Raw genomic sequence first — 72,089 nt, 5'->3', positions numbered from 1 at the left:
GGGGGGAATATTCAACAGGTAGCACTAGGGCCGTTTCTAGCTTTTTGGGGGCCTATTTTGTGAAATTATAGTGGGGGGATTCCAAACCGTTTAAGGTGGGCATGCATTTAACATTTGAATGCATCAATCTGGTGCACTTTAAGATGAAGAGGCTAGATCCGTGAAAAAATCGTAATCTTTTTTTCTCACAAATTAAAATCAAACATCTCAAGTTGACCCCAGCAATGACAGAAAATGATAATACATGGGAAACACTGGGGCTCCCCTACATCAAGAAACTCCTGAAAACGTACAGGATTGACCGAATCTGCATTATAACATCTCTCAAATGCATCTTACATTTTTTTTTATAGCATATAGGTACTTTCACTCAACGCACAAGACTGCTTGGCTACCTACCTAGAGAGACTGGTCATTTTAATAAAAAATAAATGGCAGTTTAGGGGGCAACTGCATAGTCCGCATATGGCAAGAAACGGCCCTGCACTCACTACTACTACTGTTCACTATTACTACTTGCACTTTGTTCTATGTTCTTTTATTATTACTACCTATCCTACCTGTACCTTCCCCCTCCCCATGCTGCTATGACTGAACTTCCACAATGGGCTTAATAAAAGAACACGTGACTTGATTGTTTTTAAATATAAAGTTATTATCTACTGTAATTGCACCTCCAGAGTGGTCTCTTTAATGCGTAGGTGGGCCTGCTGGTCCTTCTCCAGCCTGTCTGTGTATTACTGGAACATACAGCAAGGCATTGGGAAACATTTACTGTACTCTCAATAAACAATAGCCTGTGAAATAAAGTGACTGTTTCCCGTGGAATACAGTGTGGACAATCAACTCCCTGCTAGCGAGGTCGCTACATTATTATTATAATTATTAAATCCTGAGGATGTCTATAGAATTGAAGTGAACGCAATCACCAATGATTTCTCCCAAATGAAGAAAGGGCACATACCAGTCTGTCCGATTTACGACTGCCTGTTCGTAGCTATGAACAAATCTCAGAAAAGAAACTGTTCGATCATGCCAAAATCGTCCCGAGAAGTTCGAAAATCGAATTATGACTTCAGACATTTGATTGTAACTTTCCCTTAATCGATCATGAAGTCCACTGTTTCTACGGTAGATTAGTAACATTTCCCTAGTCAAAAAAATCCTACAGGAATAAGATGAGATGTTCCTTTATCGATCCCCTTGGGGAAATCTGGCCATCATAACAGCATGGGGAGGGGAGGTACAGGTATGGGCAGGGTAGTAGAAAGATTAAAATATAGGCAATACAATTAGATCTGAATATAAAAATGTGAGAAAAATAAACAGTGAGGTATACAGAATATATATATATATATATATATATATATATATATATATATATATATATATATATATATATATATATATATATATATATATATATATATATATATATATATATATATATATATTATAATATATAATCTTTCTACATATATATATGTAATGGATGGTATTGTGAAGCGCAGTCAAGAAGGGCTGGGGTGAGTAGCGGTCCTATGGGTTAAACTCACTCTCACATCCTCAAAAGACGCATAGACCCAGCACTTAGAAGTGAATTCACCTCTTGGTATAGCGGTCTGTGTTGTTGCCTGCGACGTGGGAGACCGGGCTTCGACCCCCACTCGGGGCATCGACGTTTTAGGTGACGTTGTCACAACCGTTACATATATGTATGTGTGTGTGCGTGTGCGTGTGCGTGTGTGTGTGTGTGTGTGAGCATGTTTTTCTATTTGATTGAGTTTGATGTTTGTGTACATTATTAAATCAGCTACTGTCTTGATGTGGGATAGTTTGACTAGTATAGTGTTGTAGATAGTGTTGTTTACTCTAGTGTCTTCATGGACCTCCTCTGAACCTAATCATCCCAGCTGCTTGTAACTCTTGTTAGCTAACAATCCAGTACAGGGTGTCTGTATGGTGCTCTTCATTGAGCCCTGAAGAAATCATGTAGCCTCCTGACTCACATTAATACATTAAAATAAATTGAAATTCCTGTCAATGATGTAAATGGTGAGTTAAAAAACAATCGATATCAATCCAACACCAGAGTCAATTAACACAGACACCTTTACCATGACATCCACCTGTTTCCAATCAACTAATTAGACAAAGAGAAAGATGATTGGTGAAGTGGATTTCCAAGCTATTTCGGTTCTGCTCTGTTCAGAACCGGGTTGCTTAGTACTCTGCGTTGTGATTCAATAACTTTAAAGCTTTGGGAATTACTTCTATCTTCCAGCGGTGCAGGCAGAAGGAATTAGGAGGAAAAAGGTTATATAACAGCTGTTTAATCAAAGTTTAAGAGTGTATACAAATTACAATAAAGAATGCTATAGTTGTGATCAAAAACACTATGCCGTAATTGAACACAACCAGAATAATATTACAGTAAAGAGAATGCTAGTTGATAAGTTGTTGAAAGTCTTTGTTTTTGTTCTCTGCTGATAACAAAGAGGATTCTGTTTTTCCCTCCAAAAAGTTCCTTTGTCCTTTGCCCGCCTTGCTTGTGGATGAGATGGTCAGAGGTCTTGTCCTGGTGAGTTGGGTTTTCTCAGAGTCCTCTTCCCCCCATCACACCCAGATCTTATAGCCAAGACCTGCAGGATCTTGTGATGTCATCAGAATGACATCACCAAATTATTTCCTCCAATCCCAGGCCTGCTAAGCTTGCATTTGAAAATAGGGGTTTGGCTTAATAGGCCAACCCCCTTCACATAAACCCAGATAATAATTTCCCTATATTTCTAATACTTTGATTGATGAACCTCAAGATATATTGATTACATAAACACAGATACATCATACTAAAACACATTACTTGTACACATTTATACAGTTTTAGTATGACTTCAGAATTATTATCCCAATGTAAACACTTCTCATTATATTTTACATCCAAAACTAAGTTGTGTGTGTATATGTGTGTGTATGTGTGGTCAGATTGTATGAATGTGTGTGTGTGTGTCTGTGTGTGTCTGTGTGTGTGTGTGTGTCTATGTGTGTGTGTGTGTGTGTATGTGTGTGTCTGTGTGTGTGTGTCTGTGTGTGTCTGTGTGTGTGTGTGTGTGTGTGTGTCTGTGTGTGTGTGTGTGAATGGGTAACTAAGGCTTCCTGCCCCCCACCCCTGACAAACCCAGGTGGCTGATTGCGTAAACAGTTGTTGTAAACAGTTCCTCTATTGTCTTGGTTTGAAACTTGTCTACTCAGCTGTTCTCACAGGACCGGTTCCACAGATCACACAGGATACATGACTCTGTATCTTTAGACTCGGCTGTTGCCCACACTGTGTATGCAAATTCACCTTTGTTTGTGAACTCAAGATCCCTGTCTATTTTAGTGAGACCGGCAAAAGGGCAGAGTAATCTAATCACCAGAAGCATATATTCGGTTGACTTTACTATTGCAGCTGTTATCTCTAAATATAACACATTATTTTGATCCTGAGATCTATGTTGTTCCACTTTGACTGTTTCTATAAGACTTTTACACAACAGTTTAATTACTTTGATGATCTATGTTTCCAGAATCTACCACATTTCCACACTCGGATAGTTTACCTATCCTTAATATGTCAAACATAGATATCAATCTCTACACACTACTATCTAGATAATACTTAAAACATTTTAAATCATATTAGGATAAAATACATATGGTTTGCCACACTCAGATCCTAAAATTCAAATGAGCAATTTCAGTTTTTGTGATCCCGTGTACAGTCTTTAACAACCTGTTCTCGTACCAAGATCAATTTCCATTGGTTTCAACTGTGAGTTGTCAAATTCTGACTTGGAGCATTGAGGAGGGGGGTCTATGTTTTCTAGATTTGACCCGGCCTCCTCTTTATTGCTCAGAGCTGGTGCAGTTCACGACTGCTGGGTGCAACTCCCCATTCTGGGAGGTGGAATTTAGAAAGCAAATTGCCTTTCTATCACACCCCATCTTCTGTCAAGAACATCTTGACTCGTGTTGACCTCTATTAGGGGGTAGAGCCCCCTGCTGTATTTTCTATTGCTGTCACAGCGGTGGGGAGGTTGTCGCTGGCTGCTCGACCCCCGTTTACCCTTGGATGTGGAAGAGGTTCGCTTCTCTCCCCCTCCGCCTGGTCGTTTATAGGGGCGATAGCAGCTCCACCCTTTCGCTGGTTGACTCCCTGGTCAATGGTTGAGGCCTTGCTTCTGTTGACAGCCGGAGTTGTTGCTGAGGCCTGTCTCCTCGTTGGTTGCCTGTCGTTTCCCTCTGAAGCCTCAAGACTCTGTCACTGCGTTGGCCGAAACTCTCCCGGTCCGAGAGGTAGGCGTCCCCTGGTTCTCCGCAGTGTTGTGGCTCCCCATGGAACCGCTGGGTAGACACTAGCCAGTGTCCTGGATCAACAGTACCGATGGAGTCCTTGGTATTCCTTGTACCACACTCGGATGACTGCTGACTCCCCAACCTCCCATCCGTATCCTGCAGTGAATATATATCGCTTCGGGGGACAGTGCAGGTCACTTCTTACCACAACAATTGATTGAGAATCCATACTTTTCCTCCCTCAGACTCTCTTTACTGGTCTGAGCTTTGACAACTTTCTTTTCCAAATCATTTATCTATATATTTCCTGGCTTCTAGATCATTAATTTTCAAAATTCTGAAAAATTCACATGGCTCTCATTATATTATGCTGTCAAAACAGTATACTCCTCCACCTCTCGATGTGGAATACACATTCAAACATCGTTACCTTCGTCCTTTGGACAGCTGCACCCCGGACCGGACGGTCAGCACTGACACATCCCCTCTCCCAGTAATCCTGTGTGTATGGCAACAAATCACAGTCCGCCTTAAACACACATCTTCCACACTCTCCGCCAGCCTTCATCAAGCCCACGGAGTCCCCCACAAGCCAATCATCAATTGCACATGTTCACACCCTACACAAAGACTAATTTGGCCAATAGCGACCAAACCTATTGAGCTTCATTAATGTACAGAGAATCATGCTTCCCAACACTTTCACCAATCACGACACACCCCCAGCCCCTAAAACCGGGTATTCAATGGGCGGAGAACAAAAATCCATGAACTAGCTCATGTCCCTTCACTTTGTTCCCAGTCCATTTTACAGACATATACTACCCAGTCCTGATGTGTCGAGATCACTCCCAGCTTGCCAGGTACCCTAAGAAAAAATATACAGAAAGAAAGAAAACAGAAAACAAAACATACAAAGAAAAACCCATGCCAAACCAAATAAATGAAAAAATAATCCAAACTTGTGAGCTTTTTCTTTTTTCTTTTCAACTAATTTTTAACCTATCATCTAGAGGCTTATGCACCCCTGTATTAACTAAGAAACAAAAAAGGGATATCAAATGAATAAACAAAATGAACGTTCCCGGCCTAAGGCAGGAATTGCTCGTAACACACTAGAAAAGAGAAGTAAAAATAAAAGTAAATAAACACCTATATCTATTGCTCATAACTGTTAATACCCATCTATCAATACTATAAAAAACTAGAAACAACTATGGGTCTTTTTAATTTCTTAATCATGCAGTCCACCCTTTGACCAATCTGAATGTTGACCAAGCATGGATAATTTACTGACCACTAGCTTCCGCAGTGTCCCATCATCACACTGTCTAATATTGAATACCTAATATTAACTGTTTAACATAATTTGATCCTCTTGTTAGTCTGATTAGTTCATGCATTTGTCAGTTAATCACACCCGTTTTTAGTAACTTTCATTCATAATCTAATCACCTAACCCCTCTATTTATTTATTTTTATTCTATTTTTATTCTAACCCGGAGCATATATTTTTTTACTATTCAATATATCCCATCTGTACCCTAATCAGTTGTATATATTTTTATTCCGCCGGTGGCCTCTGCAGACATGACCTTTTAAAATGACCTTCCACTCCACAGATCCAACAACACCGGCTGTCCCCCCTGGGTTGTGGGACCCGGTGGGCCGCCCGCCTGTGATCGGATGGCCCTGGGGTCATCGGGCCCAGAACATGTCCTGGCGGTATGCCATCATCGCCATGGTTCCCTGGAGCCTGTTCGGAGGAGAAAGCCACGTACCTATTTGGTTCAGTCACAGTTCCTTGAGAGGGGCCCGTTGTTGGGAGGGGCCCGCCACCTGTTTCTGTACAAACACGCCCTGTTGTCTTATAAGGCGCCGCCTCTTCCCCCATCTCAGTGCTGGCGGCTTGACTCCCCATTGCTGGGCTCCGCCTCTCATCTTGGCTTTGGTGCTGCGGGGGTCCTGGACATCGAGGGCCTCCTGTTGTGGATAGATGGTCCCACTCTGCACAGTCCCGAGAAATGTGTCCGAGAGTCCCACACGTCCAACACTGCACCCGCCGCACACGGTAGCCATTCGGATTCCTGCCTCTGCCTCCACCTCTTCCTCGTGGTTGCCACCCGATTGCCCCTCTCGACCTTTGCTGTTGTTCTGGCACAGGACCCCCTTGTGGCCCCAACTGGGCCCGTCTCTGGCCATCTGGTTCTCCATTGGAACCTGTCTCCCCTCCGGGCCGTGTGGACTGGATTAGGCCTTGGAGGTATTCCACCACCTGTCTAGCCTCGGCTAGCTGTTGTTCTAGAGGGAGGCACGTCTTCCCCTCTTCCCCCACCCTGGCCCTTGCTGACTGACTCCTAGTCATCGGGCCACATCCCTCAGTTTGGTACTGATGGTGGGGGTGGAGAAAACCTGGGCACGAGACACAGGTGGGCTGTAGAAACTGTTCATGTAGTATCCCATACCTGTTGTCGGTCTCCGTACGGCCAGCGTCAACTCCCTGGGACTGCTGCAACAACATCGCTCTCCTCTGTTGCTTTCTTTGTCTCTTGGTTAACTGGCAGTCACCTGCAACGGACACTTCAGCGTGGATCGACTTGGGTAATACAGTTGTCTCTGGGTCGCTCGCTGCAACGACTCCCTGTGGCGGAGTAAAAGACATTATTTCTAGTCCCTCCGTCACACTGGACACTAGAGGGGAGTCAATCAAATTCCAGTCAATCAAGTTAACGTCACCATCCAATTCGGTCAATGTAATGTCTGGAGAGGTTATCGGCATTACCCCACTACCGACATTATCTCTTTTTATCACCTTTCGTAATCTCTTTTTCTGTTTCTTAATTTGGGTACGTATTCTATACCGGCCTCCTTTAACCACAAGGTTCTGTAATGGCCTGAATATCTTTGGCCATTTTTTCGTCACTTTTATCGTGACATCTCCAGTCGTTGAAATAGACAGATTGTCTACCCTTTCTATGGTCAGTGCATCTAACCCTCCAGTTGCTCCTATCTGTGTATTTTCCATTCTCACCTTTCTTCAAACACTCGTAACGTCACCGTTTGGAAAGCAAGTTTCTCTGTATTCAAACTATTTTTACCAAACTTGAGTTAATTTCACTCACACTTCTATATTGGTGTAAACAGGAATTGATAACTCGCTCTTGTGATACTATACCCCCTGACTGTCAACAGTCTCTTTGATTTCCCTGTTGGGGTTCGGAATTTTCAGTGCTGGCCATCCGTCCTGGAGCAGCTGTGAAGAGAGAAGAAAAAGCATACACTTAATTATCAATGGCATTTCCCGTTAACAAACCATCATTTATCTTTAAGCATGGAATGTCGGGCATCTCCTATACTAAAATCACTTGAGAGCATTTGTGCAATTTTCGTTTTTGATTTATCAATGACCCAGCCTTAATCTTTTTTCAGTTGTCTCCATTGGAAAACCAGACTCTCAATCCTGTTGTCATGATCCTCCTTAATACAACTCCGGGGAACTTATTTTGCATCAGCCTTCTCCTTCTGTTGGTCAATCAGAAATTTGTTATTTACAGCCTATCATTTCTAAACATCTGTATTGGACATGGTAATTATAGGTGAATAATCTCACTTTTACTCTAATTGTTCTTTGCAAATTACTATGTGTATGTGTAACTATATTTATTTCTGTCCGTGAAAGCCTAACAATGTATTCCGCTCATATTACATTATACATCTCAGTAACATACATATTTTCCATTCATAATTTCTCACACAGTTACTATATTTCCCCCGTAACACCTAACCCTTTAGGTGTTAAATAACGCGCTTCTCACGAGAACAGAAATCAATTTTCAGTGTCTTATGTCACTGAAGTCCCCGTGCATTTAGAACAGTGTCACACAACCCGTTCATAACCACAGGCGCCGACTCCATCCCCACATTGAAAATCCTGCCGACCAATGACAGCTCACCGGTCAACCCGACCTGTGGCCCACGGCGTCACCCCCAGTTTGCAACCTGGAACGCGAAACCCCGGGCCCCCTACTCAAGGATATTCAAAGATCAATCCACTCACAACCACTGCCACACACATACCGCACCTCCGACACCACTCACCCACCGTAACCACAGTCACCCAAATACCCACACACAATATAATCCGATGCGCGTAGTGTGGCAGCGAGCCATTGACGAGTGCACGCATAGCGCACCCCCGTTAATGCGCGGCGGCAGACAGCGAGCCCACCCCCGCCACGACGTTTAGCAGTCCCCGTACCCCTGGTAAAATGAAAAATGTGCGCAGTGTGGCAGCGAGCATCGACGAGTCGCACACATCGCATCCCCGTCAAAGCGTGGAGGCAGACAGTGAGCCACGACGAACTGTCTACCCACACCCCCATCGCAGGCGCAGCCGAGCAGAGTAATTATGCCCCGACCTACGGCCCACCAACATGAACGCCACACAAAAAATACTGACACGGAGCCCCCGCCTTACCAGCCGGAGCTCGTCCAAATGCAAGGAAAGAAGTATGAGCGCCTTGTCGACCAAAGCGTAGCCCTAACGCCAGCCAATACCACTGCCAGCACTAGAAATTCCCTAAAAATAACAATAAAACTGAATATGGAACAACAACACCCGCTCAATAAGTCCCAAACTCAACCAACTGCCTTCGAACCCTACAGTAAACAGCAATAAACAATAACCCTAGCACTACACCGCGTCTGAAACCCATACAAAAACAACATATCTATATACAGGCCCAAACTAGGAGAGAAAGAGAGAGCGTTTCGGGGGGGCCGAGGGGGGAAAAAAATACATGGAAGAGAGGCGGTGTGGGAATGAGGGGAGTGAGGGGGAGGGAGTGAGAGGGGGGGGGGGGGTAAGAGAGAGAGAGAAAGGGAGGAGAGGTGAGAGGGAGAGGGAGAGAGGAGAGGTGAGAGGGAAAGAAAGAGAGGGGGGGGGTGAAAGAGAAAGAGAGAGAGAGGGAGGTGAGAGGGAGAGGGAGAGAGGGGGGGAAGGTGAGAGGGAGAGGGAGAGGGAGAGAGGGGGGAGGCGAAAGGGAGAGGGAGGGAGGAGAGAGAGAGAGAGGGGGGGTGAGAGAGGGAAAGAAGGAGAGTGGGGGGGGTAAAAGAGAGAAAGAAAGAGAGGGGGGGGGGGGGGTGAAAGAGAAAGAGAGAGAGAGGGAGGGGAGGTGAGAGGGAGAGGGAGAGAGGCGAAAGGGAGAGGGAGGGAAGAGGGCGAGAGGGAGAGGGAGAGAGGGGGGGAGGTGAAAGGGAGAGGGAGGGAGGAGGGTGAGAGAAGGAAAGAAAGAGGGGGGGGGGGGGTGAAAGAGAAAGAGAGAGAGAGGGAGGGGAGGTGAGAGGTAGAGGGAGAGAGGCGAAAGGGAGAGGGAGGGAGGAGGGTGAGAGAAGGAAAGAAAGAGAGGGGGGGTGAAAGAGAAAGAGAGAGAGAGGGAGGGGAGGTGAGAGGGAGAGAGGGGGGAGGTGAAAGGGAGAGGGAGGGAGGAGGGTGAGAGAAGGAAGGAAAGAGAGGGGGATGGTGAAAGAGAAAGAGAGAGAGAGAGAGAGGGAGAGAGGGGGGAGGCGAAAGGGAGAGGGAGGGAGGAGAGAGAGAAGGAAAGAGAGAGAGGGAGAGGGGGGAGGGTGAGAGAAGGAAAGAGAGAGAGGGAGAGGGGGAAGGGTGAGAGAAGGAAAGAGAGTGAGAGAGGGGGGAGAGAAGGAAAGAAGGAGAGGGGGGGGGGGGGGGAGAGAAAGAAAGAGAGAGAGGGAGAGGGGGGAGGTTGAGAGAAGGAAAGAGAGTGAGAGAGGGGGGAGAGAAGGAAAGAAGGAGAGGGGGGGGGGGAGAGAAAGAAAGAGAGAGAGGGAGAGGGGGGAGGGTGAGAGAAGGAAAGAGAGAGAGGGAGGGGGGGGGGGGGTGAGAGAGAGTGTACGAGGGGGAGGGGGGGCCAAGGCCCCACAATCCACCGCCAGATTAAAGCACAACAATCCAATCTCACTCTACCAGCACACTAACCCCCTAATGAAAACGTTCTGTGAGCAGAATCCAAAAATATTCATCCTGTCCTCTTCCGCCCCCTACCGTATTCCTAAATAAACTCCACCCTCCCCTTAACAATGGACGCTCGGTGCCCCTCCCAAAATGGACGCCGGCGCCCCTGCTAAGATGGACGCCCCCTCGCGAGACATCCCGAGAGCCCCGTCATGCCATGACGTCAGCACAGTTAGCTTAGCTTCGTTAGCCACGTCGCGGGCCGTCAGACCGCGCACCCTTATGATGTCACAACCTGCGACCATCTTAGCCGTTAGCGCGGCTAGGTAGCATTAGCTTAGCTTCACCCATGATCCCATAAAAACGTCCCCCAACGACCCATCGACCCGTTTCGCCGCGCGGGCCGACACCTCGCAATGTTAATATAACACCACATTCCCCACAACAGAATCCTAATTCCCCCAAAACGCCAGTGTAGTGATCTAAACAGAAATATAAAAACATAACAGCCTTTAGGCCGCCTCAAAACACTAGTTTGACCCCTCTGTCGTCTCCACCGGCGAGCTTAGAACGACTTCCGGGTCCCCGCAACACATAATCCCATTCACCTAAAACATTATACAACTATTCTATCCGCCACGAATATGAAAACTTTTAAGTGCCTTACACATCCCCGTAATCCCAAGACATTATCGATCGACCTTATACATTTGAACCTATGTCTATTTGTCCGCCGCATCCTCCGGTCGCCTCAGAGGCTAATACAGCAGCTAACCGCTGCTGCGTTCCACGGGCCCCGAAAAACCGGCGTTATCATTACATTTCCCCACGGCCAACCGGTGACTTAAATTACATAATAATACAACTATACTCTCACACGTACCACCAATCATTCCTAACCATAGCCATTCGCCAACCATACATTCATACACGCTTCCTAACTACAAATAAAAATACAAAATCAGCATTCACGCACATTATCGTCCCTCGAACGTCGCACAGCAGCGCGACTAGTAAACACTAGACCAAACGTAACTGCACACACTTTCATACTGCATGTTTAAGCTTACCATAGCTTCTGTTGAATCTCCACTAAGTACCTATCAGTCCGAATTGTCTCATTAAGTACTTATCTATTGTTACAGTGTAGCGTAGTTAACTAACATAGTGTTGTGCTTAAAGTCAAACAAGACCTCTGCGGTCTGCTCGGCACGGTCCTAACACGCACACGCACCTTCGTTTAATCCGGCCGGATGGTTACTGCAGGACACGTCCAGACTATCACGCGAATAGACAGTACCCCATCCCTTATTTGGCCCCTTAAGCACGAACACACCCCGCTTCTATCAAAAAGCACGTATCCATACCCCTGTAACTTCACACGCCATTTCCCCGGTCACGAAGGCCTCCTCTCACGCTTACCACACCTAATTCGCATGTTCTGAATAGTAACAGAGCTCTGCCCTCTTCCCATATTCTCTGTACTTCAGTTCTCCTGTGGAACTATTCCCCGTACCCCATTACACACAGCTCCCCTTCCATTCAGAACACCCAAATCATTCCTTATTTACCGCGCTCCATGTCCCGAGTATTACCTTCTAGGGTTTTAGTAATCACTCAGGAAGCGCACCCTATCGCACGCAAAAAAACCACCGTGGTCCCCTGGCCAGAAAGACCCGTAGTCAGTCGCATTACGACGCTTATGACCCGTCCGCAAACCGCTGGGCGCTGAATCTCAATACATCATCATATCACAACAATATGAGGTCTTGTAATTACTTCACATAATTCTACCTGAAGCAATAGCTTATTCCAACCCCTTGTAGTTCGAACAGAACCGCCCATTCTCCCAAAACACTCACCTCTGTCCCAAGGAACGAAGGTCCCGCCGCTGTTTCCCCGTCGTCCGCTGAAGAGGTCGATGAGTGAAGGAAAAAAAAATGATTCACGTCCTGGGCCGCCGCTGTTCACGGGTGACGACACCAAATGAAGTTGATTCCCAAGCTATTTCGGTTCTGCTCTGTTCAGAACCGGGTTGCTTAGTACTCTGCGTTGTGATTCAATAACTTTAAAGCTTTGGGAATTACTTCTATCTTCCAGCGGTGCAGGCAGAAGGAATTAGGAGGAAAAAGGTTATATAACAGCTGTTTAATCAAAGTTTAAGAGTGTATACAAATTACAATAAAGAATGCTATAGTTGTGATCAAAAACACTATGCCGTAATTGAACACAACCAGAATAATATTACAGTAAAGAGAATGCTAGTTGATAAGTTGTTGAAAGTCTTTGTTTTTGTTCTCTGCTGATAACAAAGAGGATTCTGTTTTTCCCTCCAAAAAGTTCCTTTGTCCTTTGCCCGCCTTGCTTGTGGATGAGATGGTCAGAGGTCTTGTCCTGGTGAGTTGGGTTTTCTCAGAGTCCTCTTCCCCCCATCACACCCAGATCTTATAGCCAAGACCTGCAGGATCTTGTGATGTCATCAGAATGACATCACCAAATTCTTTCCTCCAATCCCAGGCCTGCTAAGCTTGCATTTGAAAATAGGGGTTTGGCTTAATAGGCCAACCCCCTTCACATAAACCCAGATAATAATTTCCCTATATTTCTAATACTTTGATTGATGAACCTCAAGATATATTGATTACATAAACACAGATACATCATACTAAAACACATTACTTGTACACATTTATACAGTTTTAGTATGACTTCAGAATTATTATCCCAATGTAAACACTTCTCATTATATTTTACATCCAAAACTAAGTTGTGTATATGTGTGTGTATGTGTGGTCAGATTGTATGAATGTGTGTGTGTGTGTCTGTGTGTGTCTGTGTGTGTGTGTGTGTCTATGTGTGTGTGTGTGTGTGTATGTGTGTGTCTGTGTGTGTGTGTCTGTGTGTGTCTGTGTGTGTGTGTGTGTGTGTGTCTGTGTGTGTGTGTGTGAATGGGTAACTAAGGCTTCCTGCCCCCCACCCCTGACGAACCCAGGTGGCTGATTGCGTAAACAGTTGTTGTAAACAGTTCCTCTATTGTCTTGGTTTGAAACTTGTCTACTCAGCTGTTCTCACAGGACCGGTTCCACAGATCACACAGGATACATGACTCTGTATCTTTAGACTCGGCTGTTGCCCACACTGTGTATGCAAATTCACCTTTGTTTGTGAACTCAAGATCCCTGTCTATTTTAGTGAGACCGGCAAAAGGGCAGAGTAATCTAATCACCAGAAGCATATATTCGGTTGACTTTACTATTGCAGCTGTTATCTCTAAATATAACACATTATTTTGATCCTGAGATCTATGTTGTTCCACTTTGACTGTTTCTATAAGACTTTTACACAACAGTTTAATTACTTTGATGATCTATGTTTCCAGAATCTACCACATTTGCTATCAAACCTGCAGAGCACCTGAACCTAAGAGGCCTGTGAGATAAGACAGCTCAGTGTGGGTTTGCTGAAAGTAGACAAAGGGGCTAGGATTTCTGTAGCTTTTGGAATAGATGCAAACTATGGCTAAAGCTGTAGGACTTGTTCTAAGGTAAAGTTTTGATCCATTGTGTTGGAATATTGTGATTCTCATATAAGTAATGTTTAAGTTTAATCTAAATAAACTTGTTTTTGTTCAGAGTGGTGCTGTTGTCTTCGCTGACTGGAAGACATCATGCAAGCGGTGAGTTAACCCTTTTCAAGAACAACCTGATTACCCATTCAAGAACAACCTGATTGCCAAGTTTGTGAATGAACTTGATGTGATTGTTTCTATCAACAGCTTACAGGTCTGCATCTGTGACCAAGGCTAAAAGTCTTGGAGATGCTACAGGGCCAGAATTGAGCTACCAGCCTTCCTACAGTAGCTCTAATGTTCATGATGAAGCACTTGTTGGTATTTATGCTCTAAGCTCAGGTTCCCTCAACAGTTATGATCCCAGTAAATCGCTTAGTAGTTCTGGTCATGGTCAACCTAGTTACCAGTGGCCTCGACATGGATACCAGCAGCAGCCTAGTTACCAGCAACCTCCACAGCAGCCTAACTACAACAAGCGGCCTAGCTCCCAACAGCAGCAACCTGCACAGCCTAGCGACCAACAGCAGCAACCTGCACAGCCTAGCTACAACAAGCAGCCTAGCTACCAAGGGCAACAACCTGCACAGCAGCCTAGCTACAACAAGCAGCCTAGTGACCAGCAGCAGCTACCTGCACAACAGCTAAGCTACCAACTGCAACCTAGCTCCCAACAGCAGCAACCTGCACAGCACCTTGGCTCTAACAAGCAGCCTCGCTACCAACAGCAGCAACCTGTACAGCAGGCTAGCTACAACAAGCAGCCTAGTTCCCAACAGAAGCAACCTGCACAGCCTAACTACAACAAGCAGCCTAGTTCCCAACAGCAGCAACCTGCACAGAAGCTTAGCTACAGAAAGCAGCCTAGCGACCAACGGCAACAACCTGCACAGCAGCCTAGCTACAACAAGCAGCCTAGCTACAAACGACAACCTGCCCAGCAGCCTAGCTACAACAAGCAGTTATCTCCCAACAGCAGCAACCTGCACAGCCTAGCTCCCAACAGCAGCAACCTGCACAGCAGCTTAGCTCCCTGCAGCAGCCTAGCTCCCAACAGCAACAACCTGCACAGCAGCCTAGCTACAAGCAGCCTAGCTCCCAACCGCAACAACCTGCACAGCAGCCTAGCTACAACAAGCAGCCTAGCTACCAACAGCAGCAACCTGCACAGCCTAGCTCCCAACAGCAGGTACCTGCACAGCAGCCTAGCTCCCAACAGCAGCAACCTGCACAGCAGCTTAGCTCCCACCAGCCTAGCTCCCAACAGCAACAACCTGCACAGCAGCCTAGCTACAACAAGCAGCATAGCTCCCAACAGCAGCTACCTGCACAGCAGCCTAGCTACAACAAACAGCCTAGCTCCCAACAGCAGCAACCTGCACAGCAGGCTAGCTCCCAACAGCAGCAACCTGCACAGCAGCCTAGCTACAAACGACAACAACCTGCACAGCAGCTAAGCTACCAACAGCAGCCTAGCTACAACAAGCAGCCTAGCTCCCAACAGCAGCAACCTGCACAGCAGCCTAGCTACAAACGCCAACAACCTGCACAGCAGCTAAGCTACCAACAGCAGCTAAGCTACCAACAGAAGCCTAGCTACAACAAGCAGCCTAGCTACAACCAGCAGCCTAGCTCCCAACAGCAGCAACCTCAACAACAGCCTAGTTCCCAACAGCAGCAACCTGCACAGCAGCTTAGCTACAACAAGCAGCCTAGCTACCAACAGCGGCAACCTGCACAGCAGCCTAGCTACAAGCAGCCTAGTTACCAACCGCAGCAACCTGCACAGCAGCCTAGCTCCCAACAGCAGCAACCTGCACAGCAGCCTAGCTACAAGCAGCCTAGCTACCAACAGCATGCACAGCAGCCTAGCTACAAGCAGCCTAGCTCCCAACAGCGGCAACCTGCACAGCAGCCTAGCTACTACAAGCAGCCTAGCTCCCAACAGCAGCAACCTGCACAGCCTCTTAGCTCCCAACAGCAGCAACCTGCACAGCAGCTTAGCTCCCAACGGCAGCCTAGCTCCCAACAGCAGCAACCTGCACAGCAGCTTAGCTCCCAACGGCAGCCTAGCTCCCAACAGAATCAACCTGCACAGCAGCTTAGCTCCCACAGGCAGCCTAGCTACCAACAGCATGCACAGCAGCCTAGCTACAAGCAGCCTAGCTCCCAACAGCAGCAACCTGCACAGCAGCCTACCTACAACAAGCAACCTGCACAGCAGCCTAGCTACAACAAGCAGCCTAGCTCCCAACGGCAGCTACCTGCACAGCAGCTTAGCTCCCATAAGCAGCCTAGCTCCCAACGGCAACAACCTGCACAGCAGCCTAGCTACTACAAGCAGCCTAGCTCCCAACAGCAGCAACCTGCACAGCAGGTTAGCTCCCATAAGCAACAACCTGCACAGCAGCCTAGCTCCCAACAGCAGCAACCTGCACAGCAGCTAAGCTCCCACAAGCAACCTAGCTCCCAACAGCAGCAACCTGCACAGCAGCTTAGCTCCCAACGGCAGCCTAGCTCCCAACAGCAGCAACCTGCACAGCAGCTTAGATCCCAACGGCAGCCTAGCTCCCAACAGCAGCAACCTGCACAGCAGCTTAGCTCCCAACGGCAGCCTAGCTCCCAACAGCAGCAACCTGCACAGCAGCTTAGCTCCCAACGGCAGCCTAGCTCCCACAAGCGGCAACCTGCACAGCAGCCTAGCTACCAACAGCAACAACCTGCACAGCAGCCTAGCTACTACAAGCAGCCTAGCTCCCTACAGCAGCTACCTGCACAGCAGCCTAGCTACAACAAGCAGCCTAGCTCCCAACGGCAGCTACCTGCACAGCAGCTTAGCTCCCATATGCAGCCTAGCTCCCAACGGCAACAACCTGCACAGCAGCCTAGCTACTACAAGCAGCCTAGCTCCCAACAGCAGCAACCTGCACAGCAGCTAAGCTCCCAACGGCAGCCTAGCTCCCAACAGCAGCAACCTGCACAGCAGCTTAGCTCCCAACGGCAGCCTAGCTCCCAACAGCAGCAACCTGCACAGCAGCTTAGCTCCCAACGGCAGCCTAGCTCCCACAAGCGGCAACCTGCACAGCAGCCTAGCTCCCTACAGCAGCTACCTGCACAGCAGCCTAGCTACAACAAGCGGCCTAGCTCCCAACAGCAGCTACCTGCACAGCAGCTTAGCTCCCACAAGCAACCTAGCTCCCAACAGCAGCTTAGCTACCAACAGCAACAACCTGCGCAGCAGCCAAGCTCTCAACAGCAGCCTAGCGACCAACAGCCTAGTTACAACAAGCAGCCTAGTTACCAACGGCAGCAACCTGCACAACGGCTAACCTACCACAAGCAGCCTAGTAACCAGAAGCAGCCAAGCTACAAGCAGCCTGCAGCACTGCTACCAGACCAACCAGCAGCTCCAGGTGACTAGTTACAGCAGCAACCCTAGGAACCATAGTTGGCTGTTCCTGTAATGTTTGAATATTGGCTCTAATGTGTAGTTTGTCAAAATGTTCTGTAATGTGGGGCAGATGGGATTCCTGTCTAACACTGAATCTAATTATGACTTACTGTACTGTTTTTATAAAAGGGAAACTGGGTCTGACTATTCCTTCTGACTCCACAGGTCTGAATGAGGAGCGTTGGAACCAGGCTGGCTATTAATCCAGGAGGGAGGAAAGACTATTGAAATGTAAATGTCTGTTTTCCCTTAAACATCACTTCAAATCTGTCTGTAGTTTTACCTGCATCACTTCTACATCAGTCTGGTTCTAAAATAGCAGTATTTAAAACCCAGTTTTACTCTTTTTCAGAAACTTCAACTTTGAAAGACGTCTCCATTCTACAATATTGTGTGGACTGTATTTGAAAATAAAATATTTTTGTAATGGTACTTGTCATTGGTGTGGTACCTCATTTATGTATCTGGATCATTTAGTAGAAATTATGCTGACCATCTAGATTTGTTCCTGGGCTCTGGTGCAGCATTTTAGGCATGACACTGAGCCTCATAAAGCGGGACTAGACTTCTGGGGTCCTTGAGGGGGAGTTCTGTCCAGCAAAATACTAATGTTTATTTTATTAATTCACTAGAACTTTGCACAATGAGAGTGTCATTGGTGCATCCAGTGTTCTTCACCATTACAGCAGATGCTCTTTTGGATCAACTACAAACTCTCTACCCTGGTAGCACACAAACAACATGCCTTAACATGCAACGGCCCGGGGCCGGGCCCTTGTGGGACCATGTGCCTGCCGGTGGAACATGGCACTTTGCAAGCGTCTAGTGGCTCTGGTCTGCATACAACATATTATATAAAATATTATACAACAGCATGCACATTTCTCAATTCTGATTGGCTGAAACAGTCCATTTACACGTATGTATCCGTCACAATCCACGCTCAGGTCCCAGGACCCGCCCACAACCGAATCACATCACTCCGCCCTGCAGATTTTACAGAGAAAACAAGATGGCGGACAATAATCTTTAACAAATGGATATGTTGAGAGTCGTAACGACTAAATATAAAGTGATTCTGTCACGGCGAATGTCTTAGTCCTTTAAACAATGTTGGATGACGTAATTGATGGGTCATGAGTCATTGTGGAACAAAAGAGAAATCGTGGATTGATTTGCAATTTTTTTTTAAATAATTTCTTCCTTGCCCCTGACTGCAGAGCTCACTCACTCGCGTACACTGTCTGGCACACCCACACACACACACACACACACACACACCTGTCTGAAACGGCGGAGGACTGAGAGACATAGAAGCAGCTGAGTGCTGCGCTGTTTTAAGTGAGCATGGCCTATTGAATTGATTGATTGATAATTTTATTACTGTACGCCTGGTTTCCAACTGGTTAAGTTTAGGCCCTCTAAAGTAGGTTTATTGTAAATCTGGTATGTCATAAAGTCTTTCTCTGGTCTGCATCCCCTTAACAATTGTGTGTATTCAGCCGTACTGTATTGTACCCATTCTGCATCTGGTAATAAAATGTTCAATCAATCATTCCAATAACACACAGTTGGATGTGTTAGTTTGTTGGATCCGTTGGATGCACTTCCGAGCTGCTTCCACATGGAGGCAACTTCTCTCAATCATTCCAATAACACACAGTTGGATGTGTTAGTTGGTTGGATGCACTTCCGAGCTGCTTCCACATGGAGGCAACTTCTCTCAATCATTCCAATAACACACAGTTGGATGTGTTAGTTGGTTGGATGCACTTCCGAGCTGCTTCCACATGGAGGCAACTTATCTTTTTTGTTGTTGTGGGAACTACTTTTTCTGGCGGATGGTTTTTTCAATAAATCTTCGATTAATGTGTGTTTATTGTATAGCAATAAGGTTGGATGAATGTGGCAGTTGTATAAAAGCATTACACCACTTGCAGTCGTGATTTGTGAAAAATAAACCATGCCTAGGGGGGTCTAACGATGATGTAATTAAGCATTACATCACGCGCAGGAGTGGTTTGTGAACAATAAACCCCCCTAGGCATGGTTTATTGTTCACAAATCACGACTGCAAGTGGTGTAATGCTTTTATACAACTGCCACATTCATCCAACCTTATTGCTATACAATAAACACACATTAATCAAAGATTTATTGAAAAAACCATCCGCCAGAAAAAGTAGTTCCCACAACTACAAAAAAAACAAGTTGCCTCCATGTGGAAGCAGCTCGGAAGTGCATCCAACCAACTAACACATCCAACTGTGTGTTATTGGAAGCAGCTTGAAGTGCATCCAACCAACTAACACATCCACCTGTGTGTTATTGGAACTAACACATCCAACTGCCTTTCAACTAAGGCATCCAACCAACTAACACATCCAACTGCCTTTCAACTAAGACATCGAACCAACTAATACATCCAACTGCCTTTCAACTAAGACATCCAACCAACTAACACATCCAACTTTTCTTTAGTTTTTAATTATGAAGTTAGTGGTTATTGGAATGATTGATTGATTGAAAATTGTATTACCAGATGCAGAATGGGTACAATACAGTACGGCTCAATACACACAATTGTTAAGGGGATGCAGACCTACTTTCTATAGAACTTCATTCTTAGATGCTTCTATAGAAAGTAGGTAAAACAAATTAAAAAGTTTTCTTTGCCCTATAAGAAAAAAAAGTTTTCTTCGCCCTTTTTTTTTTTTTTCTTTTTTTAGCCTAAACTTAACCAGTTGGAAACCAGGCGTACAGTAATAAAATTAGCAATCAACCAATCAATCAATTCAATAGACCATGCTCACTTAAAACAGCGCTGCTTCTCTCTCAGTCTGACTCCCCCGCTGTTGCAGACAGGAGTGTGTGTGTGTGTGTGTGTGTGTGTGTGTGTGTGTGTGTGTGTGTGTGTGTGTGTGTGTGTGTGTGTGTGTGTGTGTGTGTGTGTGTGTGTGTGTGTGTGTGTGTGTGTGTGTGTGTGTGTGTGTGTGTGTGTGTGTGTGTGTGTGTGTGTGTGTGTGTGTGTGTGTGTTTGTGGGTACGCCAGCGTCGGACAGTGTGAGAGTGAACGCTGCAGTCAGTGGGAAGGAAGTAGAAATTTTAAATAAAATTGCAAATAATCAATCAATCAATCCGCGATTTTTCTTTTGTTCTAAAATGACTCATGACCCATCAATTACATCATCCAACATTGTTTAAAGGACTAAGACATTCGCCTTGACAGAATCGCTTTATATTTAGTCGTTATGACGCTATCAACATATCCATTTGTTAAAGATTATTGTCCGCCATCTTGTTTTTGCCGACGGAGTGATCCTGGCGGAGTGATGTGATTCGGTTGTGGGCGGGTCCTGGGACCAGGACCGTAGAATGGTCCCTATACATACGTGTAAATGGACTGTTTCAGCCAATCAGAATCGAGAAATTTGCATGCCGTTGTATAATGCTTAATTAAAGCCCTTTGTTGCCGTTTGAATGCCACCTCACTCGACAAAATCCATGCCTCGATTTTCAAGTTACATGCCTATGTCAGGTGTGCGACTTTGTACCCGTGAGCGTCTGATTACCACCCCGGACTCCAGAGGCTCTAGAATTGTGATCATTCGCCGATTGGCTACAACCCTGTATCATTTTCACAATGAGTGTAGCTATCCAATGATACCCCACGTGGGGTTGTGCGAACCTGGGATCTAGGTGAGAATTGACACACAAAAAACTCTCAGAATGCATTGCCGTCAATGAGGAAATGGAATACTGGAACTCTTTTTGGTACAGTTTACCAAAATCGCTCTTAATCACCCATTTCTGAAATTTGGACCTGTACAACGTAAGGCATATGGATCCGCTGTGTTTTCCAGCTTATACGTATTTTTTGGATATTGCAACTACAGAAAAACTAGTCCAAGTACAACTCAAGTTCAGCCCTATGTTACTCTTATTTCATTACCACTAAAAGTGACTTTTCTTTATTGTGTAAGAAACTTCAGAATGTTATCTTTCAAGAGACCAGGCTTATGCATGTGCTATATGTATAAAGTATAAATATACCCTTTTACGAAAAAGTATGCAGTCCTCAAGTTCAAGTAAAAAATAAATGGCAGCTTTTCTCTGTGCATGTTAAGAGGTTAAATGGGAGGTTTACCCCAAATGTTTCCTCTTACCAGAGTATCTATCCATCCAGATTGTTTTGGTGTGATTTGCTTAGTTTTGAAGATGTCTGTAGAGCTTGTCACTCGATACAAGGGAGCTGAAGGGCACTTGGTTTGTGGCATCAAACTGTTTAGGAAAACTCAAAAGCCATGTATCATTATGGAAATTACTCAGGATAAACCAGCAGTTTCATATAGGAACTATTTTCTACTGATCTACACCCCAATAATGAATGGGGGCTATGTTATTTGCAATGTTGATAACCAGAATCTCTACTGTTGTACAGATTTTTACAGTTTCTCCTTCATACACACAGTATGTACAGATGGATGATGAAATTATTAGAAACCATGGTATTTTCTGCTGGGTTTATTCACAAAGTCAATACATATTAAACGACATGCTGTTGACCAAGCGATGACATGTCAATGGACCTCATGATCGAAAGTATCTTTGTACATTCACGAAAATCCTCCTCCGGATGTGTGAAACTGTCTTCGTAAAAGGCCAAAATGTTCTCCACTGAATGAAGTAGTCATTCTTAAACTGGAAGTGCATTCTCAAACATCAACTCCTTATAAGGAGAGGCTAAGCATTGCACCTTGAGTTGTGCTAACCCCGATGGGGGGAATATTCAACAGGTAGCACTAGGGCCATAGCTTTTTGGGGGCCTATTTTGTGAAATTATGGTGGGTGGATTCCAAACCGGTTAAGGTGGGCATTGTAATGTCCATGGTTCACATAGTTGACTTCATGTTCATAATGTTCAGTGAGCTTGGTAATGTTTAGTTCTGACCTATAGAGGGCCCTCTATGTTTTACTCCTCAAGAGCAAGACACTCGGGTGATCTTGTCAGTGCACTACGGAGAAGCAGCGGGAGTATTGTCATTGTGATAGTTCTAGTCATAACAGCAGGAATGTGTCTGTAAGCTTGAAAACGTTCATAAAGAGTCAAACTGGAATCAATGTGTCGGAGCCTTCATTCTAAAACTTTACACTGGCGACGAGGAGTAAAAGTTATATTTTTGTATAACCATGGCTGCTGCATTACCATCGTTCCCTACTTTTGACACAAGTGACGATCACAGCTCATCTATCCGTTGGAGAAAGTGGATACAGCGTTTTGAAAATTTCATTGTTGCGTTGGATGTCAAGGATGAAACAAGACGACGTGCGATGCTTCTACATTATGCAGGGGAAGGTGTACAGGATATTTTTGATACACTGTCAGACACAGGTGACGCAAAAGACTATAAAAAAGCTAAAGATAAACTGAGTGAGTATTCTTCCCCTAAACTCAACGTCACATACGAGACTTACAAATTCAGACAAGCTATACAATTGGCTGGAGAAAGTCTCGACTCTTATCACACTAGGCTGCGACAGCTAGCAGCAACCTGTGAGTTTTCTGATATTGGAAGAAAGATCAAGACGATGATTATCCAGACGTGCACATGTAATAAGCTGCGACGTCAAGCATTACAGAAACCGGAAATGACGCTGACTGAGCTACTATCACTAGGTAGAACCATGGCACTTGCCGAGACTCAAGCATCAGGAATGGAGCAAACACGACACAGTTCGGCTCAAGGAAACATGAGGGAAGATGTTTTGGCTATGAATATGGGGAGGGGAGCTACAAATAAAAGATGCTATAATTGCTCTGGCACTTTTCCCCATCGTGAGGAAACACCGTGCCCAGCGAGGGGGAGAACGTGCAACACCTGCGGTAAACAAGGACACTTCTCAAAGTGTTGTCGTTCCAAACGACCACAAGGGGGCACCAGAGACCGACATGAAGTGCATTATATGCACATCAGTGACAGGGAAATCACACCGAACTCAACACATGCAGACAGAGAATCTTCTGAGGAGTATCTGTACACACTTTCTCAAACTAAATCAGACCTCCCACATGCAAACATAAAGGTTGGTGACTGCAAAATAAATGTGATGCTGGATACAGGGGCAACTGTAAATATCATTGATGAGGCAACTTACCAGAGACTGACATATAAGCCCCCACTCACCAAATGCACTGTTCCCATATTTCCCTATGGCTCTCGTAAGCCACTACCTGCCCTGGGAAAATTCACCTCGCTGGTGGAGTCCAAATCACAGTTCACAACTACAACATTCCATGTGTTACAAGGAAATAATGGCAGTTTACTCGGATATGACACTGCCAGTCAACTTGGGCTAATCAAGATAGCTAATGCCCTTCATACATCCCCAGAGCAGCAGGAACAGCTCACATCTCCACGACAACCGGTCGACATACAGCCCACATCAGCTTGCAAACAGACAGAAGCAAATACAGTGGATGATATCCTCACTGAGTACGATGGTCTATTCCATGGATTGGGCAAGTTGGATGGGGTTCAAGTCAAGTTGCACATAAAAAAAGACGTTTCTACTGTCACACAACCTCATAGAAGAGTGCCGTTTCATGTGAGGAAGTGGATTGAAACTGAACTACAACGCCTGGAGGATCTCGATGTGATTGAAAAGGTTGATGGCCCCACTCCATGGGTTTCTCCGATAGTTGTTGTTCCAAAGCCAAAAGACCCGGAAGGTGTGCGTATATGTGTGGACATGAGGGTACCAAATTGTGCCATCGAAAGAGAAAGACATCTCACACCCACAGTAGATGACGTGATACAGGCACTCAATGGAGCCAAGTTCTTCTCAAAGCTGGATTTAAACAGTGGATATGATCAGCTAGAACTGGATCCATCCTCACGATACATCACAACATTCTCCACTCATGTAGGGCTAAGACGTTACAAGAGACTGAGCTTTGGGGTCTCGTCGGCTGCAGAGGTGTTCCAAAATGCCATTCAACAGGCCCTGGATGGCATTCCAGGAGTCATCAACCTCAGTGATGACATTCTGGTTTTTGGGGAAACCAGGGCTGCCCATGATCAAGCTCTCAGGGCAACCTTTCAGCGACTGAAAGAAAAAAACCTGACTCTCAACAAGGCCAAGTGCTCATACGCACAGACCACTCTTGACTTCTTCGGATATACGTTCTCAGATGGAGGTTTCTCTCCAGATCCTAAGAAGGTTCAGGCGATTCATGATGCTGCTGCCCCGACCAATGCAAGTGAGATACGCAGTCTCCTTGGCATGGCAAACTACAGCGCCCGATTCATAAAGGATTTGCCACCATAACTCAACCCTTGCGAGACCTGGCAAGGAAATCTGCTCATTGGACGTGGACCGAAGAACACCAGAGGTCTCTTAATGAGATGAAACGCAGCCTTACTAGTGACGCTGTGATGACCTACTTTGACCAACACAAACGAACTGAACTGGTTGTTGATGCAAGCCCAGTAGGTCTTGGGGCTGTATTGGCACAAAGGAACAGTCCAAACGAGCCGGCCAGAGTGATAAGCTATGCAAGTAGAGCACTGTCCCCCATTGAACAAAAGTATTCACAGACAGAACGTGAGGCCCTTGCTATTGTCTGGGGCTGTGAACATTTTCACATATACCTCTATGGTGCAGCCTTCACACTTGTCAGTGATCACAAACCATTGGAATGGATTTTCAATAACCCCAGATCCAAACCACCTGCTCGTATAGAGCGCTGGAGCCTGCGTCTGCAACCATACAACTACACAGTCTGTTACAAGGCTGGCAAAGACAACCCGCCGGATTACATGTCGCGCCACCCGGCACAGGTATCACACATCTCTCACGCTATGTCAGACGACGAAAGACAAGCTGAAGAATACATAAACTTTGTCACTGAAAATGCTGTACACTGGCGGAAATTCAGGATGCAACCACAACTGATCCCACTCTACGTGAAGTAATTCGACTCATTAAAGATGACTCTTGGAGGTTGCTGTCTGACAAACGGGACTCTATTGATGGAGTTGACAGATCTGCTCTTGTGTCGTTCAAGAAAATAAAAGATGAACTGACAGTGACTGCTAATGGTGACACTGTACTGCGTGGCACAAAGATTGTCGTCCCCCACTCTTTACAAGTCAGAGCAATATCACTTGCACATGAAGGCCACCAGGGGGTGGTCAAAACTAAGAAGCTGATCAGGGAGAAAGTCTGGTTCCCTGGAATTGACAAGCAAGTGGAGGCAATGATAGCTGGCTGCATCCCATGTCAGGCTGTTGTGCCCAACCACACACAAGAACCCCTCTGCATGTCTGATCTGCCATCGTCACCATGGGAAAAGATTAGTGTTGATTTCTGTGGTCCATTCCCCTCTGGGGATTATCTTTTCGTAGTTGTTGATGAATATTCAAGGTACCCAGAGGTTGAGATTCTTCAGTCCACGTCAGCCAGGGCCACTATCCCTAAACTCGACAAGATATTCTCAACACTGGGAATTCCACTGCAGGTCAAAACGGATAATGGCCCCCCCTTTCAGAGCTTGGAATTTGCAGATTTTGCAACATATTTGGGTTTTAAACACAGAAAGATAACTCCATTGTGGCCTCAGGCGAATGGAGAGGCAGAACGGTTCATGCGCACCTTGGAGAAGAATATACGGACTACACATGTTGAAGGTCGTCCATGGAAACAGACTCTATATGCATTTCTACGCAACTACCGTGCCACGCCACACTGCTCCACTGGGATGGCTCCAGCTGATGTGCTGTTTGGTAGGCCTCTGAGGATCAAGCTACCCACGCCTGCTGTCCACTGTCAGTCCCCGACTGATGCAAAAATACGACGAGCAGATGCAATGGCGAAGGACAGGATGAAACATAATGCGGAAAGGAGGCGCCATGTGGTTCCTTTGGCTCTGAAGGCTGGTGATAGAGTTCTCTGTCGTCAAAAGAAGGAAGGGAAGCTATGCCCTGCTTACAATCCCCACCCATACAAGATCATCGCGATCAAAGGCTCCATGGTGACAGCTAAAAGTAACAATCATGTCATCACCAGAAACTCATCCCACTTTAAGAATTTACCTAAGGTGGATGATCACCACTCTCAATCAGCTGACATGCAAGGTGTCATAGACTGGACTGAAATAGATCCTCACCACACTGCAGAACGTTTATGCCCTGACAGCCCCAGGCCACAGCCACCTGGTCACAGGTACCCAGTGAGGGAAAGCAGAAGACCCCCATCATACCTCACTGACTTTGAATAATGTGCATAATGTAATAATGTTCTAAAATACATTGTTGAGTTCAACTAATGTGTAGTTATTGTTAAAGAAAAGAAATGTAAGGAAAGGAGGGTTGTAATGTCCAACATAGTTGACTTTATGTTCATAATGTTCAGTGAGCTTGGTAATGTTTAGTTCTGACCTATAGAGGGCGCTCTATGTTTTACTCCTCAAGAGCAAGACACTCGGGTGATCTTGTCAGTGCACTACGGAGAAGCAGCGGGAGTATTGTCATTGTGGTAGTTCTAGCCATTCTCGAAGTCAACTTCCTGTCTGTTATTGCTACGCAACTGCAGCGTGGGGGGGAACTGCCCCGCCTGGTACATTGTGTACACTATTTAGTGGAGAAACGGATAGTTAAAGCGGCAAATTAAAGACAATCAAGCAGACTTTTCTTCAGTCCTTCACAATGCCAAAGAGCTGCTGTGTTACGCGTTATACTAATGACAAAAACAGAAATCCAAATCGGAAGTTTTATACCATCACAGAGGAAAAAGTGGCTGGTGGCTAACGTTCGGCTAACTCGCTCTGATGTTGTGGTCGTGGTAATCAGGGGGAGTTTCTTTGACTCATATCTCGCCTTAGAATCACCAGAAAGGCTTTCGAAATAGTGAAATGCCATGTTGGCCTCAATATTTTCAAAACAAATCGTATGAAAATGTTATGAAATGAACAAGAATGTGATAAAACATGTAATAAAAACGGAGCTCAATGCATGGATTTGATGGTAGAAATCCGTATGGTCCCCCTATACCAAGATGGCGGCGGTCTCGTGACATCAGAGTGTCTTCGAGAATAACAGCAGGAATGTGTCTGTAAGCTTGAAAACGTTCATAAAGAGTCAAACTGGAATCAATGTGTCGGAGCCTTCATTCTAAAACTTTACAGGCATGCATTTAACATTTGAATGCATCAATCTGGTGCACTTTAAAAGGAAGAGGCTAGATCCGTGAAAAAATCGTAAAAAAAATTCTCACAAATTAAAATCAAACATCTCAAGTTGACCCCAGCAATGACAGAAAATGATAATACATGGGAAACTCTGGGGCTCCCCTACATCAAGAAACTCCTGAAAACGTACAGGATTTACCGAATCTGCATTATAACATCTCTCAAATGCATCTTTAAATTTGTTTTATAGCATATAGGTACTTTCACTCAATGCACAAGACTGCTTGGCTACCTACCTAGAGACAATGGCAATTCTAGGAATTTTTTAACAAGGGGGCACAGGGGGCGCATGAGCTAGTATGGGGGGGCACCAAAAAATTTATAAAAATACAAATAAAACGGAAGTAAACTTATTTTTTTTAAGCGCATTTTTTTAAAATTCTTAAATTTTTTATAGCTACGTATGACCGGTAAGTATAAATGAAGTTGGGTTTATCTAGACAGGTAGCCTAAGTGTAGCAGGTAAGGTATAAAGGTAAGTATATTAGGTTACATTATTTTACCAATAGCAGATCAGACAACTCTTTTCAGCCATTGGGATTCATAGAAAATATTTTATTGGCACCACTGCTGTACAAGTCTCTTTTTTTCACATGAAAGACACAACAACACAATAATAATAATACATAAGACATCACAGGACAGAAACGTATTGCAATAATGACAAGATAATAGAGATAAAATAGAATAAATAAAATTAAAACCAAAGTAAAAATGTTATTATATTGATAGACATTACAAAAGAAATTCCTAATTACAACAATAATTGTTCACCCAAGGGCTGTCTACTATTAACAAACCTAAAACATGTTAGCCATTGTAGGTCATTCACCAGGTCAGAGCGACATAATAAATGATAGGCACAACTCCCAATATCAGTAACGGGTCTATTGTTCTAAGAATCAAGTCAAGTCAAGTCAAGAGTTTTATTTGTCACGGCATACGAGTATACAATGAAATGCGGGTGGTCTTGCCCGCAACGATGTGCAATACAGTGGTACAACATATAATAGAATCCAATACAAAAAACATTGTGCAATAACAGGTAACAGGTAACATGGTGTGACATCTCGGTATCTGTACATAGTTATTTACAGAGCATATAGGACATGCTAGGTAGCTTTGGTAGTGCAATACACTGTTACTGTTGCTAATACTAATTTAAAGTGGCCTTTCCTTTTGGCAATAAGTGTGGGTGTGTGCGGCATGAGTGTGTGCCCGCTCATGTTAAAGTGTTAAAGTGGCTGCTCATGTGTGCTTATGTGTGGATAGTTCAGTGTTCTGTGGTACTCAATGTTCATTGTTCAAGACTCTGATGGCCTGGGGGAAGAAGCTGAGCCTAAGCCTCTCTGTCCTAGTAGCTGGGGTTCGCAGGCGTCTGCCTGACCTCAGCAGCTGAAACAGGCTGTTATTGGGGTGGTGGGGGTCTTTCATTATTCTGCAGGCTCTGGATTTGCACCTCTTGTTGTATAGAACCTGCAGGGGAGGTAGTGCAATACCCGTGGTACGCTCGGCTGAGCGCACCACTCTCTGTAGGGCCTTCTTGTCCTGTGCCGTGCTGTTTCCATACCAGGCAGTGATGTTTCCGGTCAAGATGCTCTCTACAGCTCCTGAGTAGAAGGACTGGAGTATCTTCCCCGATACTCTGAACTTCCTTAACTGTCTCAGGTGGTAGAGGCGCTGTTTCGCCTTCTTTACTACTGTGTCTATGTGTGTTGACCATGTCAGATCCTCTGAGATGTGGACCCCCAGGTACTTAAAGCTGCTCACCCTGTCCACGGTAGCCCCGTTAATCATCAGTGGTGTGTGTGTCTAAGAGCCCAATAGCCAGCAAGGCCACTGGACTGGAGACCAGAAGCAGAGCAGCCATTTTAGTGCTGTACAAGTATTTTAAAGTGTTTGATCACTCAATAAATTCAATTAATAATAAACTAAATTAATTGTATCACTCTATCAAGTTGCCCCATGGCATGAAATTATTCATTCATATTAATTCAAGTATTTGCATGTGATTGAAAGGTACATGCATCGTTTCAAATATTGTATTGCCACCAGTGCTGTGCTTATTTACATTTATACAACTGGTTACAAATCAAAAAATATTTTAAACAAGTGTTTTCTCACTCAATTATCAAGTTGCCCCATGACATGAAAGGGATTCAAGTATTTCATGAATGCAAGGTACATACATAATATTGTATTGCCTCCACTGCTGTCAGACAACTATTTACTTCTCCAAGTATTAACATAAATGACCACTCATTAGCAGATCAGACTTTTCTCTTGTAGTACTTTTACCACTGGATGTCACTAAATACCACCTCTGCTTGTAAATGCTGTATGGTGCAACAAGCTCTGGTAAATATACCACAGGTTATGGGCCAAGATAGATGCTAAGAAGCTACACAGAGTTTTGTGTGAGATGAACACTAATGTGGGATTTCACAATGGATGACAAGCTGTTTATTGACCGTCTGAGCGGACCAGAGAACTGGGCAACTGGAAGTTTCAGATGGAGCACTTGCTAAAAGCTAAAGGACTATGGGGTATGCTCAGTGCCGTCTGGGAGAAATGCGAGGCCCTGTGTGAGATTTAAATGTGCCCCCCCCCCCCCCCTTATAATATAATAATTATTATTATAATTTTTCTTTTATTAATACATTTTTTATTTTTATTTTGCATACAGTCAACGTATTCTTAAATAATAGCACTGCCCGAGGCTGGGCATACAGTCAATATATTCTTAAATAATAGCGCTGCCCGAGGCTGGGCATATAATACAGTCAACGTATTCTTAAATAATAGCGCTGCCCGAGGCTGGGCATATAATACAGTCAACGTATTCTTAAATAATAGCGCTGCCCGAGGCTGGGCATACAGTCAACATATTCTTAAATAATAGCGCTGCCCAAGGCTGGGCATACAGTCAACATATTCTTAAATAATAGCGCTGCCCGAGGCTGGGCATATGATACAGTCAACGTATTCTTAAATAATAGCGCTGCCTTCCACCGCACAGAGAAATAAAGCAGATGGTGGCATGGCATTTCCAGATTTTTTCCTATATTTTAAGGCGTACTCATTAAGTCCATTGACAACATGGTTTGACTCCCAAGCATTAGCATCTTGGAGAAAAATAGAAGAAAACATAGTAGCCCCACATAGACTGAAGGACATAGCATACACTAAACTACCAATCAAGCACTGTGAACGAAAATTTGGCCCCATAATTACTCATGCGATCCGGATATGGCGTGAATCACAAAAAAAAAATCCTAACCCACAAGAATGGCACAATCATACTCCCTTATTCAATAACAATGCTCTCTTAATTGGAAAACGACCTATAAGATTCCCTATATGGGAAGAGCAAGGCATACACTCATTAGGGGATGTTTTTAACAAACAGGGTTTTTGTAGTGATAAAGAAATACGCAAAAAATTTAATCTCACCAAGTCCACATGGCTTTTTCACAAACAGTTAGAGCTATGTTTGAAGTCTCACGGTGTTCCATTAGACAGACCAATTGAACACCACAGATACCACAAATTCTTCTACTCAAGAGAGACATCGAGAGGTTTTGTTTCAGAATTTTATCATCAATTACTAACGTCCTCGTATGAAACCCTCCAACTTGACTCTGTCTGGAGGAGGGATATACCAGACCTGGAAAATGACTTTGATTGGCAAGGAGCCTGGGCAAATGTCCGACTTACATCAAGGAACCCGGATCATCAACAAATCAATCTTAACTATATTCACAGGACATACTTGACTCCTATAAGACTGTGCCGAATGGGGCTCAAACAAGATTCCAAATGCACCCAATGTACAAATGGGGACGAAGGGACATTTATGCACATGTATTGGGACTGCTCACCAGTTAAGGCATTCTGGAAAGATGTGACCCAACAAATATCAAAACTCGTATCTTGGAATATACCTGTACACCCCTCGGTATTGCTGTTGAATGATGTTTTTGAGTTTGCAGTGAATCCACAGCTAAAGAGATTGGTTTTATCGGGTATCACAGTAGCCAAAAAGCTGATCGCATCACGCTGGTTTCAACCGGAAAAAATGTGCCGTAAAGTTTGGTTTCTTACATATCTCGATGTAATTTACCATGAAATATCTACAGCAAGAATTCTGGGTCTCAATGAATCCAAAATGTCAATGTGGTTAGAAGTGGTGGAGAGAATAAAAGCTAGCTTATAATGGTAGTGTCTGGTTAGGTGCGAGGGATAGTGGAGGTACTTCTCAAGGTGGGGTCCGGGAGGGGGGGGTTCGAGCTGAGCATATGTATGTAGGTTTTTTTTTTAGATAACAGGTATTATGGGTATATCTTATATAAAACAACGAACCAAAAGGTGATCACATTGGATGTGCCCTGACAATTAATGCTTGTATATCTTATCGTGTGTTGTCATGTTTGTTTATATGTTTGTTTAAAAAAGAATAAAAAAATAAAATACAAAAAAATAATAATAGCGCTGCCCGAGGCTTAGTGGCAATGCACCTGTACAGTCGTACACCTGGCAGTAACAGGGAAAATGCATAAAACACCCCTGGAACCTGATAAACAAGCTTAAAGCCAGGTAAATCTTTCAAGCACGACATGCAGATTTGCAGTTTTGCCTTATTTGAATCGAACTCTATAAGCTTAGTACACACATCACAAACTGCACGAGCACAGTGTGAGCAGACCCTTGCATGATGCAACACACCGAGTGAGAGAGAGAGCGCGAGAGAGAGAGAGAGAGAGAGCAAGAGAGAGAGAGAGAACGAGAGAGAGAGAGTAAGAGAGAGAGAGAGAGAGAGAGAGAGAGAGAGAGAGAGAGAGAGAGAGAGAGCAAGAGAGAGAGCATGAGAGAGACAGAGAGAGAGAGCAAGAGAGAGAGAGAGAAAGAGAGAGAGAGACAGAGTGAGAGAGAGAGAGAGAGAGAGAGAGAGAGAGAGAGAGAGAGAGAGAGAGAGAGAGAGAGAGAGAGATCCACAGCGGGAACAGAATAGATTGCATTAAAAACTCACCAAACGTCCAAGAGGAAGGAGACAACCGTGGAGATGATAAAGTTCACCAGTCCATATTGTCCCCCCCATTGGGATGAACTTGGGAGTCTGTTCCTAGTTTATCTGCCACACGTTAGCACTCGATAATGTAGCTAATGCTAGTTAGCTGTCCCTGCCTTTAGCTAAGCCGACATGGCTAGCCTGACTGAACTTTCTAACACGCAACAACTTTCATCTTCAGTCCATCTGCCGAACGTCCTCTTCGTCTTGGCATAACCTAATCACTATAGGCCTACTTGGTATTGATAAGCAATTTTTTTGGTGATAAGGTCTTTCATTTTGAATCTGGTGGAGAGCATACTTTTCACCTGCTCCAGGTTTCTAGTGTTGTCCGCTGCGATGATCAAATCATCCACCCAAATTACAATTATCACTTTTCCTGACTCTTTTGACTCCCTTGAGTAAACACAGGGGTCTACTGGGTTCTGTAGGAAGTGATCTTCAATGAGACATGTGTAGCAGCCTGAATATTCTACAAAGTATTCAGAAATGCTAACTAACTGTTACTTTCCCTGTGTGTATAACGTGTGATTAACAGTGTTCCTTGGGATATCTTAACAGTGTTCCTTTGGATAGCTCGCCCAGTCTAACGACGAGGTGAGGTTCTACTCTTCTCCGGCTGCAGTATGGATTACTAACAATAACATTGAGCCCTTTTTCCCTTTCTGGAGCGGTCCTTGAGTGGGACCAGTGGAGGTTGCCAGCAGGGGGCGGAGTGGCAGTGGTGGCAGGTGGAGCGGTGGAGAGAGGAAAGCAACGAGGAAGAGGGAGTTACCTGGGAGCGAGAGTACCAGGAAGCTCTCTTCGGCATTGGACTTGGCCGTGAACAGTCGCAGTCACAGCGGGCGTGTGCTTTGGAATAGCCCCGTTGAAGAAGTTATGAAGGAGAGCCCCGTTGGAACGAGCAGCGGGTGATGAGAAGTACTTGCTAGTGACGGGTTATCCTAGAAGTATCAGCGATAGTGTGTGAGTAAGAGATACAGAACCGAAGGACTAACGTCTAGAGTTAACGAGACTAACGTCTAACATTAGCGGGTTATAGTAGTTAAGTTACTGTGTGCGGTGTATTAGTATGCTGCTAGCGGCTCCGTCTGACTTGAGTAGACTACCGGGCGTGCGGCGCTGAAGAACCGGTGGTATAGCCAGCCATGTTGCGTTAGTAGTACAACCGATATAGCAGGAGGGTGCATCCCGACCCGAAGCTTAGCTGTGTTTAGGGTAGCAACAGTATTAGCTCGCGCGACAGCAGCAAGCTAGCAACAGCCAGCGGTGGACGTCTCCCAGACGGTACAGAGGACGCCTCTTCCCACCAGCAGAGGACGCCATCCAGCATGCTCCTCCAGCTAACCACTGCCTATGCTGTTCGCCCAGCCTGCTGGCTGTGCTCGACGCCATCTTGTCACCTGGACGAGTGGTGACAAGGGTGGGTCCGCCATCTTGGCTAAGTACTAACGGTACCACGTGTATCAACAGCAACGTCCATTCAAGTGAACGCTAACAACCAGTGTCTAAGGGGTACCCCGAACAATTTAAGCCGGCTTAGGTTAGGTTTTCTTTTGGTAACGTGGGCCCACATTTACTTGGTTTTATTTTGTTATTTGATTATTTAGTTATTTGAATTCCCAATGTTTCTCTACTTTATGCCTTTGAGCACGCAGTGCCTATGGTGGGAAGAGCTTCCCCTACATTATAACAGTGAGAGCACCCGGTGCCAATTATGAATAAATGACAGTGTTAATTGTAATGGATAACATGCCCAGGCTTCAGTAAAAGTAGACCTGATTGGGATCATTGTCTGTGTGTCTGTTTCTTCCATTTTCCATTTGCTATTCTAACCCCTGGGTAAATATTGTGACTGCATAATTATTTAACCCTTACACCCCATTCACAGAATAGCATTTGAAGGGTCTATACAGGTGGTCAAGGAAGGGTACTGCTTAAAGGGAAGCCCAATAATACTATTGAACTGACAGTCACTGGGTGTGGGAGGGCTGTCGGAGGTACTGGGGGAAGTGAGGGTGTGTGGGGATCTACTGCTGACCGCCTTGGAAGGCGAGGGAGACCAGAGTACCAGTCCCCAGGTTAGTAAATCCTGGGCCCCATCCACTCCAGCTGCAAGCCCTCCAGAACGACGTTCCGGGCCAAAGACGGGGGTACATATAGGTCCAATACTATAGTATCCTACTACCCAGTGTCTGTGTACTACTACTCCCACAAGCAGGGATAATCCACCCTTCTACACATGTATGAAGCATCTCATTCCAATTTCACCCAGACTGTTTCAGGCCGTAAATCTACACACTAGCTTCTCTCCTTTCTTCTCGTAACCTTCAGATTGTTCCATATATATCTCCCTATCTATGGGTGCGTGCAGGTAGGCTGGTGTAAAATCAAACTGTCCTCAGCTGCTTTCTGCATCACTACCCTTACACTGGTCAGATTGGCTGTAGGGGAGAATGTTTCACCGTAGTCTATCCCCTCCCTCTGACTGTAACCTTTAGCTACAAACCTGGTTTTGTACTTGTCGTGGCCTTCAATACCCTCTTTGATTGAGTACACCCATTTTCCTCCCACTGTCTGTCTGCCCTCTGGTAACTTGGTTAGAGTAAAGGTGTGGTTGTCGTCTAGGGACCTCATCTTATCATCCATTGCTCTCTCCCATTTTCTTGATTCAGGGGACACCTGACACCATCTTTAAATGTCTGAGGTACTCCACTCACTACTCTGTAGCAGTAATCAATGCTGGTAAGTGTACTGTCATCCTAGTCACTTTCTCTCTGGGCATAGTCTTTCAGATACTTTGGGGGTTTGTGTTCCCGTGAGGGATACCTCCCACTGCATGAGGCACGTGACGTCACCCTCGGGTGCTCCTCGTCATCATCCTCTGGGGGTTGCTGACTGTCTGTCTGCACGACTGTGCTCAGTACACTAGGCTGAGGTGTCTCTCTTTCTTCACACCTTACTCTGGAGTCCAGCTCTGGCTCCTCTGTCTGTGTCTCGTTATCACATGTTGTCTTTGTGACAAATTTGACTAGCCTGTGTTTTTGCACTTTCCCCTGCCGACATAGTGTTCTCTCAACACTTTCAGGCTCTCTCTGCCTTTGTCCTTAGTGTCGCGGAATATCATCCCCAAGCTTGTGTCGTCTAGCAGTGGTGCTAACTTGCAGTATGCGTCTGCATTTTGCTTGGTGTCCAGGGCTTGCGTGGCCGCTGTTACTTCTCCCGTGGGGGCCATCAAGATGGTTTTCTTCAGCCCCACTCCGTGCATACAGCACAACATTCGCTCTTCCCAGAGCTCATAGTCCTCTGCCCTTCCGTTGAACGAGGGCCATTTGCTCCTTCCTTTGGTCGCCATCCTCTTTTGATGGTAGGCGTAGCTTTAGCTCCCGTTAGCCTAGCCTTAGCCACGCGGTGCTCCCAGTGCTAAACTGGCCTATACTTCAGCTAAACTTGCTACCCTTATTATTTCGCCCCTGCGTGATCTGGGCCCATAACCTGAGTCACCTATGGAGCGACAATAATTTGGCCATGACGACAAGGTTTCTCTCTTTAGCCTTTGGCGTGGTTTATTATTCACATTGCACACATCAGTACACGAGACCTTCTCCTTGTGAGAGGCGACGGAGGAAGAGACAGAGGGGGAGGTAACATCTCCTTTTATACCTCTTACCTGGCGTCAGCTTCAATAGCTACGCCTATAGCGCCCTCTTGTGGAAACAGTTAAGCAGTTACATGCAATCATACATAACACATAACTTCAACAGATTGATTGAAAACTTTATTAACAGATTTCAGAATGAGTACAATACAGTACGGCTCAATACACACAATTGTTAAGGGGATGCAGACCAGAGAAAGACTTTCGTCTTGTTTACATCAGGGTCCCCCATTTTCAATTCATAATGACATTTATGACATACACGACAACATACAGATATATATCATGACATTTATGACATACATCTACATGACATAGATATACAGTACTGTTACATTTGTGACATACAAGATTATGCAAATATACAGTACTGTTAAATAGAGATCCTAACAGAAAATATATACATATGGGGAGGAAACTGTACATTATTTTCGGAGGGGGTGGGTGGGTGGGAGGGTTTTTTTAGACATTTACAGGGGCCAGGTGCTCTTTGTCTTTCTTTGAGAGCGGTTTTGAAGGTGGGATTAATTTTTTTTTACGGCTGTGGGTAGGGCGTTCCACATTGATGTGGCATAATTGCGAAACGTGTTTAGTACCTTGTTTGAGCCGAATCTGGGTTGAACATGAAAGCAGTGAGGTAAGTTTGTCTTCTTGAAGTTGTTCTGACTGAATCTGCAGTGCACCCGGCTTCTCAGTCTGTCGTTGTTGCACTTCCAAATTGCAATCAGCGCTGGAGTTGTCAAGGGTTGCTTCTTGAACCTACAATGGTTGTCAATCATTTCGACATCAGCTGTGACCGGTTCAGAAGAACCCACATTGAACTTGAGAGGTTATGTATCCTTTATTCCTTCCGCGCCGGCAAATTATAGTCCCCTGTGTAACTACTGTAACCAGAGTGCTACGGACTGGTTTAAATTGGCATCAGCTTGCGCCAATATGGGCAGGGGCACAATGGGGGCACATACATTTAGTCATTTAGCTGACGCTTTTATCCAAAGCGACAAGTCATCAGGAAGGGCACAACTCTATCAGCTGAGTAACAATGTTCATCAAAGTGTTGAGTGCTACAGTGTAGGTTAGTATATTAGGATAAGTGCATGATGACAGTAAGGTTAGTTAGGGTTATATGTTTTTTTTAAATTAAAATAATTCTGGGGTGACACCTCAGGGGAACCTGAGATTTCAGGCGGGGCACGTGCCCCTGGTGCCCCAGTGGTAAAATCGCCACTGCCTAGAGAGACTGGTCATTTTAATAAAAAATAAATGGCAGTTTAGGGGGCAACTGCATAGTCCGCATATGGCAAGAAACGGCTCTGCACTCACATCCTCATCCTCCTGGACCTCTCAGCTGCTTTCGACACCATCTCACACTCAATCCTCCTAGACCGCCTGGAAAGTGTCCTTGGCATCACTGGTACCCCCCTGTCCTGGTTCACATCCTACCTTACCAACAGGTGGCAGTATGTTTCCCTCTGGGGGTCCAGGTCAGCTCCAGCACTTGTTAAACAGGGTGTTCCCCAGGGTTCGGTGCTAGGTCCGCTCCTTTTTATGATCTACCTCCTCCCACTCTGTGATATCATAAGGAAACATGGCCTCCACTTCCACTCTTACGCAGACGACATGCAGCTTTACCTCCACACCAAACCCTCAGCTCCCCTTCCTCCCCCCTCCCTCACTTCCTGCATCCAGGACATAAAAACATGGATGACCACCAACTTCCTTCAATTCAACAGCAAGAAGACCGAATTAATAGTTGTAGCCTCCCCAGCCCTCCTCCAAAACCACCTTGTTCTCTCCGTGGATGGCTACTCCATCTGCCCCTCCACGGAGGTAAGGAACCTGGGCGTAATACTGGACTCAACCCTCTCATTTCACCCTCACGTCAAGTCTCTCACCAGATCCGCCTTCTTCCACCTCAGAACCATTTCCCGCCTCCGCCCCTCACTCTCCGACACCTCAGCGGAAACACTCATTCACGCCTTCATCACTTCCCGCCTCGACTACTGTAACGGAATCCTTCTTGGTGCTTCCAAGAAGGTTCTGGATCGCTTACAGTATGTCCAAAACTCTGCTGCGAGGGTCCTCACGCGCACCAAACCCTGGCAGCACATCACCCCCACCCTGCAAAAACTCCACTGGCTCCCCATCAACTACCGAATCCCCTACAAAATCCTCCTCCTCACCTATAAATCCCTGCACGGGTTGGCCACTTCCTACCTGACCAACCTACTCCACCCCTACACTCCAGCACGAGGCCTCCACTCCTCCAACTCCGACCTCCTCACCATCCCCCGCACCAGGCGTTCCACACTGGGAGACCGAGCTTTCGCTGTAGCTGCCCCCAGGCTGTGGAACTCCCTCTCCCCCTCTATCTGAGGCTCTGACACCATCAACCTCTTCAAAACCAACCTAAAAACCCACCTGTTCACACTTGCCTTCACGCAACACGGCCCCGCTCCCAAGTAGCCCACCCCCGACTCTTTTCTTTTAAGCCACAGATCCTGTTGTTTTGTTGTTTGTTTGTTTTGTTTTGTTTTTTGTTTGTTAATTTCAACCACTTCATCCAATTGGACAGCACCTTGCTTCCTTTTTTTTTTTATCCCGTTGTTACTACACATATATTCATAATTTAAATTTTTCCACTCTTTCCTTGTACAGTGTCCTTGAGTCTGAGAAAGGCGCTTCTCTCTTAAAATCCAATCTATTATTATTATTACTACTACTGTTCACTATTATTACTACTTGCACTTTGTTCTTTTATTATTACTACCTATCCTACCTGTACCTTCCCCCTCCCCCATGCTGCTATGACTGAACTTCCACAAGGGGCTTAATAAGGGAACACGTGACTTGATTGTTTTTAAATATAAAGTTATTATCTACTGTAATTGCACCTCCAGAGTGGTCTCTTTAGTGCGTAGGTGGGCCTGCTGGTCCTTCTCCAGCCTGTCTGTGTATTACTGGAACATACAGCAAGGCATTGGGAAACATTTACTGTACTCTCAATAGTTATTGTAGCCATTTCCAGGTTGGTTCCTGTTTGAAGAGGCAGTTATTTGATCGTTTTCTTCTGTGGTAGGGTTTGGCTCTAGTTTCTCCAGTACACATGCACACACTCACTTTAAACAAACACTCAACATTACATCATATTTATTAAAGAGATTTGCACTACATACCATACCTCATTTTGCATTTTTAAAAGGTTTTTGTACCTCATTGTCTGCATCCTTACTTCATTGTACTTATGTTGTACTTTAGTTTGTATATTGTATAGTGTTGGGACTTATTCCTCTTTTACTTACCTTTTTTTACTGTATGAAGCACATTCTCAGGGGCTCATACAGAACCAAGCATTTCACGGTAATTTATGTGACAAATAAAGGCAAACTTGAATTTGAAACTTGAACTAAGGTGGTAGAAGCTAGCTCCTGGGAAACTGTCGACCTGTATTTGTGGGTCGTGAAAATTGGGGAATGTGTTCCTAAATTAGAGTCACGCATCACTGTGATTGGTGTCAACATCTTGATCCCAATGGTGTCTTTTCCTCTCCGTTCTGGGGTGTCTTTTAGGAGGGCACTCAGATTGGGGTTCACTCTGATTAGAAGGGACTCAGATTGGGGTTCACTCTGATTAGGGTAACGGCGAACCCGTTTTCAGGATAGTTGAAGGACGGAAGCTGAGATATTTAACCCGATATGAACACTGTAATACCTGAGGTGGAACATGTTTGTTACAACTTCTTAAACATCTGACATTAACCATCAAAGACCAATCCGACACGTGCGGCGACAGACAGTGACTATTTTTTCACCTGGCAGCGAGGACTCTCATTGGTGAAGTGTAACGCATGGGAGGGCACGCTGCCTTCATCAAGTCCTGCCTCCGCTGAGCAGGCGCCCAGACCTGACCTGGGCGCAACGCCAGATTCCCACCCATGACTTGCCCTCCCGCTAACCCAGCCAAACAGGTTAGTATAGCGATCAGCCCAAGCCTCAAACAATGCTGACTCCGGGAGTCCAGACCGCAGCCTCTTGCATTGGTGACGAGCGCAATCTCCGCTACGCCACCTGCCCGCCCTCCAAAACCGTTTTTCACCTTTAATCAAGACTCGACTGATTCCCACTAGCATTGCTGACAAAATGCTAACAACATCCATTTACAATATCTCTAAATAAATAATCAAATAAATAAAATGAAACTTTAAGTGTATGGATCGCACACCACAACATAGCCCGGTCCAGTGCAGGTCACAGTAGTGTTAGAGAAGTATTCAGTAATATCAACATTAGAATAACTAATTTAAATCCCATTTCCTGTGAGTCATTGTTGTTGTTCTAAAGAGCTGGTGCATAAACATGGTGTCTTCCTGGATTCATGCGAGGAAACTATAAAAGAAGGAAGGGTCGTCACGTCAGAACACTAGCGTTCTATACCAAAGAAACTATATAAGAAGGAAGGGTCATCATGTCAGAATACCAGCGTTCTATACCAAGGAAACTATAAGGAAGGGTAATCACGTCAGAATACCAGCATTCTATAACAAGGAAACTATAAAAGAAGAAAGGGTCATCACGTTAAAAAATATACCGGCTATCAGAGGAATATACATTAACCAATATATCAAACGTTCTCTAGTTAAGAAATTGCAAATGATTCTGACATCTGAGATAATAACCTGTTTAAATGACAGGATATAAACGAGATGGCTGATCCCACTCAACTCAATGTTGGCCGAACTGAACGTTTACTAATGTGCGTTCACGCGCTACACAGTGACATGATGACCCTTCCTTATTTTATAGTTTCCTTGGATTCATGGTACAGAGCGATGACGTCACATGGTTGCCATGGTTCCAGGGGAATTGTGACCAATCCTTTAAGTTTATACCATAGATTTCACCAGAGGCTGAACTATAGATGGTTCAGTCAAACAGTTGAGTAGCCAATGTAATGTACTGTTTGCAAAGTTTTTTTAAAGGTGTTATAGATGATAAAACAAAATAATAATAATAAAATAAAACATCCAGAGGTTTTAGAAAGGTGTGGAATAAAAGTATTGCTTATCCCCCCCAAAGGTTTTTGAATAATAAATGTTTCATTAAAAAAAATGTGGCGCGTCCAAAATTAATGTTGTCGTTTACATGTTGCGTGCTTGTATCCCCTCCCTACTTCCCATTTCCCCCATGTGGAATGATGCACCTGATTGGATAAATGACATGCGGGCGCTGTAGTGCGACATCTAGTGGCTCAATGTAATCTATAGCACCTTTAAACCTGCACTATGTAACTTTTTCATGAAAAGATATTGCTTGTATAGCAATCTAATCTAAATCAGGGAGTTGTACAGCTACTGAGAAACATTGCTTTAAACTGGAACTCAGGGTAAGCTTTTCTAAATCTGTTAGTTAATCTGCAAGTTCAGCCCGAGTTGGGCTGAACAAGAGAAAATCTACCTGAAACCAGCCAGCGCCACAAAGTCCATAAATAATAAATAAAATGTCTAGAGCATAGCATGTGAACGACACACATGTAAAACAGTGCCCAAAGTTACCTTGCTTTGAAAAAAGAATTCTCTCATCCTCCATGTTTAAACAAGGTGCAGTTACCTATCACAGCCACAAGGTGCCAACATTCCATACTGCAGCTTTAAAATGTTTGGAAATTTGAACTTTTGTATTGATTGGTAAATTCTAGGTCCAATCAAACGAGCAGAGCCCCAACCACATGACTGTGAAATCTGTTTGACACCAATGAATAGTGGATAGTTCTGGAAACGGGGTAACTGCATGGCTTCTACATGTATGATTGTGAACATATACACACGTAAAAATACCTATAGATATATATTTCTTACATTATACAGTAGTCATATTCATTTGTAAAAGACCCAGAGTCAAATGTACTCCTAGCATTTCCCAAAATGCTTTACACTCAAAAACATCTTCATGCACGTGATACCGTCCAAACTCCGCCCCCGCGGGCACTCCCGGCAGTCACAAACAAATACTCCAGGTTGATTCATTTAAGCAGTTGACGTGGTTTTAATTTAGAGTTACTTTAGATGTCTATGACCTGGGGGCCGTATTCACACATGGATCATATAGGAGTGCTCTCAGCGTGTGGACCGATCCCGATCTGATCCTAGGTCAGGTGTCGGGTCAGGACGCTCAGCGTGTGGACCGATCCCGATCTGATCCTAGGTCAGGTGTCGGGTCAGGACGCTCAGCGTGTGGACCGATCCCGATCTGATCCTAGGTCAGGTGTCGGGTCAGGACGCCCGGCGGTACGTTGTGTGCAGGTGCTGCATCAGCGGCTGGCTCGCCGTCGCCATGGAGACGGTCTGCTCCAACTTCCCATCCGGTCGGAGCTGGAACACTCTGGCGATCTGAGAGAGAGAGAGAGGGAGGGAGGGAGGGAGAGAGAGAGAGAGAGATGGGGGTGGGGAAAGAGAAGATATAGAGGGGGGAGAGAGAGAGGGAGAGAGAAAGAGAGAGAGAGAGAGAGAGAGAGGGGGGGGGGAGAGAGAGAAAGAGAGAGACAGAGAGAAGAGAGAGGGAGAGACAGAGACAGAGAAAGAGAGAAGAGAGAGGGGGACGGAGAGAGAGATGGGGGTGGGGAGAGAGAAGAGATAGAGGGGGGAGAGAGAGGGAGGGAGAGAGAGAGGGGGGAGAGAGAGAGAAAGAGATAGAGAGAAAGAGAGAGACAGAGAGAAGAGAGAAGAGAGAGAGGGGGAGAGAGAGGGAGGGAGGGAGAGAGAGAGGGAGGGAGAGAGAGAGGGAGGGAGAGAGATACAGAGACAGTGAGAGACACATAGAGAGACAGAGAGACAGACAGAGAAACAGAGAGACAGAGAGAGAGACAGAGAGACACAGAGAGAGAGAGACAGAGAATCCATACAACATTGTCAGTTTAATTCTCCTGACAGACTGAAATCACCCTGATCCCTGTGTCATGATTTTTGTCAGATTTCTCTATTCATATTTCATTTTATTGCCTATAGTATTATTTCTTCTATTTCCCTGCCCATACCTGTACCTCCCCTCTCCCCTCCCCCATGCTGCCATCTCATCTTAGACGAGTGAAAGATTACAGACGTCTCTCTGGGTATAAGTGACGTTCATTATAGACCTCTCTGAGACCCCGGGGGGGGGGGGGGGGGGGGGGGGCTCTGCAGAGCCAGACGGCAGTGCTGGACCCCGGAACCCGAGACACTGACCTGCTGGACGTGGGGCTCCTTGGCGAAGGAGATCCTGGCCAGGGCGTGGCTCTGGAGGTTCAGCTGCTGTCCACTCAGCTCTCCTTCCGCGATCTCCACCAGACCTGCTCACATTCACATGATCTCGTTTAGCTGGAGCTTTTTAAAGTATTCTGTACAACAAGTCAGCAGCAAAGTGACATTGTTCGTCAAACAGTGATAGAAGTGAACTTGAGTGCTAGTGCATAGTAGTATAGAGACACATTAGCATAGTAGTATAGACACATTAGCATAGTAGTATAGATATATTAGCATAGTAGATAGTAGACACATTGGCATAGTAGATAGTAAACACATTGGCATAGTAGATAGTAAACACATTGGCATAGTATTATAGACATATTAGCATAGTAGATAGTAGCATAGACATATTAGCATAGTAGTATTATAGACATATTAGCATAGTAGATATTAGTAGTCATATTAGCATAGTAGTATAGACATATTAGCATAGTAGTATAGACACATTAGCATAGTAGCATAGATATATTAGCATAGTAGATAGTAGTATAATATTAGCATAGTACATAGTACATGTACATACTACATAGGCACAGTAGATAACTTAGTAGCAAAGCCTCACCTGAGTTCTGTGCGATGATGAAGGCCACTCTGTTGGTCCCTGGCTGTAGTCTGATGAAGCCAGTCTCCCTGTGCAGTGGCCTCTTAGTCTCAGCATGGTAGGCATTAAACCTAGAGCACAGTGTTACCACAACTTATTATTAACACAATGTCACATTATAACTTCTTGTGAACACAATGTTACCATTATAACTTGTTATTAACACAATGTTACATTATAACTTCTTATGAACACAATGTTACCATTATAACTTATTAACACAATATGACCCTTATAACATCTTATTAATGACCATTATTACTTATTCATTCATTATGATTATTTTGATTGATATATTGAAATTACGATTGTCAAACACTACTACTCATTGATTTGAGAACATCATAACTGAATTTGTTTTACCTTTCTTCTTGACCAAAGACTGTCTTTCTGTCATCTTCTATCATATATATATAATATATTTCTCATGTATCAACACATAGCTACCATTGTTTTGCACATAGCAAATGTTGTCTCTTCCAAAATGGAGGACAAATGGGCATCTAAACATTTTGTGAAAGGCCTGTAGTTGGTGTATGATGTCGTTTTAAATAATTTTTATTTTATTTTTTATTATATTATTTTGAATGCATTTTATAGGGTGAATGTGTAGAAATGATAATGCACAAAGTGAACACTTGCGATAGTAATAAGTGAATGAGCGAGGTCTAGACCCTTTCCTGCTTGCTGCCAAGAAACGGCTGAGGCTAAATGAGAATAAGAAATACAGTACAGTATGATCTCGCCCTGAGAGACGGCGTGTTCTCACTCTAGCGCCAACCTCACTCATGCACTGAGCAGAGCGCACCGCTGTGAAGGAAGGGTGCGCTGCACTTAAGAACACAAAAGAAAAAAACACAAAAGGCGGCACAGTGATTGTTTTATCTCGATGATCTTGTTTTCAGAAAATAAAGGTAACTTTAACACATTGTGCGCCAACAAACGGAAAATGGATCTAGTAGATCGACATCGAATAATTAGAATTTTTTTCTTCCAGACTCATCGGCGACAGGTAAGAGGAATCGAACGTTATTTCCAGCTCGATTGTCCATGTATTTCATTGCAATCAGTCTGATCAACGTATCAAGTCAAGTCAAGAGTTTTAATTGTCACGGCATACAAGTATACAATGAAATGCGGGTGGTCTTGCCCGCAACGATGTGCAATACAGTGGTACAACATATAATAGAATCCAATAAAAAAACAACATAAGTGCAATAAACAGGTAACAGGTAACATGGTGTGACATCTCGGTATCTGTACATAGTTATTTACAGGGCATATAGGACATGCTAGGTAGCTTTGGTAGTGCAATACACTGTTCCTGTTATTCTAATTTAAAGTGGCCTTTCCTTTTGGCCATAAGTGTGCGACATGAGTGTGTGCCCGCTCATGTTAAAGTGTTAAGTGGCTGCTAGTGTGTGAGCGTGCACAGCGTGCATGTCGTGTGTGTTTTCATGTGTGCTTGTGTGTGGATAGTTCAGTGTTCTGTGGCACTCAATGTTCATTGTTCAGGGCTCTGATGGCCTGGGGGAAGAAGCTGAGCCTAAGCCGCTCTGTCCTAGTAGCTGGGGTTCGCAGGCGTCTGCCTGACCTCAGCAGCTGGAACAGGCTGTTATTGGGGTGGTGAGGGTCTTTCATTATCCTGCAGGCTCTGGATTTGCACCTCTTGTTGTATAGAACCTGCAGGGGAGGGACTGGAGTATCTTCCCCGATACTCTGAACTTCCTTAACTGTCTCAGGTGGTAGAGGCGCTGTTTCGCCTTCTTTACTACTGTGTCTATGTGTGTTGACCATGTCAGATCCTCTGAGATGTGGACCCCCAGGTACTTAAAGCTGCTCACCCCGTTTATCCTCAGTGGTGTGTGTGTCTCCTGCTGTCCTCTCCTATAATCCACGATCAGCTCCTTGGTTTTACCAATGTTCAGGAGCAGGCTGTTGTCCTGGCACCAGCGTTCCAGTACCTCAACCTCCTCCCGGTAGGCCTTCTCGTCGTTGTCCGAGATCAGCCCCACCACCACCGTGTCGTCTGCGAACTTCACTATGGAGTTGGAGCTGAACTTGGCCACACAGTCGTGTGTGTAGAGTGAGTACAGCAGGGGGCTCAGAACACAGCCCTGGGGGGACCCGATGCTCAGGGTGATGATGGTGTTGGAGGTCTGACCCCCCAGTATCAACCCATACTAAAGAAAGCCGCTACTGACAATCAACTAATCATAAACGACCCCCCCCCTTTCCTTCACGCATAATGGAGCATAATGTATACATATACATTTGAATTTTTTAATATAGCATGTATAGGAACAAAACACCAATCGATTATGTATCATATGCTTCGGGGCCTATAACTTGCGTTCTAGGAATTACTGCTCTACACTCTAAAAACATACTTATATTCACGAGGGTACTAACACGACAATGTATGAATGGAAAAATATAACGTTCCCACATCCGGAACGATAAGATACCCGATGTTGAATGGGCCATAGTAATGTCGATATAGCTATAATATTTAAAAAGTTATAGCCCTGCAAAGAAGGTGAGTGACTCCATAGGCTTACAGCGCTGGCAGAGAGTGGTATAAGATGGGCAAACTGCGTGGCAGACAATTCGTTAAGGAAAGAACCGATGTGGTTCTTGTATAGTATAGTTTAGATATAGCAAGTATAGCATAAGGATATAGAGTAAAAATTGTATATTGTATAGTAGTGTACATAGGACCCAGTGCCTTAAATCTGTAGCTAACATTGTATTGCACATCTCAGGACTTTAGCATGTCTATTTTATCATGCCCATTTTATGTCTATTTTAATACCCGTTTATTATGTCTATTTTATTATTAGTATTATTGCACAATCAAAGCGGGCATGGCCACCCGCATTTCACTGTATGCCCGAGTATGTATGTGACAAATAAAACTCTTGAAATCTTGAAATTTTGAAATCTTCATGATCGTGGGAAGACATAATCGTCATTGAAATCCATCGCCCGGCCGGCCGCGCTCCCTAGTGGAACTCACGTGAAGTTGATGACGGGCTGTCCCACGTGGCTGAACTGCAGCGTCTCGGTGTAGCGGAAGGGAGGCACGGTGGGGAAGGAGCCCTCGCCCGGCTCGTCGGACTCCCAGCTCCCCAGCAGCCAGTCCAGAGGCAGCAGGCCGGCGTTCAGCTCCGCTGGGGGAGGAGGGTAAATACATAAGCCCTTTCCACACAGAAGTGCCGCAATAATCCCGCAGAACCTCCATTCTGCCGGCTTTGTGCCGTTCACACTGTAAATGGTAAACGGCTGCAGTTATATAGTTATTTTATCCAAAGCGCTTTACAATTTGTTCCTCACATTTGACCCATTCACTCGCACATTCACACACCAACGGCGGAGTCGACCATGCAAGGTGCCAACCTGCTCATCGGGAGCAATTAGGGGTGAAGTGTCTTGCTCAAGGACACTTAGACACGCAGCCCGGGAGGAGCGGGAATCGAACCCGGGAACCTCCGGATAACCAGACGACTGGTCTACCTACCGAGCCACTGTCGCCCCTGTACCAAGAACTTGGTACCACTGTACCCAAGAGAAGACGGCAAAACGCCACCATGGCGCGTGCGTTCGGACGGAATGCCGCGATGCCGGGTTGTAGGCGGATGGACACGGCTGGCAGTGGTGGAAGAAGTACACAGTTGCTTTACTTAAGTAAAAGTAGAAATATCCAGAGTACTCTGGTAAAAGTCATCCATTCAAAATGTACTTAAGTAAAAGTAGAGAAGTATTTGCTATTGAATGTACTTAAGTGTATCTCAAGTAAAGGTACACATTCTGACGTTTGTGTATTACAGGCCTTGGGAGTATTCAAGCCTTGAACCATTGACCTCTAAAGGTCATGTTGAGGTGGTATGTGGTCCATTTATGCTGCTCTGATTAAAGGTTGTGTTAAAATGGTGTGTGGTCCAGTTATGCTGCTCTGATTACGTCCTCTTGAAGTTGACAGGCTTCAAATGTGAAAGTACATAATCTTCATAAATGTTTCCCATATCTTCTATGCAAAATCTTTTTCTTCAAAGTAACTAGTAACTGATGAGTTGAGATAAATGTAGTGGAGTTAAAGGTACAATATTACCTTTGAAATGTAGTGGAGTAAAAGTATAACGGTATTCAAGGCCCTCGACCTAGCATACCGTGCGGCAAAGGGAACCGCTCCCGCCTACCTCCGGTCAATGGTCTCTAACTACACACCCTCAAGACCCCTACGCTCTGCGTCTTCTGGCCGCCTCAGATCTACTCCTATCCAAGCTCCCGGAGGGTCATCAAAGAGAAGCCGCCTATTCTCAGTCCTTGCCCCACAATGGTGGAATGAACTACCCATCCCAGTTAGGACAGCCGAATCCCGTCCAATCTTTCGCCGTCGACTAAAGACTCACTTCTTCAACCATTATCTGAAATGATATAAAAAAAAAAAAAAAAAAACTAACCCCGACTAACCTTAATGTCATGCACTTGTCCTAATAAACTAACCTACACTGTAACACGCAACACTTTGATGAACATTGTTACTCAGCTGATAGAGTTATACCCTTCTTGCTGTCTTGTCACACAGAACTTGTAAGTCGCTTTGGATAAAAGCGTCAGCTAAATGACTAAATGTAAATGTAAATGTATAAAGTTCCCTAAAATGTAAATACTCACGTAAAGTACAAGCAGCTGGAAATTGTACTGAAGTACAGTAAGTACTTGAGTAAAAATACTTAGTTACTTTCCACCACTGGCGGCTTGTGGTTCTGAAATAGGTCTCCAAAAGGCGAACAAGCGTGATGAAAAATCAATCTGACATGCATAAGTCGTGATGATGAGTTAAGACAAGCTTTCTCTGCGCTTTTGAAATGGAGGGGAGACCTTGCTGGTAACGGAGCAGCCAAGATAGAAGAGGAAACTCCTAATTGTGAGCCAGCGATGACCTCAACCTGGGGGTCACTTTGGGAGTTACAAATACAGCTTATAATCTTTGGTATAGATGCTTTTTGTCTTGTAAAATATATGATTTCTAAAGCTCCTCCTCTGATCATTAATTGAATGTGCTATAGATAACATTCAGCCACTAGATGTCGCACTAGCATGTCATTTATCCAAACAGGTGCATCATTCCACATGGGGGAAATGGGAAGTAGGGAGGGGATACAAGCATGCAACATGTAAATAACAACATTCATTTTATTTTTGGACCCACAAACATTACTTCAATGGTGAATTCTATTTATTCCACAACATTCTAAAAGCTCTGTGGATGTATTAAACAATTGTATGTATGATTACTCTACATATATTTTTTTAACTATAGCATATTTAAGTTAAATAGCCTGAAAAGGGGAAATAGAAATCATTATTTTGGTCAAAGTTCACCATTCTGTCTCTACTTGACTGTAGACTGTTGACTGTAAATGACGTTGTGAACAGACATCCCTTTGTTTTCAGGAATCATGAACCAAACCAGGTGAGACACACTGGAGCCTGAAGGTTAACAGTGGTCCTAGTGGTCAACAGTGTCAGACTGGTCCTAGTGGTCAACAGTGTCAGACTGGCCCTAGTGGTCAACAGTGTCAGACTGGTCCTAGTGGTCAACAGTGTCAGACTGGTCCTAGTGGTCAACAGTGTCAGACTGGTTGTAGTGGTCAACAGTGTCAGACTGGTCCTAGTGGTCAACAGTGTCAGACTGGTCCTAGTGGTCAACAGTGTCAGACTGGTCCTAGTGGTCAACAGTGTCAGACTGGTCCTAGTGGTCAACAGTGTCAGACTGGTCCTAGTGGTCAACAGTGTCAGACTGGTCCTAGTGGTCAACAGTGTCAGACTGGTCCTAGTGGTCAACAGTGTCAGACTGGTCCTAGTGGTCAACAGTGTCAGACTGGTTGTAGTGGTCAACAGTGTCAGACTGGTCCTAGTGGTCAACAGTGTCAGACTGGTTGTAGTGGTCAACAGTGTCAGACTGGTCCTAGTGGTCAACAGTGTCAGACTGGTCCTAGTGGTCAACAGTGTCAGACTGGTCCTAGTGGTCAACAGTGTCAGACTGGTCCTAGTGGTCAGCTCCTAGTGGTCAACAGTGTCAGACTGGTTGTAGTGGTCAAGTGTCAGACTGGTCCTAGTGGTCAACAGTGTCAGACTGGTCCTAGTGGTCAACAGTGTCAGACTGGTCCTAGTGGTCAGCTCCTAGTGGTCAACAGTGTCAGACTGGTCCTAGTGGTCAACAGTGTCAGACTGTGGTTGTACTGGTCAGCTCCTAGTGGTCAACAGTGTCAGACTGGTCCTAGTGGTCAACAGTGCCAGACTGGTTGTAGTGGTCAACAGTGTCAGACTGGTTGTAGTGGTCAACAGTGTCAGACTGGTTGTAGTGGTCAACAGTGTCAGACTGTGGTTGTACTGGGCAGCTCCTAGTGGTCAACAGTGTCAGACTGTAGTTGTACTGGCCGCTTAATCATTTTAGGTAACCAACTTGCGTCTAGCCACGCCCCCGCGGCGCCGCGGAGCTCTGCCGCGGCATTAGGCAGCCGTAATTCCCCCTCTTTTAACATCGACGGTTAGCTCAACTGGTTCGCCGCCTTGCTGTGGATCCTGCGGTGCGTTGGTAACAAGTTCGAATCCCTTCAATTTCTTTTTTTTTTATTTTTTTTAACGTGCATAACGTGTACTTTCGCCGGTTAAGTTTAGGCATTGTTTCGGAGTTGGTTAAGGTTAAGTTTAGGCATTGTTTCGGAGTTGGTTAAGGTTAGAAGGGTTAAGTTTAGGCATTGTTTCGGAGTTGGTTAAGGTTAGAGTTTGTCGCAGAGCATGGCAATAGAATGCAGCCTATTTCCGCACTGCCGCTCTCTCGCACTGCCGAGGTCACATGGGCGTCGTGGCCAATCAGAGAAACGCTGAACACAAGTTGGTTACCTAAAATGTTGACGCGTACTGGGCAGCTCCTATTGGTCAACAGTGTCAGACTGGTTGTACTGGGCAGCTCCTAGTGGTCAACAGTGTCAGACTGTGGTGGTACTGGGCAGCTCCTAGTGGTCAACAGTGTCAGACTGTGGTTGTACTGAGCAGCTCCTAATGGTCAACAGTGTCAGACTGTGGTTGTACAGGGCAGCTCCTAGTGGTCAACAGTGTCAGACTGTGGTTGTACTGGGCAGCTCCTAGTGGTCAACAGGGTCAGACTGTGGTCATACTGGGCAGATCCTAGTGGTCAACAGTGTCAGACTGTAGTTGTACTGGCCAGCTCCTAGTGGTCAACAGTGTCAGACTGTAGTTGTACTGGCCAGCTCCTAGTGGTCAACAGTGTCAGACTGTGGTTGTACTGGGCAGCTGCTAGTGGTCAACAGTGTCAGACTGTAGTTGTACTGGGCAGCGCCTAGTGGTCAACAGTGTCTCAGACTGGTTGTACTGGGCAGCTCCCAGGTGTGAATGTGTGGTACTAAGAGTGCCCTTGATGTCTTTTAAATGTGCACACATGCATACATACAAACAAAGAGAGAGAGAGAGAGAGAGAGAGAGAGAGAGAGAGAGAGAGAGAGAGAGAGAGAGAGAGAGAGAGAGAGAGAGAGAGAGAGAGAGAGAGAGAGAGATGTATTACTGACATACTGTATGCACAGTTTATTTGAGCACTTACTGCTCTTAACGCAGCAGGGGGCGCTAACTGCTCATTCAGACTGACTTTACCCTGCTGTTCAACTATCGTCTTTCAATTGACTTTCTAGCACTGCAAATAATTGGAAAATGGACTCGCTCTAATATGAAACAGCCAGTAATCAATTGGCTAGAAGTAGATACAGCTTCTCAAAATTCAATATCTTTAGGCAGTAGTAGTCAGTCGTGTCTCAGAATAAATCAAATGTAAAAATAAACACATCGAGGGAAAGCAGGTCACCGGCAGCGACATTAGAGCTATGTAGTACAATAATCACATCGCTTCCCTCTCCGTCTTGATGTGAAACAAAACATATTACCTGCATGGTGGAAAGGGCACGCCATTGATGAACTGTCGGACAAATTTGAGGTATGCTATAAACGCATTGTACCAAGGTGAGGGATGTGAAGATGTTTAGGACATGTCATGTGAAGATCACTGCGACAATTTTGATTTTCAAGCCGGAGTGGTTTTGTTGACGCCCCCTTTACACAGGGATCATGGGAAATGTAGTCCGGCGAACAATTGCTCTAAGCAGCTCCCAAATGGACTCCAGATATGACCGGTGTCCCTTTTTCAAGTGGGTCCCTCACATTTGGGATTACAAGATTATTATATTATATTATATTATATTATATTATATTATATTATATTATATTATATTATATTATATTATATTATATTATATTATATTATATTATATTATATTATATTATATTATATTATATTATATTATATTATATTATATTATATTATATTATAAATAGATATATACGGTAGATAGATAGATAGATAGATAGATAGATAGATAGATAGATAGATAGATAGATAGATAGATAGATAGATAGATAGATAGATAGATAGATAGATAGATAGAGAGAGAGAGAGAGAGAGAGAGAGAGAGAGAGAGAGAGAGAGAGAGAGAGAGAGAGAGCGAGAGATAGATAGATAGATAGATAGATAGATAGATAGATAGATATAGATAGATAGATAGATAGATAGATAGATAGATAGATAGATAGATAGATAGATAGATAGATAGATAGATAGATAGATAGATAGATAGATAGATAGATAGATAGATAGATAGATAGATAGATAGATAGATAGATAGATGGTGAAAGACTATCACCCACAGGAAAAATACATATTTGACAAGAGAAACATTTTGATAAAATAACATTTTACATTTTATTGACATATTCAATATTTTCAACATTCTGTGGACGATGTCCTTCATCTTCCTCTCAGAGTCATGTGGACGGTGACCTTCATCTTCCTCTCAGAGTCATGTGGACGGTGACCTTCATCTTCCTCTCAGAGTCATGTGGACGGTGACCTTCATCTTCCTCTCAGAGTCATGTGTAGCTTTTGATACCCGTCTTTTTACATTTTGATATGAATGATAAATGACGCTTAAACAATGTATCAGACTTAATCATTTGCCGTATATATTGTGGAAGCCTGCATGTTTTCTTCTAAATTCTGTGTGTCTCCTCTCTTATAGGCATATTTATTTTCTGCAGTAGTTAAAGGAAAACACCACCCTAAAACAGAACACACTGTGCTGTTCCAACCACCTGTGACAGACTGACAGTTAAGTCAATATATGTATAAACAAACACATGAGCACAACATGGTTGTTTTGCAGTACAAAAGGTTAGCTGGGACATTTGTAGTTTTAACCCTTTCACTACCACACTACAGAAGGTTAACCCTTCACTATCACACTACAGTACGTCTGGAGTGTGGTATTGAACGGGTTAACCTTATGTAGTGTGATTGTGAAAGGGTTAACCCTTTGGTAGTGTGGCAGTGAAAGGGTTAAGCAAACTTCAATCAATGCCAAGAAACATTTCAAGCTGTTCTAGTGCTTTTTGTTTTCTTTTGCGAAACATCACAGTCCATTTTAGGGTGGATTTCTCCCTTTAACCCTTTCACTACCACACTACCAAAGGGTTAACCCTTTCACTACCACACTACAGAAGGTTAACCCTTTCACTACTACACTACAGAAGGTTAACCCTTTCACTACCACACTACGGTTATAAACGTTACGGTTATTAGCCAAACATCACGGGGGTTTGGGAGAACGTTTGGTTAAAACATACACTGTATAAATATGTATCTTAAGGTGGTGTCAATTTGGCTATGTGCACACTGCAAGCTTTACTGCTAAATTCTGATTTATTGCTCAGATGTGAACTGGTCCACGCTCCTGAACTGACCCGCAAATGCGCAAATGAACAATTACGATGATGGATATAAACATGGAGGACACTGAAGTCACAGTTTATGGTTTAATTTACAAGTTGAATGCAGTGGAGCCCAGCTAACTAAATCAAATCGGACCTGTATCTGATTTAGGACCAGTGAAATGAAAGTGGCCCAAATCAGAATTGAAAATATCAGATTCCATGTGATTTGTGCTGCTCACACCGTCATGAAAAAAGAAAACGAACTGAGTCACATTATGAGCAAAAGAAATATCTGATTTGGGCCACTCTTTGCCTGCAGTGTAAACGGAGACATTGACTGGGTGCCAGGTAATCTCCGTGGCACAGATGTCGCCCCCCTTTCACGCCTTGCCCCACTTGCAGCTCTTCAGATGTCGCCCCCCTCTCACGCCTTGCTCTTCTTGCAGTTCTTCAGAGCGTCTGCCAGAGCGATCAGGGCCTTGTCGGCGTTATGTATCTGGCAGTTATATCCCATCAGTCCGATTCGCATAACCTAATGAAGAATGAAATAAGACGATAGAAGAAGGTACATTAGAGAACCGTAGAGTTTGAATGGATAGAACAGGATAAGAGTTCTTTAAACTGGCTATGGAAGGTCCGATACTGAAACCATGACGTTTTGACGAGTCTCATCGATCAGAGATGGTTAAAGAATATGAGCTGATGATTTATAGTTCTAAGGTCATCGGAAAGTTCAAACTGTGTCACACAAGACTGAACATTTTTGAATTTGTGAATCGATTTTTGGAATTTGTGACACACACACCTGTGATGGATGGTAGAAGGTGGGGCTAACTACAACCACAACTCAGCAAACCAATGGGCACCCAGGCCCAGTAAACTCCATCGAACCAGGACTCACCAAGCCAATGGGTGGCCCCAGTCCCCCGGTAAACTCCATCTAACCAGGACTCACCAAGCCAATGGGTGGCCCCAGTCCCTCCGTAAACTCCATCTAACCAGGACTCACCAAGCCAATGGGTGGCCCCAGTCCCTCCATAAACTCCATCTAACCAGGACTCACCAAGCCAATGGGTGGCCCCAGTCCCTCCGTAAACTCCATCGAACCAGGACTCACCAAGCCAATGGGTGGCCCCAGTCCCCCTGTAAACTCCATCTAACCAGGACTCACCAAGCCAATGGGTGGCCCCAGTCCCCTGGTAAACTCCATCTAACCAGGACTCACCAAGCCAATGGATGGCCCCAGTCCCCCTGTAAACTCCATCTAACCAGGACTCACCAAGCCAATGGATGGCCCCAGTCCCCCGGTAAACTCCATCTGATGGTGCTTGAGGATGTAGGCTAGCAGTTCTCTCCACTCATAGCCCTCTGGGATAGCGATGGTGGTTACAGAGGGCAGACGCAGGTCCTGAGAGATAAATCAAATCAAATAAAATGTATTTGTCCCCATGGGCCGGACATGTCTTCTTTAAACAAGTCAAGGAGAAACATCACAATAAATCAAGAACAAAACAAAAACACCATAAAGTCCAAAACATTTCTAATAAATAAAATAAATGCAACACTCCCAGACATACCCCGCGCAAAGGTAAGGAAAAACTCACTAAAACCTAGCAATAGGAAAACATGCACCACAGTAAAATACCCCAACACAATAGAATAGAATAGAATAGAATAGAATAGAATAGAATAGAATAGAATAGAAGTACTTTATTAATCCAGAGGGAACATTTCAGACAACCGCAAAAAAAAATAAAAAATCTTAAAGCTGCTACGGTATGTGTACGACTGAGGACCATGCAGATTCAACCACTTAAGAACTTAAAGGTGCTATAGATAATTGTTTGTCATGTTGTTTGTTGTCATGGTTACAGTGTGTGTTTCCTGTACCTTGTCAGGGATGAATAGTGTGAGCCCCAGGTCCTCCAGGCCCCTGTACAGATGGGCTGCCACCTCCTTGTGGTGCCTCCATGACTCTTCCAGCCCCTAGAGGGAGACAGAGAGCACAGCTTGATAGAGACATACCCCTCTTTTACACTGACAGCCCTGGTATAACAGGTCATTGACTCGGGTTTGTCCTGTGTCCTCTCTCACCCCGTGAGGCCCCCGGTTGCAAAATTACAACATCACTTTTAGCTTTTAAGCACATGTACTGTACATAGTCAATGGGTCCTGTTGTTCAGCCTCACAATGCTATTGGATAGTAATATGTTTATAGGTCCCGCCCTCTGGCCTCTGAAGTTGCTTGTGTCTTTTATTTGGGCCTCACAGGTGGAACTTTATTTTTTTTGGTCCACTTTTTCTATTTTTCTCCCATCCCAATTTCGCTGTGCCAATTCTCCCCTCCCCTGTCTTGAACGTTGCTCGCATATGCCCCCCACTGGCCGGTTGTAGGGAGGATAGAAGCCTTGCATCACATGTCCCCTCCGATACATGTGGAGGCAGCCTGTCAAATTTGTTCACCTGCCAGAGCGGACTCTCATTGGCGAGGTGTAACGTGTGGGAGGCTCACACTGCCCCCGCCATTTCCTGTCTCTGGTGTGCAGGCGTCCCCCAACCGACCTGTAGGAGTCGCTGTCCACAACGTCCAGATTACCACCCATCGACTTCCACCCGCTGACTCTGCCAATTGAGTTAGTATGACGGCCGGCCCAAGCCGGAGACCCAGCCGCCAGGGGGAACTTTATTGATACTAATCTAAAGACATCGGTGACGTTTTCAGCCGATCGTCTGAATCTAATGATGGATGACAGACCGGAGACGTCCTCAGTGTTTTTAGATTATTATCAAATGAATGGATTGTTTTTCACCTGCGAGTCTTGCCCTCCTATCTACAGGTCCTCAACATGTATGCTGTACCTTGGCCTGGTCCACGATCTCTTCCCGTAATCCTCACGTCCCAAATGGTTTGATGCACTTTCACATGAGCAAAAACAGGAAGTGTCTACGAGTGCTGTCCAACATGGCCGACCGACTACTACATAATGTCCAGTACACGTATATCAGAGTAAGTATCCAAACTTTACCTTCTCAGCCAGGATCGACAGACTTTCTCTCAGCGCGAAGAACCCAGAAACTGGTCCCGTGTGGTGGTATCTAAAACACAGGGTTCACATCACCTGTTATTATTATTATTATTATTATTATGAAACAGCCACAGTGACGAGCTGAGGACAGGGTTTATATTACCATATTACAGACTAGCTACAGTGACCAGGGTTTATATTAGCATATTACAGACTAGCTACAGTGACCAGCGTTTATATGAACATATTACAGACTAGCTACAGTGACCAGGGTTTATATTACCATATTACAGACTATATGTATTTGTTCTGGTGTTGACTAGACTTACTGTCTGGCTGGTTTTCCATCGCAGCCCCAGTAGTTTGCCAGGTGTGACATGTCGAACAGGTAGGACACTGGTCTGGTTTTCCTGTTGAACATCTTATGGCTGTAAGGGGTTAAAGAGACAGAACACAATGCTTTATTTTATTTTCGAATGACAGCAAATGGCGAATCAAACTTGAAACTCCAGATGCAATAAGACACACATTCGAGGTCTTTGGGTGCCATTGGCTGACACATTGACACATGCTCTCACACACACACATGCACACACACACACACACGCACACACACACACACACACACACACACACACACACACACACACACACACACACACACACACACACACACACACACACACACACACACACACACACACACACACACACACACACACACACACACACACACACACACACACACACACACACACACACACACACACACACACACACACACACACACACACACACACACACACACACACACACACACACACACAGTGCTCACCATGCCCTGTCGTTGAAGGAGATAGGGGCTGTACCAGGAGGGGCGTTCAGAGCTTTCTGGGCACCGGTGTAGAGGATGTCAACATCTACACACCAGCAGACACACAGGAGAACACGTCACTAATACACACTGATACACACAGTCATACACACAGGAGAACACGTCACTAATACACACTGATACACACAGTCATACACACAGGAGAACACGTCACTAATACACACTGATACACACAGTCATACACACAGGAGAACACGTCACTGAATACACACTGATACACACAGTCATACACACAGGAGAACACGTCACTAATACACACTGATACACACAGTCATACACACAGGAGAACACGTTAGTAATACACACTGATACACACAGTCATACACACAGGAGAACACGTCACTAATACACACTGATACACACAGTCATACACACAGGAGAACACGTCACTAATACACACTGATACACACAGTCATACACACAGGAGAACACGTCAGTAATACACACTGATACACACAGTCATACACACAGGAGAACACGTCACTAATACACACTCATACACACAGGAGAACACATCAGTAATACACACTGATACACACAGGAGAACACACAGGAGAACACGTCACTAATACACACAGGAGAACACATCAGTAATACACACTGATACACACAGGAGAACACTTCAGTAATACACACTGATACACACAGGAGAACACTTCAGTAATACACACTAATACACACAGGAGAACACGTCACTAATACACACAGGAGAACACATCAGTAATACACACTCATACACACAGGAGAACACTTCAGTAATACACACAGATACACACAGGAGAACACATCAATAATACACACTGATACACACAGGAGAAAACTTCAGTAATACACACTGATACACACAGGAGAACACATCAGTAATACACACAGATACACACAGGAGAACACATCAGTAATACACACAGATACACACAGGAGAACACATCAGTAATACACACAGATACACACAGGAGAACACTTCAGTAATACACACTCATAAACACAGGAGAACACATCAGTAATACACACAGATACACACAGGAGAACACATCAGTAATACACACAGATACACACAGGAGAACACATCAGTAATACACACAGATACACACAGGAGAACACTTCAGTAATACACACTGATACACACAGGAGAACACATCAGTAATACACACAGATACACACAGGAGAACACATCAGTAATACACACTCATACACAGGAGAACACATCAGTAATACACACAGATACACACAGAAGAACACATCAGTAATACACACTCATACACAGGAGAACACATCAGTAATACACACTCATACACAGGAGAACACATCAGTAATACACACAGATACACACAGGAGAACACATCAGTAATACACACGGATACATAATAGTCATACCCAGTAGGATCACCCGCTGCCTTACTCACTCACTCACTCACTCACTCACTCACTCACTCACTCACTCACTCACTCACTCACTCACTCACTCACTCACTCACTCACTCACTCACTCACTAGCCTACCAACCCATTCACTCACTCACTCACTCACTCACTCACTCACTCACTCACTCACTCACTCACTCACTCACTCACTCACTCACTCACTCACTCACTCACTCACTCACTCACTCACTCACTCACTCACTCACTCACTCACTCACTCAGTAATTTCTCTTACTCTGCTTGTCCATGAAAATAGGTGCTGCTCCCAGCGATGCCACCGTGTCGACCAGGAAGAGACAGTTGTGTCTGGGGAAGAAGAGATAGGGTTTGGGGGTGTCAGCACATTGGATGCCTTACACATGCTTTTTTGTGTAGTTCTGTTTTCCAATATTGCTGCCTGTGACCATTTGTTACCACTTTTGAAAGAAAATGCCGTATTTCTGTGCAGTGGTAGAGTACAGTAGGTAAAGCACTGGAAAAGCACAATATTACTGTCCCTCTGTGACTTATTTACAAGATCCAGTAATACATTCAAGATCCACAGTGATGAGATGGTGGCCAACTTGTGTTCATTCAGCATTGTTTTCATATTCTAGCAAACTATGTTGATGCTGAGAACTAAATTTAGCAGGTGGACCTCTGGATCTAGTAGCCACTGTTTCTGATTGAGTACATGTCCTTACTGATTGAGTAAGTGTCCTTGAGTAAGTGTCCTGAGTGTGAGAGTTTAAAGATGAGAGGCGTTCTACTGAGTGTGAATGCCGTGAGATTAGAGATTAGAGGCATTCTACTGAGTGTGAATGCCATGAGATTAGAGATGAGGTGTTGCATTGCGTATGAATGCTGTGCGATTAGAGATTAGATATGTTCTATTGAGTGTGAATGCTGTGATATTAGAGATTAGAGGCATTCTACTGAGTGTGAATGCTGTGAGATGAGATTAGAGGTGTTCTACTGAGTGTGAATGCTGTGATATTAGAGGTGTTCTACTGAGAGTGAATGCTGTGATATTAGAGATTAGAGGCGTTGTATTGAGTGTGAATGCTGTGAGATGAGATGAGAGGTGTTCTACTGAGAGTGAATGCTGTGATATTAGAGATTAGAGGCGTTGTATTGAGTGTGAATGCTGTGAGATGAGATGAGAGGTGTTCTACTGAGTGTGAATGCAGTGATATTAGAGATGAGAGGTGTTCTACTGAGTGTGAATGCTGTGATATTAGAGATGAGAGGTGTTCTACCGAGTGTGAATGCTGTGAGATGAGACGAGAGGTGTTCTACCGAGTGTGAATGCTGTGAGATGAGACGAAAGGTGTTCTACCGAGTGTGAATGGCGTGAGATGAGATGAAAGGTGTTCTACCGAGTGTGAATGGCGTGAGATGAGTTGAGAGGTGTTCCACTGAGTGTGAATGCTGTGCGATGACAGGTGCTTGTCCTACTTGCGGCAGATGTCACCGATGCCGTCTATTGGGTGGCAGAGTCCGGCCGACGACTCTCCGTGTGTTAGAAAGAACAGGACTGGCTTGTGTTTGGCCATAGCCTGTGGACAGACAGGGAGAGAGTGAGCGAATGAGTGAGTCAGCACGTGATATTCCGCAGACCATCAATCCCAATACTAAAATGTCATCCAGCGTAGTCCTCATATCATGAACATGTACTCTCCTCTGTGCAAACTACCAAACTGTACTGTTACCCTTTTTCAAAGTATAGCAAAGGATTGGATGGCAGCTTTAAACAGAGGTTGGTGTTTCTGACGTTGTAATCTAGTGTGCAGCATCGTTTTCACTTAGAAAACATGGACCTACCTGTTCGATTTCGTTATTGGTGAAATATCCGCCAGGTTCTTTTAGCAGAGTTTGTACATTGGCACCTGAAATAAAGATAATAAACACTATTCTATATTGTACAAGAGACCATAATCATTGTAATTATCTGTCTGAATATACCTGCATATAACCCATATATAATTTTTACTTGCTGTATACACATGTATATGTATCCATGTCTGTCTGTAAATACCTGCATATATAATAATTTTTACTTACCTGTAGATAATATATACAGGTGCAGCTCGATAAATTAGAATATCGTGGAAAAGTTCATTTATTTCAGTAATTCAATTCAAAAAGCAAAATTCTCATTATAGATAGATTATAGATTATAGATTCATTACACACAAAGTGAAATATTTCAAGCCTTTATTTGTTTTAATTTGGATGATTATGTCTTACAGCTCATGAAAGCCCAAAAGTCTGTATCACCAATAAAAAAAAAAAAAATATGTATTTTTCTTTTGTATATAGAAATGTCGGCCTTCTGAAAAGTATGTTCATGTATGTTCACTCAGTACTTGGTTGGGGCTCCTTTTGCACAAATGACTGCATCAATATAGCTAAATATATAGACTTTTCCACGATATTCAAATTTATTGAGCTGCACCTGTATATGTACATATTTTATCTCTTACCTACTCTTACCAGTTACGCTGCTGACCAGTATGACTTACTACCATAGTGTCTTTAAACCTGTATCACTGTACACATTAATAGTACAACTCTGTGCATACATCTGATTAGCACTATCACTGAGTACTAGTACTCATTTATATATTTTATATCCAGTTTAATCACATGTACATTGTATATTCTATTGCACTTACATTTTGCACTCTGGTTTGATGCCAAACTTCTTTTTGTTGTACTGTACTTGTGCTGTATAATGACAATAATACATTTGAATCTAATCTAATCTAATCTAATCCAATCTAATCTAATCTAATTATGATTATCACAGCCATCTCCTCGACATAGCCGACACCGTGGTTTCATCTCGTTGCAGACCTCAAGCCGTGCGGTAAAACCATCGCGTACCCATTCTTTCCGCGATGTCTGCCACGCGCTCTCCCCAGATTCCGTTGACGGCAACGAGCACCGTCTCTCCCGGTTCCACCGCGTTGGACACGGCGCACTCCATGGCCGCGTGTCCCGAGCCGCTCATGGCTATCGTCATGTTGTTCTCCGTCTGGAAGGCGTACCGGATGCCCTGCTTTATGTCGTTCATGATCTGGAACAAAACCGTGGAACAACTTCCTTATACACTCGTTTATCAATGACGTCTCCCCCACTAATCTATGTTTCAGTGATTTTCATTTGAATTACTCGTTTATTTGGAAGGGACAGCGTTGTATTAATGGACGATACATATAATGCACTGTAAATATACAGGATTTAGCAAGGGATGCAAATTGTCATCCTTAGTCCCAAAAACAGAAAACAAATACAATACAAAAACAGAGCGATATAAAAACATGTTAAAACAAAAGAACAATAATTTACAAATACATGGCTACACAGCTAAAAGGACCAAGACCATGAAGGTCCTATGGTCACATGCTTGGTGTTCTAGAAACCATTTTCTTTTACTTTGAGTTTAAAAGTAGTAAAGTTGGACATTCTCAAATGGTGGTAGGTAAACTGTTCCACAACATACGTCCCTGCACTCACAAGACATTCTGAACAAAAGTGGTGGGTCAGCGCTGCACCTCGCAATCCTCTCTAGAGGTCGACCTAGTCCTATGACCACTATCAGACTTCTTTTTATGAATTCTCCCAGGGGAGGAGGACAGAGTCTGTGTAATGTACTGTATATTTGCATATCGTATATATACATATGTCACAAATGTAACAGTACTATATAGTACCTGTATGTCATGTATGTCCCTATGTCATAAATGTCATGTATGTTGTGTATGTCATGAATGTCACTATGAATTGATGGGGGACCCTGGTGTAAACAAGACAAATGTCTTTCTCTGGTCTGCATCCCCTTAATAATTGTGTGTATTGAGCCGTACTGTATTGTACCCATTCTGCAATCTGTTAAATAAAGTTTTCATTCATTGATGTCTTGTAAGTCATTTTTCCATAATGACACAGTGATGATATTTAAGAGGCTGTTTGTCTAGGACCTTGAGGGCTCTTTTGTAGAGCTGTTTTATGGGTTTGGGGATGGTGACACCTGTAAAAGACCAGTTTGTGCGACAGTACTCAATATGAGATAGAATCAGACAATGTAAGTATGTTTTAGCAGCACTAGTGGTTAGAACGGGTCTGATTGATGTGTTTAAAGTTCGGTAGGTTGAATCTGATGGTATTTGCAATTTTCCTGTTTTTTGAAGGTGAGTGTCGGATCTAAAATGACACTGAGGTATTTGAACTGTTGTACCAGTTCAAGCTGCTCCCCTCCCAGAAACACATTGGAACTTTGCGTGATGATTGGCCCTTTGGAAAAAGAGGGGTGTCAGGTGTCCCGGCCAATCATAGCCTCTGGCACACTTTTACGCACAGATATTGGGGTATAGTGGATCACATGATTAGTTTATAGTGGGTCACACGATTAGTTTATAGTGGGTCACATATTAGTTTATAGTGGGTCACATGATTAGTTTATAGTGGGTCACATATTAGTTTATAGTGGGTCACAGATATTAGTTTATAGTGGATCACATATATTAGTTTATAGTGGGTCACATATATTAGTTTATAGTGGGTCACATATATTAGTTTATAGTGGGTCACATATATTAGTTTATAGTGGGTCACATATATTAGTTTATAGTGGGTCACAGATATTAGTTTATAGTGGGTCACATATATTAGTTTATAGTGGGTCACATATATTAGTTTATAGTGGGTCACACATATTAGTTTATAGTGGGTCACATATATTAGTTTATAGTGGGTCACAGATATTAGTTTATAGTGGGTCACAGATATTAGTTTATAGTGGGCCACAGATATTAGTTTATAGTGGGTCACAGATATTAGTTTATAGTGGGTCACATATATTAGTTTATAGTGGGTCACATATATTAGTTTATAGTGGGTCACAGATATTAGTTTATAGTGGGTCACATATATTAGTTTATAGTGGGTCACAGATATTAGTTTATAGTGGGTCACAGATATTAGTTTATAGTGGGTCACACATATTAGTTTATAGTGGGTCACAGATATTAGTTTATAGTGGATCACATATATTAGTTTATAGTGGGTCACATATATTAGTTTATAGTGGGCCACAGATATTAGTTTATAGTGGGTCACATATATTAGTTTATAGTGGGTCACACATATTAGTTTATAGTGGGTCACAGATATTAGTTTATAGTGGGTCACAGATATTAGTTTATAGTGGGTCACAGATATTAGTTTATAGTGGATCACATATATTAGTTTATAGTGGGTCACATATATTAGTTTATAGTGGGCCACAGATATTAGTTTATAGTGGGTCACAGATATTAGTTTATAGTGGGTCACAGATATTAGTTTATAGTGGGTCACACATATTAGTTTATAGTGGGTCACAGATATTAGTTTATAGTGGATCACATATATTAGTTTATAGTGGGTCACATATATTAGTTTATAGTGGGCCACAGATATTAGTTTATAGTGGGTCACATATATTAGTTTATAGTGGGTCACACATATTAGTTTATAGTGGGTCACAGATATTAGTTTATAGTGGGTCACAGATATTAGTTTATAGTGGGTCACAGATATTAGTTTATAGTGGGTCACATATATTAGTTTATAGTGGGTCACATATATTAGTTTATAGTGGGTCACAGATATTAGTTTATAGTGGGTCACAGATATTAGTTTATAGTGGATCACATATATTAGTTTATAGTGGGTCACATATATTAGTTTATAGTGGGCCACAGATATTAGTTTATAGTGGGTCACAGATATTAGTTTATAGTGGATCACATATATTAGTTTATAGTGGGTCACATATATTAGTTTATAGTGGGTCACAGATATTAGTTTATAGTGGGTCACATATATTAGTTTATAGTGGGCCACATATATTAGTTTATAGTGGGTCACAGATATTAGTTTATAGTGGGTCACAGATATTAGTTTATAGTGGGTCACAGATATTAGTTTATAGTGGGTCACACATATGTTAGTTTATAGTGGGTCACAGATATTAGGGTATCGTGGGAAGAAGCATATTCAAGTATATAGTGTCTATTTCTATTTGTGTCATTAAAACTGAGGAGGACATTAGCTAAAATGATCGATAGAGCAACATATGGCTTATGGTGGCGACGTAAGCCATTGAAGAACAACGTTGATCCCACCGTTAAATGTAACTTTTCAACACCATAATTCAGCCAAATAAATAAATAAATCCAGACGGTAAAAGTCAACAACACCAAAGCAAAGAAGGCGACGCTATACCTCATACATTTCCGCGTGCATGTGACCGATAATCGGTCTGCCGCCTGCGGCCAGCACGCGCGGCGGAACGTTGGAAGGTCCCGGTCCGAACAGGTAACGGAGAGGCGCCTCGAGCGGCCGGAGGATGCCTGCTGGAGGCGGGATGGCCAGGGAGGACATGGACCGGTCCAGGCGCTGCAGCAGAGGCGCGCTCTTTGGTGCCAGGGAGCTCTCCAACGCCGCCGCCTGTTGAGCCAGCAGCGCGCCCCTGCTAAACAAAGCCCGCTGCATCATGGCTGGTGTGGCACTCCTGGCTGGTGTGGCGCTCCTGGGTGGTGTGGCGCTCCTGGCTGGTGTGGCGCTCCTGGGTGGTGTGGCGCTCCTGGCTGGTGTGGCGCTCCTGGCTGGTGTGGCACTCCTGGCTGGTGTGGCGCTCCTGGGTGGTGTGGCGCTCCTGGGTGGTGTGGCGCTCCTGGGTGGTGTGGCGCTCCTGGGTGGATTGGCGCTCCTGGATGCCGCAGGGTGAGTCTATAGAGGCAACAGATGGAGGGACTGAGTTTAACTTTGAGTTGTGAGGGAAGATTTAACCAACAGGTCTTTGACCTCTTGGCCAGGAGCAGCGTGCGTCACTCTCTTGACTACAGTAGCCTCTATAGGTAAGATATGCGGACAGGACCAAGAGGCGTGTCAGAGAGTGTGCTGTGTGTGTGTGTGTGTGCGTGTGCGTGTGTGTGTGTGTGTGCGCGCGCGCGCTCGTGTGTGTGTATGAATATTGAAAGGGCTCAATTCACTTTCAATTCAATCAATAAAAAATATAAATATTAACTGCAATTTGTTTGCTAATGATAAGAGTGTTACTTCTCAGTTTTTTTTTCTTCACTTTTTCTCCCCATTTTCTATTTTTCTCCCATCCAAGTTTCTTTCAAGTTCAAGTTTCTTTATTAGTTGTCATACAGAATACTTTTATACAAAATGCTTCTTTCTGTTACGCTCCAGACTGTGCTAGGCAAAAATAGATAAGTATAAAATAAGTATAGCAAGTATAAAATAGAAGTCAAGTACGTAGACAAAAATGTTCAGTATATATATACAATGCTCAATGTAGAGTAGCAGTAACCGAGTTACCATACAATATACTATACAGTGCAAAGCAGAAGTGGGATGAGGTACAATTTAGGTACAATTTACAGTAAGGTGTAATGAGGTATGGGTTGTAGTGCAAATTCTTTACCAATAAATATAAAGTGTGCTTAGGTGTTCTAAAGTGGTTAAAGTGGGTGCTGCAGTGAGTTGTATGTTTAAAGTGAGTGTGTGTGTGTGGATGTGTGTGCTGTGAGTGCATTTGATGGTTGTTACATAGTGTTATTGTTCGTTGAGCATCCTGATGGCCTGGGGACAGAAGCTTTTCGTATATGATCGTTGTTAGACTATGCCTCCCACAGGTTGGTTGTAGTGAGGACAGAAGCCTTGCATCACGTGTCCCCTCCGGTACACGAGGAGGCAGCCTGTCGCATCTTTTCACCGCAGCAGCTCGAACTCTCAGTGGCGAGGAGTAACGCGTGGGAGGCTCACGCTGCCCCCGTCACTTCCTGCTTCCTGTCGCACCGGCGTCACCAAACCGACCTGTAGGAGTCACTGTCCACAACGTCAAATCCCCACCCACCGGCTTTCCCACCCTCTAACACTTGCCAATTGTGTTAGTATGAACGACCGGCCAGCCGGTAGCAACGCCGAGAGCTGGGCTCGAACCCAGCGTCTCCTGCGTTAGAGGCGAGCGCCTTGCCCACAGCGCCTCTAATCAGCCGCCCAGACTGCGTGTATGCTTTTACCAACGCGTTTGTGTTTCCGGGTTCCCGTTTTGCGCTCTGATTGGCCACTGACCTATGCTATTACGCCCCCCTTTACACTCTCGCCTGAGACGCGCTGTGAAGCACCAGCGGGGCGAGGCGGTGGTTTCCCCCCGGCTCTGTGCGCCTTCAGCAGCGGCCGTCTTCCGCCTGCGGTATCCTCCCTCCAGGCCCCCGAGGCGGCTCGTTATTATTATTATCCCCCATTGTTCAGGTCGACATGGTCGCACAAACACGTAGGTTTCAATCACTGAGCCGTCTGTCTGTTGTTGTGTGTCTTCTTAGGTTCGGCTACTGTACATGGAGATGAGACCCCCCGCCTCTCTCTCCATACAGTATCAGCGGCTGCAGGTCTGACGAGCACAGAGTTGCCAGTCGATAATTCTCGCTATTTAAAAATATTCCTCTTCTTCTCCCCCACTACTCCTCCAACGGTTGGTGGATGGTTTTATGTTGACGGTAGATGGGGAAACACAACTAACACTCGTCTTTATTAAATGTTGTTTTGGGTTTTCCCACGAGAATGCACGCCTGGTCTCATCTCCATGTACAGTAGCCGAACCTAAGAAGACACACAACAACAGACAGACAGCTCAGTGATTGAAAAAGGGAGGATACCGCAGGCGGAAGACGGCCGCTGCTGCTGGAGCTGGACCGAGTCACGTGAGACAAGCCGGCGGCAGCAAGGCGCACGGAGCCGAGGAGAAACCACCGCCTCGCCCCCGCTGGTGCTTCACAGCGCGTCTCAGGCGAGAGCGTAAAGGGGGGCGTAATACCATAGGTCAGTGGCCAATCAGAGCGCAAAACGGGAACCCGGAAACACGAACGCGTTGGTAAAAGCATACACGCGCTCAGACTTCTTTAATTTTTGATCTACTTTTTCTCCCATTTTTCTATTTTTTTCTCCCATCCCAATTTCGTATCGTCCAATTCTACCCTCCCCTGTCTCGAATGCTGTTAGGCCATGCCTCCCACAAGCTGGCTGCAATGTGGACGAAGCCTTACATCACGTGTCCCCTCCGGTACTCGAGGAAGCAGCCGTTGCATCTTTTCACCTGCACAGCGCGATCTCTCAGCGTCGGGGGTCTGCGTGGGAGGGCACGCCGCCCCCGTCGCTTCCTGATTCTGCTGCGCAGGCGCACCAACCGACCTGTAGGAGTCGCTGTCCACAACGTCCGATCCCCACCCATCAGCTTCCCACCCCCTAATACTGCCAATTGTTTTAGTATGAACGACCAGCCAAGCTGATAGCAATGCGGAGAGCTGGGCTCGAACCCAGCGTCTCCTGCATTGGTGGTGAGCGCCTTGCCCACTGCACCACCTAGCCGCCCATACGCGCCCAGACTTCTCAGTTATTTCTTAAAGGTTGGCTATGACAATTTTCGCCATTCCCATGCTCAATTATGTGATAGAAGGACAGTTTCCTTCTGAAGCACAACTTAAGAAATGTCTCATCCTTCCTGTCGGGACCATTTGTCACATAGTGAGAGGTTCCACAGCTCAAGCAAACCCCCACCAATTGGTACAGGGCCTGTATTTCGGTTTTGCTCTTCTCTTTCTTTGTTATGCTATTGTTATGCAAAGACAAGTAGCCAGGTGAGTACCGGTACTTGGCGCACGGCACGACGAGTCGGGTGAAAGTTGTGAAACACATGCGCATGCTTCTGCTCAGAAAGGAGGTGGAACGGCGTGGTACCGTGTGGCATGAGCACTGCACCCCTGGCGCTGACAGCATCACACATGAGTACAGTTGGTTACTATGGGGACTGACAGCATCACAGATGAGTACAGTTGGTTACTATGGGGACTGACAGCATCACAGATGAGTACAGTTGGTTACTATGGGGACTGACAGCATCACACATGAGTACAGTTGGTTACTATGGGGACTGACAGCATCACACATGAGTACAGTTGGTTACTATGGGGACTGACAGCATCACACATGAGTACAGTTGGTTACTATGGGGACTGACAGCATCACAGATGAGTACAGTTGGTTACTATGGGGACTGACAGCATCACACATGAGTACAGTTGGTTACTATGGGGACTGACCATCACACATGAGTACAGCTGGTTACTATGGGGACTGACACCATCACACATGAGTACAGCTGGGCTCATTGGAGCCAATCAGCAATACCCGCTGATAGGGATGGGTACCTTTCACATTTGAACCGATACGGTACCGGTACCTGTGAATTGATACCGGTACCCAACGGTACCTTTTTTCTGTACTTTAGTCTCAAAAAATTTAATTTACCTACCTCAGTCGTGAAAAAGAATCCAAACTTCAAATAACTACAATTTCGACAGTTTTCGGCTTGCCATTGCTCCGACTGCTTTGTTGTTGAATCAAGTCAAATCCTAGGTAAGCATATATTGTGCGTGTGAACGTTGACATGAAAATAAAAAAAGGTAAAAAAAAAAAAATAAGTATCTCACTTGAATCGATACTCGGTAGTACCGACGTGTTTCGGTTCGGTACCTTAAAAGTACCGAATTCGGTACCCATCCCTACCCGCTGAGTCATGTGACTTAGTTGCCCCCTACCTGCACGATCTGCGAAGAAAACCAGGACACTCCTCTTGACTAAAAGTATAATGGAGCTCTATGGAGAAACCAGGACACTCCTCTTGACTAAAAGTATAATGGAGCTCTATGGAGAAACCACGACATTCCCCTAACTAAAAGTATAATGGAGCTCTATGGAGAAACCACGACACTCCCCTGACTAAAAGTATAATGAAGCTCTATGGAGAAACCATGGCATTCCCCTAACTAAAAGTATAATGGAGCGCTATGGAGAATCCATGGCACTCCCCTAACTAAAAGTATAATGGAGTGCTATGGAGAAACCATGACACTCCCCTGACTAAAAGTATAATGGAGATCTATGGATAAACCAGGACACTCCTCTTGACTAAAAGTATAATGGAGCTCTATGGAGAAACCACGACATTCCCCTGACTAAAAGTATAATGGAGCTCTATGGAGAAACCATGGCATTCCCCTAACTAAAAGTATAATGGAGCGCTATGGAGAAACCATGGCACTCCCCTAACTAAAAGTATAATGGAGTGCTATGGAGAAACCATGACACTCCCCTGACTAAAAGTATAATGGAGATCTATGGAGAAACCAGGACACTCCTCTTGACTAAAAGTATAATGGAGCTCTATGGAGAAACCAGGACACTCCTCTTGACTAAAAGTATAATGGAGCTCTATGGAGAAACCACGACATTCCCCTAACTAAAAGTATAATGGAGCTCTATGGAGAAACCATGGCATTCCCCTAACTAAAAGTATAATGGAGCGCTATGGAGAAACCATGGCACTCCCCTAACTAAAAGTATAATGGAGCGCTATGGAGAAACCATGGCACTCCCCTGACTAAAGGTATAATGGAGCTCTATGGAGAAACCAGGACACTCCTCTTGACTAAAAGTATAATGGAGCTCTATGGAGAAACCATGGCACTCCCCTGACTAAAAGTATAATGGAGCTCTATGGAGAAACCACGACACTCCCCTGACTAAAAGTATAATGGAGCTCTATGGAGAAATCATGGCACTCCCCTAACTAAAAGTATAATGGAGCGCTATGGAGAAACCATGGCACTCCCCTGACTAAAGGTATAACGGAGTGCTATGGAGAAACCAGGACACTCCCCTAACTAAAAGTAGTTTCAAGTGAGTGTGAGTCCTTCACCTTTTACATATCTAGCTTTGGCATGGATTGATTGTTTGGATTGCTAGCATGGCTAACAAATGCAAATATATTATAGTCTGCCCAGTTGTCCTGACCAGCATTAGGTTCCTTTTTGCCTCCTTGATGTGCACACACACAGAGTCTGACGTAGGACGAGGACCCGTCTACGCTACTACCAAGTCAGACCACTTAATGTCCATCTGAACCGTCCCTTTGGACTGTTGGGCCATCATGTAGTTTGTTCCTCATGAAATAATTAATTTGAAGTCTCTACTAGATCTCCTCCAATTATCCATGAATGGAAATAGTCTGAACATAAAGCTCATTGTTTTGTTGTCAAAGTTTAGCCTCTGTTTATGTTTGACAATGCTGACAGGGGTCACGACAGGGGTCAGGGGTCACGACTCGCAAACACACTCCGTCGGCAGGGGCCAGTAAAACGTTCAAATAAATAAAACGGCCTCCCCACACTCCTTAATGAATATTTTGCATTTCTAGATACAAAAAATATATATATTTATCCACATCTGTCTGTACATATCTGCATAATCCTTTTTACATATCTGTAGATACTATATCTATATCTGTACATATCCCTTACCTAGTCTTACTAGTTATAACCCTGGCCAGTATGACTTACTACCATAGTGTCTTTATACCTGTATCACTGTTCATATTAATACTACATACATCTGACTAGCACTATTACTCAGTAGAACTCACTAGAAACCAAATTCGCTCAGATGCAGGAAACCCCCTCCCCCTGCCCGTTTTTGAAAACATGGACGTTTTCAAAAATGAATATTTAGCATTTCTAGAATAAAAAACATATAGATAGTATGATGGACTGTATCAAGTGTGGGCTCCACCAAGTTCGGACATTATTTTATTGCTAATTTTATGTCTATTTTAACTGCATTCTATGTCTAT

General features: G+C 44.5%; 2 protein-coding genes across 2 annotated transcripts; both read right to left on the bottom strand.

Moving 5' to 3' along the window:
- Positions 1-42,304: 42,304 nt before the first annotated feature.
- Positions 42,305-52,284, bottom strand: thap4 (THAP domain containing 4). Its single transcript, XM_084327129.1, has 5 exons — positions 52,145-52,284; positions 47,200-47,353; positions 44,142-44,251; positions 43,520-43,623; positions 42,305-42,688 (listed from the first exon to the last, which is right to left on the bottom strand). Exons 1-5 carry the CDS (start codon positions 52,167-52,169, stop codon positions 42,572-42,574), a joined length of 510 nt encoding a protein of 169 aa, XP_084183255.1. The 5' UTR covers positions 52,170-52,284; the 3' UTR covers positions 42,305-42,571.
- Positions 52,285-54,447: 2,163 nt separating this feature from the next.
- Positions 54,448-65,890, bottom strand: agxtb (alanine--glyoxylate and serine--pyruvate aminotransferase b; the record flags this gene model as incomplete). Its single annotated transcript, XM_084327147.1, has 11 exons — positions 54,448-54,555; positions 55,303-55,431; positions 55,914-56,009; positions 57,050-57,119; positions 57,379-57,477; positions 57,885-57,969; positions 59,601-59,671; positions 60,803-60,903; positions 61,169-61,233; positions 62,234-62,426; positions 65,618-65,890. The coding sequence occupies 11 exons, from the start codon at positions 65,888-65,890 to the stop codon at positions 54,448-54,450; spliced, it is 1,290 nt and encodes a 429-aa protein (XP_084183273.1).
- Between the last annotated feature and the right edge of the window lie 6,199 nt (positions 65,891-72,089).

This window comes from Notolepis coatsorum (assembly GCF_963971535.1).
Source record: "Notolepis coatsorum genome assembly, chromosome: 13".
Lineage (NCBI taxonomy): Eukaryota > Metazoa > Chordata > Actinopteri > Aulopiformes > Paralepididae > Notolepis > Notolepis coatsorum.
Note: the sequence above shows the minus strand (reverse complement) of the source record. Positions and strands in the feature narration are given on the sequence as shown.

Coding starts and splice junctions, on each gene's coding strand:
- thap4 (XM_084327129.1), bottom strand. CDS start 52,169: ATGGCGTGCCCTTTCCACCATGCAG. Junction 47,354..52,144: donor GTGCCCTTTCCACCATGCAG/GTAATATGTTTT, acceptor CTCCTCCCCCAG/CGGAGCTGAACGCCGGCCTG. Junction 42,689..43,519: donor AGGAGCCCCACGTCCAGCAG/GTCAGTGTCTCG, acceptor TCTCTCTCTCAG/ATCGCCAGAGTGTTCCAGCT.